General features: G+C 49.4%; 2 protein-coding genes across 3 annotated transcripts; one reads left to right on the plus strand and one right to left on the minus strand.

Moving 5' to 3' along the window:
• The first annotated feature begins 401 nt into the window (after window positions 1-401).
• On the plus strand, window positions 402-20,179 carry LOC139059489 (uncharacterized). The gene is made up of 17 exons (XM_070537915.1): window positions 402-478; window positions 701-777; window positions 1,000-1,077; window positions 1,599-1,676; window positions 2,398-2,475; window positions 2,998-3,075; window positions 3,598-3,675; window positions 4,197-4,274; window positions 4,797-4,874; window positions 5,996-6,073; window positions 6,595-6,672; window positions 7,195-7,272; window positions 8,694-8,771; window positions 14,671-14,748; window positions 14,971-15,048; window positions 17,970-18,047; window positions 20,070-20,179. The coding sequence occupies exons 1-17, from the start codon at window positions 402-404 to the stop codon at window positions 20,177-20,179; spliced, it is 1,356 nt and encodes a 451-aa protein (XP_070394016.1).
• An 8,000-nt stretch (window positions 20,180-28,179) lies between these two features.
• LOC135904927 (protein FAM234B) lies at window positions 28,180-33,052 on the minus strand. Of its 2 annotated transcripts, XM_065435930.2 has the most exons (6): window positions 32,581-33,052; window positions 30,481-30,669; window positions 30,215-30,429; window positions 29,156-30,158; window positions 28,954-29,100; window positions 28,180-28,898 (listed from the first exon to the last, which is right to left on the minus strand). In XM_065435930.2, exons 1-6 carry the CDS (start codon window positions 32,702-32,704, stop codon window positions 28,504-28,506), a joined length of 2,073 nt encoding a protein of 690 aa, XP_065292002.2. In that variant the 5' UTR covers window positions 32,705-33,052; the 3' UTR covers window positions 28,180-28,503. The 2 variants fall into 2 exon arrangements, with proteins under 2 accessions (XP_065292002.2, XP_070392934.1); XM_070536833.1 differs by lacking the exon at window positions 32,581-33,052 and having other exon boundaries at window positions 30,481-30,909.
• Window positions 33,053-72,089: the final 39,037 nt, after the last annotated feature.

Here is a 72,089-nt window from a genome sequence, read left to right on the forward strand (position 1 = left end):
GCATTCGGCTTCACCAGGAGGCAAGGCTGTGGTTGACAGCAGGAAAAGCGGCAGGAACACCTCTAATGCGCAAAAGCGCGGAGTGTGAGACATGTTGACAGTGATTGTCCCGCGCCCACTGAAGAAACTGTCGCACTGGCGCCTTCTTATATCGACTGTGGTTGGTGACGTCATCGTAGACTTGGATGATGCGCAGAAGGCGGAGATGACGAGCGGAGCAGTACAGTAGGGGTAGTGCGGTTGATAGCAGAGCGGCGTCAATGGTATCGGGCTGGAAAGGCATTCGGCTTCACCAGGAGGCAAGGCTGTGGTTGACAGCAGGAAAAGCGGCAGGAACACCTCTAATGCGCAAAAGCGCCGAATGTGAGACATGTTGACAGTGATTGTCCCGCGCCCACTACATGGCCATGGTCCACTCCTGTGGTGACGCTGGCAGCGGCTTACGCGCCGAACAGTCTGCGCGCGTCGCCGTCTCAAGGTGAGTTGGCCGATGAAGATCTGATGATTTCAGCATATCCCACATGTGGACATGCTTTCCATTCACCGGTGGGATGACAAAGGCTATCCCGAAATGGTCGATGCTGCTCTTGGCGCCATGAAAACACAGACTAAGGGCGAGCAGCACAATGAAGACGAGAGGATTAGTGCACCACATACTAGTAGTGCCACCGTGCCCGGCGCCGATGTAATGCCCGTGCAGGTTATATATGGTCCACTCCTGTGGTGACGCTGGCAGTGGCTTACAGCCGAACAGTCTGCGCACGTCGCCGTCTCAAGGTGAGTTGGCCGATGAAGATCTGATGATTTCAGCGTATCCCACATGTGGACATGCTTTCCATTCACCGGTAGGATGACAAAGGCTATACCGAAATGGTCGATGCTGCTCTTGGCGCCATGAAAACAAAGACTAAGGGCGAGCTGCACAATGAAGACAAGAGGATTAGTGCACCACATACTAGTAGTGCCACCGTGCCCGCTGCCGATGTAATGCCCGTGCAGGTTATATATGGTCCACTCCTGTGGTGACGCTGGCAGTGGCTTACGCGCCGAACAGTCTGCGCACGTCGCCGTCTCAAGGTGAGTTGGCCGATGAAGATCTGATGATTTCAGCATATCCCACATGTGGACATGCTTTCCATTCACCGGTGGGATGACAAAGGCTATACCGAAATGGTCGATGCTGCTCTTGGCGCCATGAAAACACAGACTAAGGGCGAGCTGCACAATGAAGACAAGAGGATTAGTGCACCACATACTAGTAGTGCCACCGTGCCCGCTGCCGATGTAATGCCCGTGCAAGTTATATATGGTCCACTCCTGTGGTGACGCTGGCAGTGGCTTACAGCCGAACAGTCTGCGCACGTCGCCGTCTCAAGGTGAGTTGGCCGATGAAGATCTGATGATTTCAGCGTATCCCACATGTGGACATGCTTTCCATTCACCGGTAGGATGACAAAGGCTATACCGAAATGGTCGATGCTGCTCTTGGCGCCATGAAAACAAAGACTAAGGGCGAGCTGCACAATGAAGACAAGAGGATTAGTGCACCACATACTAGTAGTGCCACCGTGCCCGCTGCCGATGTAATGCCCGTGCAGGTTATATATGGTCCACTCCTGTGGTGACGCTGGCAGTGGCTTACGCGCCGAACAGTCTGCGCACGTCGCCGTCTCAAGGTGAGTTGGCCGATGAAGATCTGATGATTTCAGCATATCCCACATGTGGACATGCTTTCCATTCACCGGTGGGATGACAAAGGCTATACCGAAATGGTCGATGCTGCTCTTGGCGCCATGAAAACACAGACTAAGGGCGAGCTGCACAATGAAGACAAGAGGATTAGTGCACCACATACTAGTAGTGCCACCGTGCCCGCTGCCGATATAATGCCGGTGCAGGTTATATATGGTCCACTCCTGTGGTGACGCTGGCAGTGGCATGCAGTGGCATGACAAAGGCTATACCGAAATGGTCGATGCTGCTCTTGGCGCCATGAAAACACAGACTAAGGGCGAGCTGCACAATGAAGACAAGAGGATTAGTGCACCACATACTAGTAGTGCCACCGTGCCCGCTGCCGATGTAATGCCCGTGCAAGTTATATATGGTCCACTCCTGTGGTGACGCTGGCAGTGGCTTACGCGCCGAACAGTCTGCGCACGTCGCCGTCTCAAGGTGAGTTGGCCGATGAAGATCTGATGATTTCAGCGTATCCCACACGTGGAGATGCTTTCCATTCACCGGTGGGATGACAAAGGCTATGCTGAAATGGTCGATGCTGCTCTTGGCGCCATGAAACCATAGACTAAGGGCGAGCTGCACAATGAAGACGAGAGGATTAGTTCACCACATACTAGGAGTGCCACCGTGCCCGGTGCCGATGTAATGCCCGTGCAGGTTATATATGGTCCACTCCTGTGGTGACGCTGGCAGTGGCTTACGCGCCGAACAGTCTGCGCGCGTCGCCGTCTCAAGGTGAGTTGGCCGATGAAGATCTGATGATTTCAGCGTATCCCACATGTGGACATGCTTTCCATTCACCGGTGGCATGACAAAGGCTATCCCGAAATAGTCGATGCTGCTCTTGGCGCCATGAAAACACAGACTAAGGGCGAGCTGCACAATGAAGACGAGAGGATTAGTGCACCACATACTAGTAGTGCCGCCGTGCCCGCTGCCGATGTAATGCCCGTGCGGATTATACATGGCCCACACCTCTGGTGACGCTGGCAGCGGCTTACGCGCCGAACAGTCTGCGCGCGTCGCCGTCTCAAGGTGAGTTGGCCGATGAAGATCTGATGATTTCAGCGTATCCCACATGTGGACATGCTTTCCATTCACCGGTGGGATGACAAAGGCTATCCCGAAATGGTCGATGCTGCTCTTGGCGCCATGAAAACACAGACTAAGGGCGAGCTGCACAACGAAGACGAGAGGATTAGTGCACCGCATACTAGTAGTGCCACCGTGCCCGCTGCCGATGTAATGCCCGTGCAGGTTATATATGGTCCACTCCTGTGGTGACGCTCGCAGCGGCTGACGCGCCGAACAGTCTGCCCACGTTGCCGTCTCAAGGTGAGTTGGCCGATGAAGATCTGATGATTTCAGCGTATCCCACACGTGGACATGCTTTCCATTCACCGGTGGGATGACGAAGGCTATACCAAAATGGTCGATGCTGCTCTTGGCGCCATGAAAACACAGACTAAGGGCGAGCTGCACAATGAAAACGAGAGGATTAGTGCACCACCTACTACTAGTGCCGCCGTGCCCGCTGCCGATGTAATGCCCGTGCAGGTTATATATGGCCCACTCCTGTGGTGACGCTCGCAGCGGCTTACGCGCCGAACAGTCTGCGCACGTCGCCATCTCAAGGTGAGTTGGCCGATGAAGATCTGATGATTTCAGCGTATCCCACACGTGGACATGCTTTCCATTCACCGGTGGGATGACAAAGGCTATCCCGAAATGGTCGATGCTGCTCTTGGCGCCATGAAAACACAGACTAAGGGCGAGCTGCACAATGAAGACGAGAGGATTAGTGCACCACCCACTAGTAGTGCCACCGTGCCCGCTGCCGATGTAATGCCCGTGCAGGTTATATATGGTCCACTCCTGTGGTGACGCTGGCAGTGGCTTACGCGCCGAACAGTCTGCGCACGTCGCCGTCTCAAGGTGAGTTGGCCGATGAAGATCTGATGATTTCAGCGTATCCCACATGTGGACATGTTTCCATTCACCGGTGGGATGACAAAGGCTATACCAAAATGGTCGATGCTGCTCTTGGCGCCATTAAAACACAGACTAAGGGCGAGCTGCACAATGAAGACGAGAGGATTAGTGCACCACCTACTAGTAGTGCCGCCGTGCCCGCTGCCGATGTAATGCCCGTGCAGGTTATATATGGCCCACTCCTGTGGTGACGCTCGCAGCGGCTTACGCGCCGAACAATCTGCGCACGTCGCCGTCTCAAGGTGAGTTGGCCGATGAAGATCTGATGATTTCAGCGTATCCCACACGTGGAGATGCTTTCCATTCACCGGTGGGATGACAAAGGCTATGCTGAAATGGTCGATGCTGCTCTTGGCGCCATGAAACCATAGACTAAGGGCGAGCTGCACAATGAAGACGAGAGGATTAGTGCACCACATACTAGGAGTGCCACCGTGCCCGGTGCCGATGTAATGCCCGTGCAGGTTATATATGGTCCACTCCTGTGGTGACGCTGGCAGTGGCTTACGCGCCGAACAGTCTGCGCGCGTCGCCGTCTCAAGGTGAGTTGGCCGATGAAGATGTGATGATTTCAGCGTATCCCACATGTGGACATGCTTTCCATTCACCGGTGGCATGACAAAGGCTATCCCGAAATAGTCGATGCTGCTCTTGGCGCCATGAAAACACAGACTAAGGGCGAGCTGCACAATGAAGACGAGAGGATTAGTGCACCACATACTAGTAGTGCCGCCGTGCCCGCTGCCGATGTAATGCCCGTGCGGATTATACATGGCCCACACCTCTGGTGACGCTGGCAGCGGCTTACGCGCCGAACAGTCTCCGCACGTCGCCGTCTCAAGGTGAGTTGGCCGATGAAGATCTGATGATTTCAGCGTATCCCACATGTGGACATGCTTTCCATTCACCGGTGGGATGACAAAGGCTATCCCGAAATGGTCGATGCTGCTCTTGGCGCCATTAAAACACAGACTAAGGGCGAGCTGCACAATGAAGACGAGAGGATTAGTGCACCACCTACTAGTAGTGCCACCGTGCCCGCTGCCGATGTAATGCCCGTGCAGGTTATATATGTTCCACTCCTGTGGTGACGCTGGCAGTGGCTTACGTGCCGAACAGCCTGCGCACGTCGTCGTCTCAAGGTGAGTTGGCCGATGAAGATCTGATGATTTCAGCGTATCCCACACGTGGACATGCTTTCCATTCACCGGTGGGATGACAAAGGCTATCCCGAAATGGTCGATGCTGCTCTTGGCGCCATGAAAACACAGACTAAGGGCGAGCTGCACAATGAAGACGAGAGGATTAGTGCACCACACACTAGTAGTGCCACCGTGCCCGCTGCCGATGTAATGCCCGTGCAGGTTATATATGGTCCACTCCTGTGGTGACGCTGGCAGTGGCTTACAGCCGAACAGTCTGCGCACGTCGCCGTCTCAAGGTGAGTTGGCCGATGAAGATCTGATGATTTCAGCGTATCCCACATGTGGACATGCTTTCCATTCACCGGTGGGATGACAAAGGCTATCCCGAAATAGTCGATGCTGCTCTTGGCGCCATGAAAACACAGACTAAGGGCGAGCTGCACAATGAAGACGAGAGGATTAGTGCACCACATACTAGTAGTGCCGCCGTGCCCGCTGCCGATGTAATGCCCGTGTGGGTTATACATGGCCCACTCCTCTGGTAACGCTGCCAGCGGCTTACGCGCCGAACAGTCTGCGCACGTCGCCGTCTCAAGGTGAGTTGGCCGATGAAGATCTGATGATTTCAGCATATCCCACACGTGGACATGCTTTCCATTCACCGGTGGGATGACGAAGGCTATACCAAAATGGTCGATGCTGCTCTTGGCGCCATGAAAACACAGACTAAGGGCGAGCTGCACAATGAAAACGAGAGGATTAGTGCACCACCTACTACTAGTGCCGCCGTGCCCGCTGCCGATGTAATGCCCGTGCAGGTTATATATGGCCCACTCCTGTGGTGACGCTCGCAGCGGCTTACGCGCCGAACAGTCTGCGCACGTCGCCATCTCAAGGTGAGTTGGCCGATGAAGATCTGATGATTTCAGCGTATCCCACACGTGGACATGCTTTCCATTCACCGGTGGGATGACAAAGGCTATCCCGAAATGGTCGATGCTGCTCTTGGCGCCATGAAAACACAGACTAAGGGCGAGCTGCACAATGAAGACGAGAGGATTAGTGCACCACCCACTAGTAGTGCCACCGTGCCCGCTGCCGATGTAATGCCCGTGCAGGTTATATATGGTCCACTCCTGTGGTGACGCTGGCAGTGGCTTACGCGCCGAACAGTCTGCGCACGTCGCCGTCTCAAGGTGAGTTGGCCGATGAAGATCTGATGATTTCAGCGTATCCCACATGTGGACATGTTTCCATTCACCGGTGGGATGACAAAGGCTATACCAAAATGGTCGATGCTGCTCTTGGCGCCATTAAAACACAGACTAAGGGCGAGCTGCACAATGAAGACGAGAGGATTAGTGCACCACCTACTAGTAGTGCCGCCGTGCCCGCTGCCGATGTAATGCCCGTGCAGGTTATATATGGCCCACTCCTGTGGTGACGCTCGCAGCGGCTTACGCGCCGAACAATCTGCGCACGTCGCCGTCTCAAGGTGAGTTGGCCGATGAAGATCTGATGATTTCAGCGTATCCCACACGTGGAGATGCTTTCCATTCACCGGTGGGATGACAAAGGCTATGCTGAAATGGTCGATGCTGCTCTTGGCGCCATGAAACCATAGACTAAGGGCGAGCTGCACAATGAAGACGAGAGGATTAGTGCACCACATACTAGGAGTGCCACCGTGCCCGGTGCCGATGTAATGCCCGTGCAGGTTATATATGGTCCACTCCTGTGGTGACGCTGGCAGTGGCTTACGCGCCGAACAGTCTGCGCGCGTCGCCGTCTCAAGGTGAGTTGGCCGATGAAGATGTGATGATTTCAGCGTATCCCACATGTGGACATGCTTTCCATTCACCGGTGGCATGACAAAGGCTATCCCGAAATAGTCGATGCTGCTCTTGGCGCCATGAAAACACAGACTAAGGGCGAGCTGCACAATGAAGACGAGAGGATTAGTGCACCACATACTAGTAGTGCCGCCGTGCCCGCTGCCGATGTAATGCCCGTGCGGATTATACATGGCCCACACCTCTGGTGACGCTGGCAGCGGCTTACGCGCCGAACAGTCTCCGCACGTCGCCGTCTCAAGGTGAGTTGGCCGATGAAGATCTGATGATTTCAGCGTATCCCACATGTGGACATGCTTTCCATTCACCGGTGGGATGACAAAGGCTATCCCGAAATGGTCGATGCTGCTCTTGGCGCCATTAAAACACAGACTAAGGGCGAGCTGCACAATGAAGACGAGAGGATTAGTGCACCACCTACTAGTAGTGCCACCGTGCCCGCTGCCGATGTAATGCCCGTGCAGGTTATATATGGTCCACTCCTGTGGTGACGCTGGCAGTGGCTTACGTGCCGAACAGCCTGCGCACGTCGTCGTCTCAAGGTGAGTTGGCCGATGAAGATCTGATGATTTCAGCGTATCCCACACGTGGACATGCTTTCCATTCACCGGTGGGATGACAAAGGCTATCCCGAAATGGTCGATGCTGCTCTTGGCGCCATGAAAACACAGACTAAGGGCGAGCTGCACAATGAAGACGAGAGGATTAGTGCACCACACACTAGTAGTGCCACCGTGCCCGCTGCCGATGTAATGCCCGTGCAGGTTATATATGGTCCACTCCTGTGGTGACGCTGGCAGTGGCTTACAGCCGAACAGTCTGCGCACGTCGCCGTCTCAAGGTGAGTTGGCCGATGAAGATCTGATGATTTCAGCGTATCCCACATGTGGACATGCTTTCCATTCACCGGTGGGATGACAAAGGCTATCCCGAAATAGTCGATGCTGCTCTTGGCGCCATGAAAACACAGACTAAGGGCGAGCTGCACAATGAAGACGAGAGGATTAGTGCACCACATACTAGTAGTGCCGCCGTGCCCGCTGCCGATGTAATGCCCGTGTGGGTTATACATGGCCCACTCCTCTGGTAACGCTGCCAGCGGCTTACGCGCCGAACAGTCTGCGCACGTCGCCGTCTCAAGGTGAGTTGGCCGATGAAGATCTGATGATTTCAGCATATCCCACATGTGGATATGCTTTCCATTCACCGGTGGGATGACAAAGGCTATACCGAAATGGTCGATGCTGCTCTTGGCGCCATGAAAACACAGACTAAGGGCGAGCTGCACAATGAAGACAAGAGGATTAGTGCACCACATACTAGTAGTGCCACCGTGCCCGCTGCCGATGTAATGCCCGTGCAAGTTATATATGGTCCACTCCTGTGGTGACGCTGGCAGTGGCTTACGCGCCGAACAGTCTGCGCACGTCGCCGTCTCAAGGTGAGTTGGCCGATGAAGATCTGATGATTTCAGCGTATCCCACACGTGGACATGCTTTCCATTCACCGGTGGGATGGCAAAGGCTATGCCGAAATGGTCGATGCTGCTCTTGGCGCCATGAAACCACAGACTAAGGGCGAGCTGCACAATGAAGACGAGAGGATTAGTGCACCACATACTAGTAGTGCCACCGTGCCCGCTGCCGATGTAATAGCCGTGCAGGTTATATATGGTCCACTCCTGTGGTGACGCTGGCAGTGGCTTACGCGCCGAACAGTCTGCGCACGTCGCCGTCTCAAGGTGAGTTGGCCGATCAAGATCTGATGATTTCAGCGCATCCCACATGTGGACATGCTTTCCATTCACCGGTGGGATGACGAAGGCTATCCCGAAATGGTCGATGCTGCTCTTGGCGCCATGAAAACACAGACTAAGGGCGAGCTGCACAATGAAGACGAGAGGATTAGTGCACCACATACTAGTAGTGCCGCCGTGCCCGCTGCCGATGTAATGCCCGTGCAGGTTATATATGGTCCACTCCTGTGGTGACGCTGGCAGTGGCTTACGTGCCGAACAGTCTGCGCACGTCGTCGTCTCAAGGTGAGTTGGCCGATGAAGATCTGATGATTTCAGCGTATCCCACACGTGGACATGCTTTCCATTCACCGGTGGGATGACAAAGGCTATCCCGAAATGGTCGATGCTGCTCTTGGCGCCATGAAAACACAGACTAAGGGCGAGCTGCACAATGAAGACGAGAGGATTAGTGCACCACACACTAGTAGTGCCACCGTGCCCGCTGCCGATGTAATGCCCGTGCAGGTTATATATGGTCCACTCCTGTGGTGACGCTGGCAGTGGCTTACAGCCGAACAGTCTGCGCACGTCGCCGTCTCAAGGTGAGTTGGCCGATGAAGATCTGATGATTTCAGCGTATCCCACATGTGGACATGCTTTCCATTCACCGGTGGGATGACAAAGGCTATCCCGAAATAGTCGATGCTGCTCTTGGCGCCATGAAAACACAGACTAAGGGCGAGCTGCACAATGAAGACGAGAGGATTAGTGCACCACATACTAGTAGTGCCGCCGTGCCCGCTGCCGATGTAATGCCCGTGCGGGTTATACATGGCCCACTCCTCTGGTAACGCTGCCAGCGGCTTACGCGCCGAACAGTCTGCGCACGTCGCCGTCTCAAGGTGAGTTGGCCGATGAAGATCTGATGATTTCAGCATATCCCACATGTGGACATGCTTTCCATTCACCGGTGGGATGACAAAGGCTATACCGAAATGGTCGATGCTGCTCTTGGCGCCATGAAAACACAGACTAAGGGCGAGCTGCACAATGAAGACAAGAGGATTAGTGCACCACATACTAGTAGTGCCACCGTGCCCGCTGCCGATGTAATGCCCGTGCAAGTTATATATGGTCCACTCCTGTGGTGACGCTGGCAGTGGCTTACGCGCCGAACAGTCTGCGCACGTCGCCGTCTCAAGGTGAGTTGGCCGATGAAGATCTGATGATTTCAGCGTATCCCACACGTGGACATGCTTTCCATTCACCGGTGGGATGGCAAAGGCTATGCCGAAATGGTCGATGCTGCTCTTGGCGCCATGAAACCACAGACTAAGGGCGAGCTGCACAATGAAGACGAGAGGATTAGTGCACCACATACTAGTAGTGCCACCGTGCCCGCTGCCGATGTAATAGCCGTGCAGGTTATATATGGTCCACTCCTGTGGTGACGCTGGCAGTGGCTTACGCGCCGAACAGTCTGCGAACGTCGCCGTCTCAAGGTGAGTTGGCCGATCAAGATCTGATGATTTCAGCGCATCCCACATGTGGACATGCTTTCCATTCACCGGTGGGATGACGAAGGCTATCCCGAAATGGTCGATGCTGCTCTTGGCGCCATGAAAACACAGACTAAGGGCGAGCTGCACAATGAAGACGAGAGGATTAGTGCACCACATACTAGTAGTGCCACCGTGCCCGCTGCCGATGTAATAGCCGTGCAGGTTATATATGGTCCACTCCTGTGGTGACGCTGGCAGTGGCTTACGCGCCGAACAGTCTGCGAACGTCGCCGTCTCAAGGTGAGTTGGCCGATCAAGATCTGATGATTTCAGCGCATCCCACATGTGGACATGCTTTCCATTCACCGGTGGGATGACGAAGGCTATCCCGAAATGGTCGATGCTGCTCTTGGCGCCATGAAAACACAGACTAAGGGCGAGCTGCACAATGAAGACGAGAGGATTAGTGCACCACATACTAGTAGTGCCGCCGTGCCCGCTGCCGATGTAATGCCCGTGCGGGTTATACATGGCCCACTCCTCTGGTAACGCTGCCAGCGGCTTACGCGCCGAACAGTCTGCGCACGTCGCCGTCTCAAGGTGAGTTGGCCGATCAAGATCTGATGATTTCAGCGCATCCCACATGTGGACATGCTTTCCATTCACCGGTGGGATGACGAAGGCTATCCCGAAATGGTCGATGCTGCTCTTGGCGCCATGAAAACACAGACTAAGGGCGAGCTGCACAATGAAGACGAGAGGATTAGTGCACCACATACTAGTAGTGCCGCCGTGCCCGCTGCCGATGTAATGCCCGTGCAGGTTATATATGGTCCACTCCTGTGGTGACGCTGGCAGTGGCTTACAGCCGAACAGTCTGCGCACGTCGCCGTCTCAAGGTGAGTTGGCCGATGAAGATCTGATGATTTCAGCGTATCCCACATGTGGACATGCTTTCCATTCACCGGTGGGATGACAAAGGCTATCCCGAAATAGTCGATGCTGCTCTTGGCGCCATGAAAACACAGACTAAGGGCGAGCTGCACAATGAAGACGAGAGGATTAGTGCACCACATACTAGTAGTGCCGCCGTGCCCGCTGCCGATGTAATGCCCGTGCGGGTTATACATGGCCCACTCCTCTCGTGACGCTGCCAGCGGCTTACGCGCCGAACAGTCTGCGCACGTCGCAGTCTCAAGGTGAGTTGGCCGATGAAGATCTGATGATTTCAGCATATCCCACATGTGGACATGCTTTCCATTCACCGGTGGGATGACAAAGGCTATACCGAAATGGTCGATGCTGCTCTTGGCGCCATGAAAACACAGACTAAGGGCGAGCTGCACAATGAAGACGAGAGGATTAGTGCACCACATACTACAGGTTTTCCCGCTCAATTTAATCCAAGCGCCAGCCAATTTAATCCGAGCGCTAGTCAATTTAATCTAAGCTCCAGTCAATTTAATCAAAGTGCCAGTGATTTTAATCCGAGCGCCAGTCAATTTAATCCAAACGCCACTCAATTTAATCCAAACGCCAGCCGAAATAATCCAAGCGCCAGTGAATTTAATCCAGGCACAACGGAATTCAAGAACCTTTGGATTTCAAGACTTCTGAAAATTTGCGAACATATTATGAGTTAACACCTTGAACATGAAAGAGCGCGGTGGTAAACCAGTAGCTATCCTGCCACGGGACTAACGACAACTTCTGGAGGTTTTGAAGCGAAAAGCGCGAGCCGACGTATTTCGGAATTGGCTCCGTGAGCGTGTTCGGAGGCGAATTGGCTCCGTAAGCGTGTTCGGAGTTGAATTGGCTCCATAAGCGTGTTCGGAGTCGACGCAGGTGGCCACTGCCCCGCGCTATGCGTCATCGTTTGACGTTCGCCGCAAGCGCGTGTTTATCACGGAGGCCGACTATATAACCGCTTGGTAGGGTATAGGCGTGCGCATTCAAGATGGCACCTCCCAGTTATTAAACTTGTATTGCCATTTGACTCAATTTTAATTTGATACGCGAGACTTTAGGCTGCAAGAAGTACGAAAACAAAGAACTGAGCTTGTCACTAGTGATCACTACTCACCCTTCACTATCAGGTAGCAATGGTAGCAGACCAAATGCTCAGTGATCGTAAATGAGCATAATTGGATCATTGTTTCAAGGTTTCATTTGACATGCACGACGCTATGAACACCGAACAGAGCTTATCGCTAGTGATCATTAATGGCTCTGCGATGTAAATTAGCAATGTTGACTGATTTAAACTCTCATTTATTGACACTTTCATTTATACCATTCACGGCGTGCCTGAACGATGGCTCTGACCATCAAACTACACAAAGTGATTCTTCATCACTAAAGTGAATCAATCTTAGTATTTCCTATAGTTATCAAATTATAGTTAGTGAATAGCCGTTTCACATCTATCATAACCATTTAATATCTATCACGCTATTCTGCATAAAAATTCGAGAACATCGCAGTGAGCGCATCACTGGGGATGACTAAAAACTCGGCGGTATCTGTTAGTAGTGGTAACGCAAAAGTACTCATCGTGCTACAGCTTCATTGATAGTACTGACGGCACCCACGAGGGAAAGCTGCCTCAGGGATAGTAAAATAGGTGAATAATATTCACCAGTGACTTAAGTATACGAGTTTATAGTAGGCATAGTGAGTCACTCGTTTCATCGTGTTTCATTGGATGTATATGACGTCATGTTTCACAAAACTATAAGAACCCCGAACATCGCATTGTATTTCACTTGTGATCACTAGTGGCTTCACCATATCAGTTATGCTATTAAATGGTATTCATGACTGTTTCAGCGGTACCGATGACAAGGTCTTTGATTGGAGGCTGCGGATATAGCAGTAGAATAGTGAATCGTATTCGCTAGCGACCGAAGCCTCCCAGCGAGGGCCTAATAATTATCATCGAATCAAACTTTATTGTATCGTTTGATAGCCATGACCAAATCGAATGTGTACCATTAACTCGACGTACTCATGCTGACGTTTCCTCTCAAATAATTCGGAGAATGTTCATCTTCTGTGTCGCTTTCATAACGAAGTAGAAAATAAAAAAAAAATATTCGCTGGGGCTTAGCTAAGCTTAAGCCTGGATATCTCCAAGCGAAAAGGTTCGGTGATGCTTATGGTTTACCTTATGGTTATGCTTTATGATTTAGCCTATGGGTATGCTTACGGTTTCACTTATGGATATGCTTCGTTTAGCCTATGGTTATGCTATACGTGTGCCTTGTGTAGTTATGCAAATTGATTATCAATTATATATACCATGAGTTATGCAGGATTATTAAACTTCTTTATTCATCACTGTTGGGCACATCGCCTTGCGATTTCTCTACAGCCATAAACACAGCTCTCTGTATCAGTAGCATCATTCTCTTCTCCTTCCATGTTGAATGCGCACGCCTATACCCTACCAAGCGGTTATATAGTCGGCCTCCGTGATAAACACGCGCTTGCGGCGAACGTCAAACGATGACGCATAGCGCGGGGCAGTGGCCATCTGCGTCGACTCCGAACACGCTTATGGAGCCAATTCGACTCCGAACACGCTCACGGAGCCAATTCACCTGCGAACACGCTCACGGAGCCAATTCACCTGCGAACACGCTCACGGAGCCAATTCCGAATTACGCCGGCCCGCGCGCTGCGCAGTGTTGACTATACCGTAGTGAAGCTTTTCGCTTCAAAACCTCCAGAATCGTTAGTCCCGTTGCAGGATAGCTACTGGTTTACCACCGCGCTCTTTCATGTTCGAGGTGTTAACTCATAATATGTTCGCAAATTTTCAGAAGTCTTGAAATGCAAAGGTTCTTGAATTCCGTTGTGCCTGGATTAAATTCATTGGCGCTTGGATTATATCGGCTGGCGTTTGGATTAAATTGAGTGGCGTTTGGATTAAATTGACTGGCGCTCGGATTAAAATCACTGGCACTTGGATTAAATTGACTGGCGCTTAGATTAAATTGACTGGCGCTCGGATTAAATTGACTGGCGCTTGGATTAAATTGAGCGGGAAAACCTGTAGTAGTGCCACCGTGCCCGCTGCCGATGTAATAGCCGTGCAGGTTATATATGGTCCACTCCTGTGGTGACGCTGGCAGTGGCTTACGCGCCGAACAATCTGCGCACGTCGCCGTCTCAAGGTGAGTTGGCCGATGAAGATCTGATGATTTCAGCGTATCCCACACGTGGACATGCTTTCCATTCACCGGTGGGATGACAAAGGCTATACCAAAATGGTCGATGCTGCTCTTGGCGCCATGAAAACACAGACTAAGGGCGAGCTGCACAAAGAAGACGAGAGGATTAGTGCACCGCATACTAGTAGTGCCACCGTGCCCGCTGCCGATGTAATGCCCGTGCAGGTTATATATGGTCCACTCCTGTGGTGACGCTCGCAGCGGCTTACGCGCCGAACAGTCTGCCCACGTTGCCGTCTCAAGGTGAGTTGGCCGATGAAGATCTGATGATTTCAGCGTATCCCACACGTGGACATGCTTTCCATTCACCGGTGGGATGACGAAGGCTATACCAAAATGGTCGATGCTGCTCTTGGCGCCATGAAAACACAGACTGAGGGCGAGCTGCACAATGAAGACGAGAGGATTAGTGCACCACATACTAGTAGTGCAACCGTGCCCGCTGCCGATGTAATGCCCGTGCAGGTTATATATGGTCCACTCCTGTGGTGACGCTGGCAGTGGCTTACGCGCCGAACAGTCTGCGCACGTCGCCGTCTCAAGGTGAGTTGGCCGATGAAGATCTGATGATTTCAGCGTATCCCACATGTGGACATGCTTTCCATTCACCGGTGGGATGACAAAGGCTATACCAAAATGGTCGATGCTGCTCTTGGCGCCATGAAAACACAGACTAAGGGCGAGCTGCACAATGAAGACGAGAGGATTAGTGCACCACCTACTAGTAGTGCCGCCGTGCCCGCTGCCGATGTAATGCCCGTGCAGGTTATGTATGGCCCACTCCTGTGGTGACGCTCGCAGCGGCTTACGCGCCGAACAATCTGCGCACGTCGCCGTCTCAAGGTGAGTTGGCCGATGAAGATCTGATGATTTCAGCGTATCCCACATGTGGACATGCTTTCCATTCACCGGTGGGATGACAAAGGCTATACCGAAATGGTCGATGCTGCTCTTGGCGCCATGAAAACGCAGACTAAGGGCGAGCTGCACAATGAAGACGAGAGGATTAGTGCACCACATACTAGTAGTGCCACCGTGCCCGCTGCCGATGTAATGCCCGTGTAGGTTATATATGGTCCACTCCTGTGGTGACGCTGGCAGTGGCTTACGCGCCGAACAGTCTGCGCACGTCGCCGTCTCAAGGTGAGTTGGCCGATGAAGATCTGATGATTTCAGCGTATCCCACATGTGGACATGTTTCCATTCACCGGTGGGATGACAAAGGCTATACCAAAATGGTCGATGCTGCTCTTGGCGCCATGAAAACACAGACTAAGGGCGAGCTGCACAATGAAGACGAGAGGATTAGTGCACCACCTACTAGTAGTGCCGCCGTGCCCGCTGCCGATGTAATGCCCGTGCAGGTTATATATGGCCCACTCCTGTGGTGACGCTCGCAGCGGCTTACGCGCCGAACAATCTGCGCACGTCGCCGTCTCAAGGTGAGTTGGCCGATGAAGATCTGATGATTTCAGCGTATCCCACATGTGGACATGCTTTCCATTCACCGGTGGGATGACAAAGGCTATACCGAAATGGTCGATGCTGCTCTTGGCGCCATGAAAACGCAGACTAAGGGCGAGCTGCACAATGAAGACGAGAGGATTAGTGCACCACATACTAGTAGTGCCACCGTGCCCGCTGCCGATGTAATAGCCGTGCAGGTGATATATGGTCCACTCCTGTGGTGACGCTGGCAGTGGCTTACGCGCCGAACAGTCTGCGCACGTCGCCGTCTCAAGGTGAGTTGGCCGATGAAGATCTGATGATTTCAGCGTATCCCACATGTGGACATGCTTTCCATTCACCGGTGGGATGACAAAGGCTATACCAAAATGGTCGATGCTGCTCTTGGCGCCATGAAAACACAGACTAAGGGCGAGCTGCACAATGAAGACGAGAGGATTAGTGCACCACCTACTAGTAGTGCCGCCGTGCCCGCTGCCGATGTAATGCCCGTGCAGGTTATATATGGCCCACTCCTGTGGTGACGCTCGCAGCGGCTTACGCGCCGAACAATCTGCGCACGTCGCCGTCTCAAGGTGAGTTGGCCGATGAAGATCTGATGATTTCAGCGTATCCCACATGTGGACATGTTTTCCATTCACCGGTGGGATGACAAAGGCTATACCGAAATGGTCGATGCTGCTCTTGGCGCCATGAAAACGCAGACTAAGGGCGAGCTGCACAATGAAGACGAGAGGATTAGTGCACCACATACTAGTAGTGCCACCGTGCCCGCTGCCGATGTAATGCCCGTGTAGGTTATATATGGTCCACTCCTGTGGTGACGCTGGCAGTGGCTTACGCGCCGAACAGTCTGCGCACGTCGCTGTCTCAAGGTGAGCTGGCCGATGAAGATCTGATGATGTCAACGTATCCCACACGTGGACATGCTTTCCATTCACCGGTGGGACGACAAAGGCTATCCCGAAATGGTCGATGCTGCTCTTGGCACCATGAAAACACAGACTAAGGGTGAGCTGCACAATGAAGACGAGAGGATTAGTGCACCACCTACTAGTAGTGCCGCCGTGCCCGCTGCCGATGTAATGCCCGTGCAGGTTATATATGGTCCACTCCTGTGGTGACGCTGGCAGTGGCTTACGCGCCGAACAGTCTGCGCACGTCGCCGTCTCAAGGTGAGTTGGCCGATGAAGATCTGATGATTTCAGCGTATCCCACATGTGGACATGCTTTCCATTCACCGGTGGGATGACAAAGGCTATGCCAAAATGGTCGATGCTGCTCTTGGCGCCATGAAAACACAGACTGAGGGCGAGCTGCACAATGAAGACGAGAGGATTAGTGCACCACATACTAGTAGTGCCACCGTGCCCGCTGCCGATGTAATGCCCGTGCAGGTTATATATGGTCCACTCCTGTGGTGAGGCTCGCAGCGGCTTACGCGCCGAACAGTCTGCACACGTCGCCGTCTCAAGGTGAGTTGGACGATGAAGATCTGATGATTTCAGCGTATCCCACACGTGGACATGCTTTCCATTCACCGGTGGGATGACAAAGACTATACCAAAATGGTCGATGCTGCTCTTGGCGCCATGAAAACACAGACTAAGGGCGAGCTGCACAATGAACACGAGAGGATTAGTGCACCACCTACTAGTAGTGCCGCCGTGCCCACTGCCGATGTAATTCCCGTGCAAGTTATATATGGCCCACTCCTGTGGTGACGCTCGCAGCGGCTTACGCGCCGAACAGTCTGCGCACGTCGCCGTCTCAAGGTGAGTTGGCCGATGACGATCTGATGATTTCAGCGTATCCCACATGTGGACATGCTTTCCATTCACCGGTGGGATGACAAAGGCTATGCCAAAATGGTCGATGCTGCTCTTGGCGCCATGAAAACACAGACTAAGGGCGAGCTGCACAATGAAGACGAGAGGATTAGTGCACCACCTACTAGTAGTGCCGCCGTGCCCACTGCCGATGTAATGCCCGTGCAGGTTATATATGGCCCACTCCTGTGGTGACGCTCGCAGCGGCTTACGCGCCGAACAGTCTGCGCACGTCGCCGTCTCAAGGTGAGTTGGCCGATGACGATCTGATGATTTCAGCGTATCCCACACGTGGACATGCTTTCCATTCGCCGGTGGAATGACAAAGGCTATCCCGAAATGGTCGATGCTGCTCTTGGCGCCATGAAAACACAGACTAAGGGCGAGCTGCACAATGAAGACGAGAGGATTAGTGCACCACCTACTAGTTTTGCCGCCGTGCCCGCTGCCGATGTAATGCCCGTGCAGGTTATATATGGTCCACTCCTGTGGTGACGCTGGCAGTGGCTTACGCGCCGAACAGTCTGCGCACGTCGCCGTCTCAAGGTGAGTTGGCCGATGCCGATCTGATCATTTCAGCGTATCCCACATGTGGACATGCTTTCCATTCACCGGTGGGATGACAAAGGCTATGCCAAAATGGTCGATGCTGCTCTTGGCGCCATGAAAACACAGACTAAGGGCGAGCTGCACAATGAAGACGAGAGGATTAGTGCACCACCTACTAGTAGTGCCACCGTGCCCGCTGCCGATGTAATGCCCGTGCAGGTTATATATGGCCCACTCCTGTGGTGACGCTCGCAGCGGCTTACGCGCCGAACAGTCTGCGCACGTCGCCGTCTCAAGGTGAGTTGGCCGATGACGATCTGATGATTTCAGCGTATCCCACACGTGGACATGCTTTCCATTCGCCGGTGGAATGACAAAGGCTATCCCGAAATGGTCGATGCTGCTCTTGGCGCCATGAAAACACAGACTAAGGGCGAGCTGCACAATGAAGACGAGAGGATTAGTGCACCACATACTAGTAGTGCCACCGTGCCCGCTGCCGATGTAATAGCCGTGCAGGTGATATATGGTCCACTCCTGTGGTGACGCTGGCAGTGGCTTACGCGCCGAACAGTCTGCGCACGTCGCCGTCTCAAGGTGAGTTGGCCGATGAAGATCTGATGATTTCAGCGTATCCCACATGTGGACATGCTTTCCATTCACCGGTGGGATGACAAAGGCTATACCAAAATGGTCGATGCTGCTCTTGGCGCCATGAAAACACAGACTAAGGGCGAGCTGCACAATGAAGACGAGAGGATTAGTGCACCACCTACTAGTAGTGCCGCCGTGCCCGCTGCCGATGTAATGCCCGTGCAGGTTATATATGGCCCACTCCTGTGGTGACGCTCGCAGCGGCTTACGCGCCGAACAATCTGCGCACGTCGCCGTCTCAAGGTGAGTTGGCCGATGAAGATCTGATGATTTCAGCGTATCCCACATGTGGACATGTTTTCCATTCACCGGTGGGATGACAAAGGCTATACCAAAATGGTCGATGCTGCTCTTGGCGCCATGAAAACACAGACTAAGGGCGAGCTGCACAATGAAGACGAGAGGATTAGTGCACCACCTACTAGTAGTGCCGCCGTGCCCGCTGCCGATGTAATGCCCGTGTAGGTTATATATGGCCCACTCCTGTGGTGACGCTCGCAGCGGCTTACGCGCCGAACAATCTGCGCACGTCGCCGTCTCAAGGTGAGTTGGCCGATGAAGATCTGATGATTTCAGCGTATCCCACATGTGGACATGCTTTCCATTCACCGGTGGGATGACAAAGGCTATACCGAAATGGTCGATGCTGCTCTTGGCGCCATGAAAACGCAGACTAAGGGCGAGCTGCACAATGAAGACGAGAGGATTAGTGCACCACATACTAGTAGTGCCACCGTGCCCGCTGCCGATGTAATAGCCGTGCAGGTGATATATGGTCCACTCCTGTGGTGACGCTGGCAGTGGCTTACGCGCCGAACAGTCTGCGCACGTCGCCGTCTCAAGGTGAGTTGGCCGATGAAGATCTGATGATTTCAGCGTATCCCACATGTGGACATGCTTTCCATTCACCGGTGGGATGACAAAGGCTATACCAAAATGGTCGATGCTGCTCTTGGCGCCATGAAAACACAGACTAAGGGCGAGCTGCACAATGAAGACGAGAGGATTAGTGCACCACCTACTAGTAGTGCCGCCGTGCCCGCTGCCGATGTAATGCCCGTGCAGGTTATATATGGCCCACTCCTGTGGTGACGCTCGCAGCGGCTTACGCGCCGAACAATCTGCGCACGTCGCCGTCTCAAGGTGAGTTGGCCGATGAAGATCTGATGATTTCAGCGTATCCCACATGTGGACATGTTTTCCATTCACCGGTGGGATGACAAAGGCTATACCGAAATGGTCGATGCTGCTCTTGGCGCCATGAAAACGCAGACTAAGGGCGAGCTGCACAATGAAGACGAGAGGATTAGTGCACCACATACTAGTAGTGCCACCGTGCCCGCTGCCGATGTAATGCCCGTGTAGGTTATATATGGTCCACTCCTGTGGTGACGCTGGCAGTGGCTTACGCGCCGAACAGTCTGCGCACGTCGCTGTCTCAAGGTGAGCTGGCCGATGAAGATCTGATGATGTAAACGTATCCCACACGTGGACATGCTTTCCATTCACCGGTGGGACGACAAAGGCTATCCCGAAATGGTCGATGCTGCTCTTGGCGCCATGAAAACACAGACTAAGGGTGAGCTGCACAATGAAGACGAGAGGATTAGTGCACCACCTACTAGTAGTGCCGCCGTGCCCGCTGCCGATGTAATGCCCGTGCAGGTTATATATGGTCCACTCCTGTGGTGACGCTGGCAGTGGCTTACGCGCCGAACAGTCTGCGCACGTCGCCGTCTCAAGGTGAGTTGGCCGATGAAGATCTGATGATTTCAGCGTATCCCACATGTGGACATGCTTTCCATTCACCGGTGGGATGACAAAGGCTATGCCAAAATGGTCGATGCTGCTCTTGGCGCCATGAAAACACAGACTGAGGGCGAGCTGCACAATGAAGACGAGAGGATTAGTGCACCACATACTAGTAGTGCCACCGTGCCCGCTGCCGATGTAATGCCCGTGCAGGTTATATATGGTCCACTCCTGTGGTGAGGCTCGCAGCGGCTTACGCGCCGAACAGTCTGCACACGTCGCCGTCTCAAGGTGAGTTGGACGATGAAGATCTGATGATTTCAGCGTATCCCACACGTGGACATGCTTTCCATTCACCGGTGGGATGACAAAGACTATACCAAAATGGTCGATGCTGCTCTTGGCGCCATGAAAACACAGACTAAGGGCGAGCTGCACAATGAACACGAGAGGATTAGTGCACCACCTACTAGTAGTGCCGCCGTGCCCACTGCCGATGTAATGCCCGTGCAAGTTATATATGGCCCACTCCTGTGGTGACGCTCGCAGCGGCTTACGCGCCGAACAGTCTGCGCACGTCGCCGTCTCAAGGTGAGTTGGCCGATGACGATCTGATGATTTCAGCGTATCCCACATGTGGACATGCTTTCCATTCACCGGTGGGATGACAAAGGCTATGCCAAAATGGTCGATGCTGCTCTTGGCGCCATGAAAACACAGACTAAGGGCGAGCTGCACAATGAAGACGAGAGGATTAGTGCACCACCTACTAGTAGTGCCGCCGTGCCCACTGCCGATGTAATGCCCGTGCAGGTTATATATGGCCCACTCCTGTGGTGACGCTCGCAGCGGCTTACGCGCCGAACAGTCTGCGCACGTCGCCGTCTCAAGGTGAGTTGGCCGATGACGATCTGATGATTTCAGCGTATCCCACACGTGGACATGCTTTCCATTCGCCGGTGGAATGACAAAGGCTATCCCGAAATGGTCGATGCTGCTCTTGGCGCCATGAAAACACAGACTAAGGGCGAGCTGCACAATGAAGACGAGAGGATTAGTGCACCACCTACTAGTTTTGCCGCCGTGCCCGCTGCCGATGTAATGCCCGTGCAGGTTATATATGGTCCACTCCTGTGGTGACGCTGGCAGTGGCTTACGCGCCGAACAGTCTGCGCACGTCGCCGTCTCAAGGTGAGTTGGCCGATGCCGATCTGATCATTTCAGCGTATCCCACATGTGGACATGCTTTCCATTCACCGGTGGGATGACAAAGGCTATGCCAAAATGGTCGATGCTGCTCTTGGCGCCATGAAAACACAGACTAAGGGCGAGCTGCACAATGAAGACGAGAGGATTAGTGCACCACCTACTAGTAGTGCCACCGTGCCCGCTGCCGATGTAATGCCCGTGCAGGTTATATATGGCCCACTCCTGTGGTGACGCTCGCAGCGGCTTACGCGCCGAACAGTCTGCGCACGTCGCCGTCTCAAGGTGAGTTGGCCGATGACGATCTGATGATTTCAGCGTATCCCACACGTGGACATGCTTTCCATTCGCCGGTGGAATGACAAAGGCTATCCCGAAATGGTCAATGCTGCTCTTGGCGCCATGAAAACACAGACTAAGGGCGAGCTGCACAATGAAGACCAGAGGATTAGTGCACCGCATGTTAGTGGTGCCGCCATGCCCACCCGTATCTGTATCTCATATAAAGTCCAGCTGGAACGAAATTTCACTTCGGCTAAGTTGGCTATAAATTAGTAGCGTATATGCTCTCATAGCAATTTTGGCACAGACGCAGGGCTGGTAATTGTCTCATTTTGACTTTTTTTTATTTTTAACCCAGCAAGTATCACATAAGAAGACGGCGCTTGCACACCGTAGTTAGCGGATATGACGCAAGCCCCAAACGTATTCTCAATGTATTGAGTTAGCTTATTCTCATTGTTTTGAATTCCGCGTCATTACAGCGAGTGGCGTTCATGTCAGTTTCGGTATGGATAGCTTCTATTTTTCTAGCTTAATCTAGCACCCCCTCGTGTTTCAAGCGTTTTGCGCGAAGGTTATTCTTGCCTACGCTTTCTGAAACAAGTCTATTTTTGCTGCCCATAATTTTGATGCTGTTGGTCTTCAAAGCAATAAAACATAATTTAAGTTGCAAGGCACAGTAATTTTTTTTAAAGCGAAGCTTTCTTTCCCTCTCCCTTCGACTTTCTCACTGCTGCTGCTGCTGTGGGCTGCCGCTGTCGCGCACATCGCGACGGGGCTGGTTCAGAGCGATAATTGGCGCGAGTAATAGAGAAAAGGCGACGGGAGAAACTCGTTTTCCCCCCACCGCGTTGAATGTGCACAATACCCTCTGGATCGAGCTCCTTGGCCATCGCTATATGAGCCGCCTGACAACTGTAATTAACCGTGACTCCCCTCAGAAGCATTGCACAAACTGCAGCGCTTCCCTTTCTACTAACGTGCAAGGCCAGAGGCGAGGCAGATACAACTGTAGAGAAGAGGAGAATGAGAGGAATGAGAAGAGGCAGCTGTCACACAAGAGGGGGGAGAGGTGACGTGAGAAGGCAAGGAAACCACAGCGGTTGCAGGGACACAGTATAAGCTACAAGGTACAGTACAGTGCGTTGTTGCTGTTTCTGAAAAAATAACCCCAAGAAAATATGTTATGCGGGCAACTTATGCAGGACATGCAGAAGTAGAGCCGCATCAAAAAAATCGCACCGCAGGGTCCAGGAGACACTATGGAAGCGGTCTACAGGCAAGTCAACACTTCTGTGCCCGCCGCGTCAGCTTCATGGCTATGGCATTGCTAGAGGTCGTGTATTTGATCCCAATAGCGGAAGCCGCACTTCGACGGGGGCAAAATAGAAAACGCACGTGCACTTAGATTTTGGGACACGTTAAAGGACATCACGGTGTCAAAATTAATCCAGGGCCCGCCCCTACGGCGTGCCTCATAATCCCATTGTGGTTTTGGCACGTAGCGCCCCACAATCCAATTCAACTTTAATACTTCTGCCACAATGCGATGTGCCATGTGAGGAAATGACAACGTTCAACCCTCTCAGAGGTTATCAAATATGGCGCACAGCAACGCCTCAAGCAAACACCTCTCCCTGTGTGTTCTGTGTGCTACACAAACAGCAGTGGTGGGGATAAGGTAAACGCTTAACATCAACTCACGACTCTCATGTTAGCCTAGACGTTGAAGAAATTAAACTTTAGCCGCTAACATCACCGCTATTATCGTCAATGAAAACATCGAGCCCGGAAAGCTTCACTTACATCGATTGCCACATTGCATGGGATCTGCATAATTTTCCTTCTATAAGACGGCGATATCTCTTTGATCTCCAGTGAGTCTTTTAGAGAAAGCAATGCATAGCGCTGATTTGTCCTTTCTGCACGTTCCTTGCCTGCACCCCATCGCCCCTCTGCTACTCAAAAAGCCTAGATTGTTATTTGATTTCTCTGCCGCAAATGTTGAGGCCTCTAAAAGCAAGATTCGATCACTATATGTTGCTTGTTTTCTGGGACCTATTAAATTTCGCGTTTTAAATCCACTCCGTGCTGCAAGGCATAGCAGTCTTTTTTTTTGTACCTAAGCCAAAGATGTGCAGTTGCTTTTAGTTATGTTGTTCAAGAAATAAAATCTGATTTTTATAGCGAACACTTAAGAAATGAGCAACAGAGTGCTACGTTTGAGGAAGGAAAAACAAAGTATGATATTTGAAGAGCACCACTCAAAAACCAAAACCGAAACAAAATCTTGAGTTGTGTGTTTCTGCCATCTGGTGGGAGACTGTGGCACTAAGTCCTATGTGACTTTAAAAAAAATATCATGGAGCACGGTATTTAACCGCTATCAGCACGACGCAGGACGACAGGGGCGTGCAATTAAAGTCAACCGCAGCTACCGATGATTCCGCAATGATCATCATCATCATCATCATCACCCTGGTTACGCCCACTGCAGGGCAAAGGCCTCTCCCATACTTCTCCAACAACCCCGGTCATGTACTAATTGTGGCCATGCCGTCCCTGCAAACTTCTTAATCTCATCCGCCCACCTAACTTTCTGCCGCCCCCTGCTACGCTCCCCTTCCCTTGGAATCCAGTCCGTAACCCTTAATGACCATCGGTTATCTTCCCTCCTCATTACATGTCCTGCCCATGCCCATTTCTTTGTCTTGATTTCAACTAAGATATCATTAACTCGCGTTTGTTCCCTCACGCAATCTGCTCTTTTCTTATCCCTTAACGTTACACCTATCATTCTTCTTTCCATAGCTCGTTGCGTCGTCCTCAATTTGAGTAGAACCCTTTTCGTAAGCCTCCAGGTTTCTACCCCGTAGGTGAGTACTGGTAAGACGCAGCTATTATACACTTTCCTCTTTCCGCAATGATACGCTTGGGTTTATCAAGACGCCATGTGAATTGGCACAACGGCGTTTCAAACATCGCTGTTCGGAACAATGTTATCCCATGTGCACAAACTCGAGATAGGCATCGATCGAAAGCCAAGTCTCCGGAATACATACGCTCTAGTGGCTTTTACGGTAGTAGCCGTAGTTTTATTAGAGCAACCGTGTTGTTCCTCAAATTATGCAGAAATTTTCATCGTTTCCATATGCTTCCATTGCTGAATGTTTAACCACTCCGGGAACGAAATTCTTGCTTTCCACAAAATATTCACATTTGTCTCGTGTGGCTTGTCTTCCGAAGCCTGTCTGTCACCTGCGTTTTGCAATAATCAACCTGGATTCTTAATTATTCGCGAAAAACCCACTCGCTCTATAGAAAACGCGCTAGCTTAGCACCGCTGCTGCTCGGGATGCTAGTTGGTACGTGTCCAGAAAAGCTGGAGATGCGCTTGCCGCCATCCGAGACGTACCCTGCAACCCTTACAAGAGAAGCGTACGAACCCGTGTAAAAAAAAAAAAATGAGTTGTCATCTCTCCAGGCTGATCTGGTAACGTAGTCGATGGCTGGGGAGTGTACGGTGACCAGTTAGCCTTCACTTACGGCATCTTCGTAATTCTTCATGGCTGTCGTTGAGAGAAACGCGTGAATATTCCGCTGCTTCGGTTTCACTGGCCACAGCACTGGCGAAAGGACAACAACAAACGAGCATTTCCTTGCTAGTTTTTTCGCTAGAACTAAGCCTTTCCAACGGCCGGCTGCAAATCGGTGAAGTCATACCGCCGGTGCTGACTGGCACTAGCAAAGGTGCACCAGAAGGCATTGACCCCTCCCCGCGCTACCGAACGCGGCTGCGTTCTTGTGGCAGGCGGGAGGGGAGGGGGAGGGGGAGGATGAAGGCAGTTAATTTTTCCAGCGTGGCGAAAAGGGAGGACGACGCGGCTTTGTTTCCTGTCAAATGAGGGCGAAAAAAATAGGCTTGTGAATAAACGCAGGTACCGTCATCCTTGAGTTGCTCATTTTCTTCATCAAAAAGAAGAAAAAAAGAAGAGGCCAAATTGGACACTTGCCCACGTCCACCCTGTTCGGTGCAGCAGCCCCCGATGCAGGTTTTACCTTTCATTCACGGCGCGTACCTTGGCTAGAAGGGAGTAGGGCAAAGCGAGGCATATGGCATGCCAGATTCAGTCATATCTGCCGCTGCTTTATATGCGGCAAGTATTTGTGGTTACCGCTGGCGCGCAGGCCGCTGCATATATGCTTGTTTGAGGGCGAAAAATATTAATTAAAGAGCGTCAACCCAAAGAGCGAACAGACGTTTCACTGTATCAGAGAGGTGGATTGAAGCCGTAGAGGTCGGTTCGATTACACACGCGGTTAACTACTTATTCGAATGATTGAGATGGTCTGAAAAGAGCGCATCGATAAAGTAACGTTAAAAAAGCTTCTGTACTGCATAGGCAGTCAACTATAGGGACAGTATCAGCTCAGAGTAGCCCGTAACGAGAGGGGACAAAAATGTCCATTTAACGATGGCTGCCGCTGACGATGCAGCGACATGGGCGACGATTTGATAAAGATGAAGTACGTGAGATCTATAAAGCGAAAAATTAATGCGGTAAAATAACGTGAAACAGCAAACAAACATTAGCGCGATGCTCCACACGTGCGGCACAAAAACTGCGTGCAAAGATTATGCATGCGCACAGGACAAAGGGCGGCATCATGAGAAATTTCAGCAGCACATGCGTAAGTCAGCGTTCGAATGTCCACAATAAATCACAACCAACTGTTATAGGTGAATATGTCCAGACATGCTTTCGCTGCCTCATAATGAAATATATGGTTTTTGTCCTTCTTAGTTTTCGTCGCAGTGCGACATTTCAGCTCGCGTTTCCGCGTTCAATACCTGCCAAACCACTTACAGCGGAGTAACTTAACTTCCTTACGGTACCGAGCAAAACGTGGCATTGCCTTTGGAATTAAATATGCATTGTTAGCCATTCTGTAAGAATGTACAGACTAACAAGCAAAGCAGGCCCATAAGGAACCCAATGATAGAAAGCACGTGGCTATTTCGTAACAGTCCACTTGCTTATAGTCGCATGCCTATTTCACATAAAGCGTGAGGAGCAACTAAAACACTTTTACGTCAACCTGGCATTGCAGAGAGGAACCGGAAGCTGGGGGCACGCGTATCCTCTTCAGTCGTACAGCTCCAGCGAATCAGGGTGGCCGAATCGGACAGTCGACTAGGCTGACTCTTGCTTTCTTCGCATAAAACCTTTTACTACCACTGTAGTTAAGTACTATGAACACACCCCGGGCTATAGAAATTTAGAAATATCGTGTACGAGACCTTTCGAGCGTTTCCACCGGAACATTTCAGAAGAAGAAATAAAGACGAATCGTCTTTCCTGTTCTGTCTTGTTCAAAAGTTTGTCAGAAGTAAACGAAGCCCCGGCAAAAGTGCTGATCACCCTTGTGAGGTCTGCAAATGGCCGTCTCTTTACTAGCACGAGCATGTGGAAGCGCACTCCCGAAGCACGCTTTCGATAGTAGTGCTTGTGGCTTGTTGGTTCTGATGCAAGCGCTCAATTATCACATCTAGTTGTCTAGTTTACAAGTGGCCCATCCTGGCACATTGTTTAGACATTTACCATATGTTAGGCGAGATTATCAGTAATACACACATTATTTAGATGCGTAATTGTTGCAAGAAACAAGGAATTGAAATATTGTCGTCGTTTCTTATTCGTTCACAATAATCTTGCAGTCAGCGAAGGCATTGATTGCTTTATGTTTTAGATAATTTAGCCGCATCCCTGAATCTGTACAGAAATATCCTATGCAAAATATACATTCAACTCAAATGAGCTAGCCATTTGTGGACGGAAACTAGCCCTTGCTTGCAGTGGGCTTTTTCTGGACAAGTCGTGCCGTTTACTATAGGCTAGCCTTAGCGAGCCCACATTTACCCCACCACTCCAGCTGTGGGTGACCAAATGGTCACCACGGGCCACCTGCTCAATCTGGCGACCTGGTTGCACGTTTGTCCATCCTGTCACGTCCTTTGTGAGCAAAAATGATGCCACCCTACTTGCTTCACTACTGGAGCCCCCTGATGCCGAGTGAGGGGAACACTTGCCCATCCGAGTCCGCACACGTGGCATAATTTGAGCGGGCGTCAGCGAGAAGCTTGGTAGCGTTCAGTGGCGCATACGCACAAGCAGATTTTCATCAGCGAGCGTGGGCCCAGTGCGCTAAGTGCTGAAGACGTGACCATACGAAATGACAAATTTCAAAAATATATTTATGAGTCCTGCCTCGACAAGTGCAACTCATTCTGTCGACATGTTGGTTCTGTACTTGGTCTTTTCTCTCTCTCTCTATCTTGTTATTTTTATTAAAGTTCAAGCATACGGCTTAAACTTTTCTCTTTATGGTAAGTGTATTTTTGCGCTTTGCAGAATGTCGTGTAGCACGCGCCTACTCACAAAATAGCGAATACTGATTACGCTTGCACTTGTGTGAAGGTTGTCCTTTGTCAATTGAGGGCATTCAACCCTTCGAGTATCACGATAACCTAAGACTCTCTGTTCCGGACGGGCGCGTCTCAGGGCGTCCTGGCATAGCAGTCAGCGCCTGCTCCCATGTACGCAGGCCACCTCTGGTGCCGGAAAGGCAGCGGGCCGGCGCATCGGTCACAGACGCACTGCAGGCGCACGCGGTACACGGTCATCTGGCCCATGCGCCGGTCGAACGGGTCGTAGGCCAGCTGGTTGTCCTCGTCACCCTGGCCACACTCGGCCACGGCCAGCTGCTCGAAGGCGTCGTGGTCGAGCCCGTAAAGCGGGCTGTCCGCTTGAAAGCGGGCCGCCTCGTGCGCCCGCATCCGCTCCAGGCAGCGCCGCTCCTCCGCCGACATGGCGCGCACGCGCGTCGGCCAAAACCAGAAGGTGGCGAATACCAGGTCGACGCTGCGCGGCCCCGATCCCGGCAGCAGGGTTCCTGCGCAGTGGAGCGCTCAACACTTGCGCCGCATCGAGAGATATCGGCGCCGTACCGGTCGAGATGGTGCGCTGCACCCCGCCCGCGTCGTGCGGCCCCACGTGGCGACGGGTGCGCCGGTACTCCGAGTGCTGCTCCAGGAAGCGGGCTCCGATGGCCGTGAAGTTTGGCAGGCCGCCGTACTCGAGGGGCCGCTTGCCGTCTGCGAGGGTGCTCAGTAAGTGGAGCTGCCTGACAGGCTGCCCGGCCGTGCTCACCGGAGTCGTAGACGAGCGCACCAGGGGGCCCGGCGTCGGACCACAGGGCATACAGCCGTGTGTAGAGGCGCGATCCGAAGCGCAGCCGGCAGAAGTCGGCGCGACTGCGCAGGTACACGCTGGTGCCAGCGGCCAGCGCGAACTCTCGGTCATCGTGGTCGGCGGCCGGGCCGCGGTGGCAGTCCGAGAGCCAATAGAGGAACAGGTCGCGGCCCATGCCGGGCATGCTGACGGCCAGCGGCGACGCCTGTGCTCCAAGCGCCGAGCGCACGGGGCGCGGAAGCAGGGGCCGACCTGTGCGGCCGTCCAGCACGGTCGTCTGGCTGGCCACGTACAGCGGGAAACCCGGCCCCGTCTGGTAGCTGACCATGACGTCGGGCGTCCCGTCGCCGTCAAAGAAACCCACGGCCGGTGTGCTGTACGACTCGGACTGGGCAAAGCGGCGTGACCAGAGCCGCGTAAAGCTCAGGCCGTCCAGCGCGAACGCGGTCGAGTTGAAGGCGGCCATGACGAGGTCCGCCACGCCGTCGTCGTTAATGTCGACCAGCGCCGGCGGGGTCATGATACCCTTGCTAGGGTCCGTGTAGATTGCACGTGCCGCGTGGGCACGGCCGGCGAGCAGCTCGCGCAACGGCAGGCTCCACAGCGAGCCCCCGTGCGTCTCGCCGCCTGTGCCGAACAGCACCAGCTCGGTACCGTCCGGGTAGAGCATCAACTGCGGCGAGTAGTACGTCTCTCGGCCATCTGGCACCATTGCCCAGCTGAGCAGCCTGCCCGAGCGCCCACTGACGACGAGCAGGCGGCCCGCCAGCCGGTCCGAAGGCGCGCCCGGCTCGCGCAGCGGGTCTCCTCCGTGGGCGACCAACAGGTCGGGCGTGCCGTCGGCGTCTACGTCGCGCATGTGCTGCGCCGTGTACATGTTGGAACGCTCGACCACGGCCTCGTCCGCTCCCGACAGCGCCCAGAGCACACCGCCCGTGCGTCCGCTTACCGCGTAGAGACCCTGCGCAGGAACAGCGCTGCCGCCAACGCGCTTCGAGGCCGGGCCGCGCGCCGTACCGCCATGCGACCTCCGGCGACGCAGTCCGACACGCCGTCCGCGTCCAGGTCCAGCCGGCAACTGAGCGCGAACAACTCGTGGGCCACGTAGAGGCGCCACAGCTCGTGGCCCGAGCGGCCGTCGAGCGCCGCCAGGCCTCCGCCGCAGCCCCGGCCGCCGGCCGCCGGCAGGTAGACGTCGCACGCCACCCGCGGGTACCGGTACGCATCCAGGCCTGCGCGCGTTGTGTGTCACCGCGGGCGCGTGGCGAGCTCGGCGCACTGACCGGTTCCGAAGCCGAAGACCACGTCGAGCGTGCCGTCCCCGTTGACGTCCAAGTGGCGGAAGGCCGACTCCGTGGTCAGCATTGGCATCGTGTTGTGCCACACGTCGTGCACGCGCAGCTGCCGGCAGCCGTCGGAGCGCGCTGCCCGCCGGCGTTGCCGGTGGTGGCGCAGCACCAGCGCCACGGCACCTGCGAGTGCCAGCTTTCGTTGTGGGAAGGCGTCGGTGAAAACAAGTGTCGACACCAAAACCTCCTTGCTCGACTCTGTCCACTCAGGGATAGAGCCAGCTATGACGTCACAAATTATGGAAACGTATGGACCATTTCCAGCGCCGCCGCATGGGCTCCGACATCTTTGAGCCGGTGGCCGTACGGCTATTGAGCACCTTATGCTTTTGCCGTCAAGGTCGTGGACCACATGCATGCTGAGCAAACGCTAAATAAACTGTTTTTGCTTTCTAGATGAATTATTATCCGCAAGTGATGCAACGCTTTCAACAGAAAGCGCAAGCGAAATGTTAGTGCTAGTCATTCGATAAACTTGGCCTTATTTTATCCTGACGATCCTGAAGCGAATACCTGAATACCCTGAAGCGAATACGCCAAGTCGGTGCGTCCTCTGATGACGAGGCACTCGATTTCACGTAATTATTTTGCTTCTCTCGTAAAAACAGATAGCTCTTAACACCTCCATACTGGGTAATCCACTGTAACAGTGGTCATGTGCGAGTAATATGTCGATAAGATTGTTTTCAATGTCATTCAAAATGGGATTGTTTTCAATGTCATTCAAAATGGATCCTTGCAGTTCTCAGTGCCTCTCGGAACGAATGGTTCTTCTGAACATGACTGACAGTCCCTCAAGATGCACAAGCAGTGATAAGAGCCTCAGCTATGCACTGCTAACTTACCTGCGCTATTGTTACGTTAGCTTATCGGTCACCGATTCAACCATTAAGCTAAAAAATGCAAGCAATTATCATCTCGCGTCCAAAGTGCCTTGTTTTGCGCTTTATGAAATCGTGATTGATTAAGGATATTTCGTTGCTTTACGAGCTCGAAACAAAACTTGGAGTGAAATACATTTTCAAGTCCCGTTCTTTCCACAACATAGGAAATTATGTTTGCGCGAGAGACGTTCTCGGTTTGTCATCATGACTGCATGCACAGTTTATTGCGTACGTACGAGCCTAGACTGCTCGTTTCCTCCTGCTAATCAAATGTCTATTACCGGACGTGATGTCTCCGTTAAGAGGGACGTCCTCAAGAAAAAAATAGTTCGGCTTTAAGTCTTCGCGCTGAATCATCGCTTTTCTGCGAGAGATGGGTTTTCCACGCCAGAGGGGTGTGAGATAGTTTGGCTTCGGCGTCCATTCAAAGAAGGGGGTAATATAGTCATGATACTTTTATTGCCCACAAAAGTGGGTGAAGTGCAGTTAACTAACATCAGCATTGCCCATTCACTAAATGCAAGCGGAGTGCCGGGCAGCTGAGTTCGACGAAACAGTCTCGACAAAAATTAAGAGAATGGGTGGAAAGATGGACACAAATTTAGCTATGAAATATTACGCTGTGTTATGACTTTGCACATCACCGCGTTAGTCACGAGCGATGTCTAGAAGCCTACCCACTTCAATGTGGCACACTAGCGACGGTTAGCGCGGTAACCTTTTTTTCGAATCGGCACTCGGACTTTCAGCATGATGTTACGCTTCAAAACCCATATTCGTAGGCCTCCTACTTTAGGGTGGGTGTGTGGCCTTATCGCACGTGAACGCTTCCCCTAAAGTAAGCCAAGCGGGTCCTGCGTCTGAATTTGTTTCCGTCTCGTTTGGAGTTTGCGCTTTCCTTAATTGCAATAAATAATGAACCAACCAGCCTAGCAACTCATTTTTGTCAAGCTTGAGCTTCGGTTGCGACAACGGCTCATTGACAGAGAAAACCGCATTTCAAGACCGGCGTTTACGAAAGGCAATTTATGTTCACTCTAGCCTACAAGCGTTGCTCCTGTCTAACCAAATGGGACGCTTCCTAATGGCGACCGGCCGTCGACACCGTGCAGGACGTCTCGAGAAGCCACATTCGGCACAACCGCTTTACCGAGCGCGGCGCAGGCCAGCAGGAGCCACAGGGCGGCACCGCAGCGCCGTCGCCGCACAGTCGGTCCCCGCACGCACACCTTGCGTGGAGCCATCAGCGGACGGCTCGGTTCTTCGTCCGACATGGCCGGTCGGCGGGCAGACTGGCTGGCGTTCACGGAGTCATGCGTCGAACGATGTCAGTGTATCCTCAGTGGGATGGCAGATCCCGCCAGCGCGCACCTACACTTCCAGACAGTCAAGTCGATCGCGACGAGAACACACAGAACGGTCGCAGTCAATGGTCTCCGGATTTCACAGACGCGCTCCAATACGAGCGGCGGACATCGGAAGGAAGGCACCCGCAAAGCTGGCTGCAACCGCGCGCCCAACAGCTACGCCGCGCCAGCAGCGCGAAAGCGAGGCTCGGCCACCGCGGCCGCCGTGCCGCGTCGTATGGCGACATTCGCGTTCTGGTCCTGCGCTGCGCTGTCGGCCGGCGGCTCTCTCCAAACGGCGCTCTCCGCCAGGTGGCGTTCACTCGCGGTCGATACAGTGGGCGCCGGCCACGGAGGAAGGAAACTAAGGAGAGGCCCTACCCCCTCCGCGCGCTAGGAGAAAAGTGTGGCGGAAATGACGTAGTAGGTTCTCATTTTTTTGCTGCTTTTTCATTTTTTTTGCTGTATGGCCACGCCTTTTGGGCCACAATGGCGGCGTTGTTTGAGCGCTCACACGTGTTGCTCTGGTAGGTTTCGTGCCGTGGCAAAGGTGCTGTGTGGGCGGGTTTGCGTTAGTCACCGTGTCTTGTTGCGCTGTGTTACCTGCACCGTCCTCTGCCGGATGTTGCGCGAGCGCGAGCGCTCCGCGCGCCAAACCACGCGCAGCGCGGCGTGGTTTCGCGAAAGATGTTAACAAGAGAGGAGGGTGGCACAAAAGGCGGAGCATCGCCATGAGCAACGCCAACTTCCGGCTTCACTTTTGCTTCACAAAGAGTGACGTCAGGGCCTCTCCTTAGTTTCCTTCCTCCGTGGCGCCGGCTGAATCTGTCACGTGACGTGCGCAAGGTGGCAGCAAGCTAGCTTGCTCCTGGGTGATCCATACTTATTTTTTTTTTCGTTATTCATTTATGTGTTCACATCATTTCATCGCCCGGAGGAGATTAGTTATAGGGGCGGCGTACAAAATATAAAAGAAGCAGATACAAGGTGTGCACAAACATACATCCTCAAAAAAGTAACACTCCGGCTAAATATTGTAAAACAGAAAATATTAAGCGCTCTGAATGCACTAGACACGAAAGTTACACATCGCACACAAATAAAATATTTTAATGTCCTCAGGTAACGAAAGTAGCAATACAAGCGCTGCGACAAAAAAATGAAGCGTGAGCTTTAGAGCATTCACAGGCGCAAATGGCGCAAGAATAATGGGGGTAACGAATGGGCACCAACAGTAACAATGACGTTTAGTAAACAGTTCTCTGCTTCAATAGTGACAGGGAAGAACGAAGAATGGAAAGTGTTTTTGTGCGGTAGGAGCGTTCGTGTTTTCCGTTTGTTATCCCTTCTCCTATATATGTATGACGGGGACTTGATGTATAAGTACCGAGCTATGCCAGTAAAATTATTTATGGTGAAGTTAAAGCGAGTCCCATTTAAGGGCTTTTTTATATAGCTGTGACACTGGCATCGGCGTGGTAAGCGGTCGTGGCAAAAGGGACAGATTTATCTTGAAGTTACAGCGTCGGTCTCAGACCACACAACTATAGTCGTAGATAGGGCGAATTCTCAAGTCGTATAAAGTTTCCATCAGATGACGGGACTGTTTGCAAGTTTTTTTCCTGAAGTGCTCGGCCGTCATTCATCAGGATATATTCAATATATTTGTTCTGTAATACGTCTGAAGAAAAACAACTACTCCTAGGTATTTTTCGTTATCGGCTGACAGAACTAGTACGGGGGACAAGCAGTACTCTGTAATAAGAGTGCCATGTTGCGGATAATTATTAAACCACCGTTTTGCCATGTGTTTTCGTGCGTGTTACGGGATTCGTAGTTTCTTTCTCTGGCGTCCTCGGCGAGCTAAACAAGACATCTTGTTTACATCTGGGGAAAATTAGGGGCATGGTATGGCCAATGTGTAGGCAACGTTCTAAACGGGAGGGTTAAATGCGCATTTTCTAGTACAGTACGCATGCAAGTGGTCCATGGTGTTATTAGTCTGTTTTACTAGGGGTGTAACACTTTGACGGCTGCGCTGGCGTAATTGCGACTACAATAGAGGTCAAAATTTGCGAACATAAGGGGAACAATGCGCCAAGTTTATGTGCGATGGTAAATGCGTGTTGATAAAATACAGCGTTACAGAAGTGTAAGCAAGTGTTAGAAAGTATGAGACTGCTGCTAATAGCTAGGCTTCCTAATTTCCCAAGAGAACTCAACTCTGCGTTTCAGATATTTTACGCTTTGAAGGAATAGGCAGCATTTCAAGTGCAATGTCTCGCATAGTTTGAACGTTTCTGGCTGATTTAGAAGCACTACGAATAATTATTGAACTTCCAGCTTCTTTCTTTTTACTTTTACATGCGTTATATATTAGTTTTGCCTGGTGTCCTGACTGAACTATAAAAGGCACCTTCGTTATGTGTGCTGACTGTAAGAATAAAGTAAATGGTGATGTGGAGGTCAAGTTCAAAATAGATGAGGAATTGGGGTTTTTGGCAATCAATTACGTATGCAAGCACTCCAGAGTGTTTGGGCGTGCTTGCCGAGCGGGTAAGAACTTAACCTACTGCCCTGCACTCTTAGGCAAAGTTACACCCTTCGGGGTTTAACTGTGCCACACAACAATAATCATAATCTGCCTTGCTTGCGTTTCCTTGCTTGAAAACGCCGCGCTCGCTACTTTCCTGTCGGGAATGCTATGTCATGCTGATAACGCGCATGCCGTTCGTTACTGGAAAGTACCGGGTTCGCCGCGTTAAAAAAAGGAAATGCGGACAAGACAGATGACGATTATCGTTGTGTGGCAAAATGGTGTAATGTTGGTTAAGAGTGTGGCAGAACTATAAAAGACGCCAAGGGCCAAATTTAGTGAAAATTGGTGGTATTCTACACTCTAAAAACTATGGAGGGTATCGCAGGAGTGAAGCGGCCGATTTACTCTTCAAAGCGTTGTTTTACTCTCGCAAAATGTCGAGTGGAGTGAAATGCGTTGTTTACTCCGTGATCAAGGAGAGAGTGAAATGTGCTTTTCACTCTGCCCTTCTAAGAGAGAGTAGAATGCCCGTTCTACTCTTGCAGCAATAGAGAACAAAACGTAGCGTAATATTCTGCTTCAACTGTAGGAAGCTGGCCCCATACATGGCAATGTATCAGTCACGCACGCTGAGCAAAGAGCACACCGTTCTGCTTCTAAGAGAACAGACATCCATAGTCCAAAGGAACGCGGAGCGAGCGCTTTACTTTTTCACTCGGAGTTGCTCCACCGCGCGCGCGGTCAATATCGCGGAAGAGCAGGACACCGGAGAAAGATGATCTCCGGTGTCCAGGTGTCCAGGATCTCCGGTGTCCAAACCGTCCAGCGAGCAGCAACCGGAGGCCACAGGCCCCGCACACACTAAAGTTCAAGAAATGTCCACAGATGGCGAAAAAATCGACCGCGCGCCGGTGCTAATGAAACAAGCATAGTAGAAGCACTCAAAGATGCCCGAGTTAGTTTCAATATCTCCCGCTAGGGGCGCCGTAATAAGAGCAAACTTTTTCTTACAAACTTTATCCTACAATTACCGAAGCTTATTTATTACATAAAATAGGCAATAGAATTATCATTGCTAATTAGATACAGTAGTTTTGATTAGTAAGTTTACTGTTTTTCGTCATTATAAACGCAAAAAGCGTTCAGCATCATCGATGTTCCACGTGACCTCTGGCCTGCATTTAAAATTTTTACCGGTACTTTCGAGTGCATGGCGGCACGGATTCATTCGTTCGTACACTTAGACTGGTTGCTCCTTTGTTGCTAGAACTAGTTCATTCGTTCGTACACTTAGACTGGTTGCTTCTTTATTGCTAGAACTAGTTTATTGCGCTTCGATGTCTCCCGTTATTTAACTTGTGGTGAAGTGATGTGTTCGCAAGCGGACATGTAAGCCCGAAAGCTACGTTTCTGTCGTGAGGCATGCATCTGCATCGAAACGGGAACCGTATTCTGCGACTGAGGACAGCAGTACCGGTGAGTCGTTTAATATCGCTGCCTGAATCCTTATGTAATATTGATCTCGTTAACTTATAGGCGGAGACAAGTTAACGGACTAGATGCTCCATTACATATGGGCAGTCAGGACCCTTCGTTGCTGTCTCCGAAATAAACTTTTAGTGGCGAATTCAAGAAAGAGAAAGCGATATCGGCCTATGTTCACATTTTCACATTTTTTATCTCGTTGTAGCCGCAGCCATGGGTGACAGAGTAGCCTTATCAATGTATCTTTTTCGAGTCCCTCTGCAAGGTCTTTCGTTCGCAGAGCCGAATAACCCTTTGATAAACTGAAGCTAAAGTACTGAATTTAATGTATCAAACAGTTTCACGCATGATAATTCACCCATATTTCGTACCTGTTGGTTCCAAATCTTCTTGCTGTGCAGTTCGGTTTACCTGAGAACATTTATTTTTGTAGTAGTAAAGCGGTGCATCGCGTTGATGCAGAAAAAGAATGCATCATTTCTAATAGCTTCATTCTTTCATGCATTTGCTTGTGAAACTAGCAGTGTGATCTCTCCTAGTGCATAAATGAGCGCACAAATGTTCTCATTTGTGATCTTAATAGTGCTACGGAGCAATATGTGCGATCATGAAAAGGCGAGCAGTGCGAAGACGACGACGACGATGAGAAGCTAGCGCGGGCTGTTGCCTCGTGGCCAAGCGCAGCGTATTTTCTTGTAAATATACTTGTACATAGCTTTTCGTCTGCGTCTTCCTACGTAACAATAGTACTTAAGCTATTGACATGCATTGTATTTAGGCAGAAATCAATTTTATGGAGAGTAGCAATATTTATTAACCATGCTGCTAAGCACCCTAAAACAAACAGTGTGCATTTTCATGTGTTCTGTAGTCACAAACCATTACAATGTATATGTCACACCTTTTCGCATTTCTTATTGCAAAATTGTGCTTATTCATTTTCTGATGCAGCCAAAATTTCTGTTCCAGACATGCAGTAATGAGGACGGCACCAATATAAAGCAACAAACTTCATGCACTAAAGAGAAGTTACTGCCTGCTACAACAAGGTCATTGTGTGGACTTTGGCTGCTACTAGAAGGTAAACAACACCTGGCTCAGAAATAAATATGATTGATATATGCTGTATTGGCTTGCTAGTCTTGAGATACATGTAATTTGTTTGTAGCAGGCGATATGAACATTTGTTCCTATCTACAGTTCACCATAATTGGTTCGAAAATAAGGGAAAACGCTACATGACTTTGGATAATCTGCTGTATCTCATGTGTCACTGTTCTGCCCCAACAGAGTCTGTGCCAAGCACATCTTGGTCATCACGGGAGCCCCCATCTACGCCAACAGGAAGGGGATGATGCCGAATTCACAAGGCTTTACACAACAAACAAAGAAGTCGTACCAAGAGTATTTGGATGAGATATCAAGTCTACAGACGACTGTGTCAAGAGTGAAAAGAGCCTCTGCCTTCATTGCACCAGCACGGATATTGGCCGAGTCCTCCAGGTGCCTCAACAACAAAAATTCTGTCTTCAGGTGTACCTGCAACTTCTGGACAAGCACAGACGACGCTGGCCAAAAGAGTTTCGTCAGCTTGCCCTTCCTTAATGAGCTTCCTGACCTTGTGAAATACCATTTGTGCCAAGTATGTTTTTTTAATGAGTGTTTTTCATTCCACATTCTTGTTAAAGACCATTCCTCTTCCTTATCCAAACATTAATGGTCAACCAATTCTTTGCTCATACTTAATACCAGTCACTGTCTAGTAGCATAACATATGTGTAGCAGTATTTTCTAGTACACGTTGCCATGTGCAATTCCTCTCCTGAAATAGCTGATGCGGCATTGGCATGTGTCTTGCGTTAGCATTTGCACTGTGTGTATGTAGCATTAAACTTTTCTTAATGTTTTTGTTTAATGTTTACGAGAAAGCATTTAATTCTGTCGAAACCTCAGTGGTCATGGAGGCATTACGGAATCAGGGAGTAGACGAGCCATATGTAAAAATACTGAAAAATATCCATAGCGGCTCCACAGCCACCGTAGTCCTCCATAAAGAAAGCAACAAATTCCCAATAAAGAAAGGCGTCAGGCAGGGAGATACGATCTCTCCAATGCTATTCACAGCGTGTTTACAGGAGGTATTCAGAGACCTGGATTGGGAAGAAATGGGGATAAAAGTTAATGGAGAATACCTTAGTAACTTGCGATTCGCTGATGATATTGCCTTGCTTAGTAACTCAGGGGACCAACTGCAATGCATGCTCACTGACCTGGAGAGGCAAAGCAGAAGAGTGGGTCTAAAAATTAATCTGCAGAAAACTAAAGTAATGTTTAACAGTCTCGGAAGAGAACAGCAGTTTACAATAGGCAGCGAGGCACTGGAAGTAGTAAGGGAATACATCTACTTAGGGCAGGTAGTGACTGCGGATCCGGATCATGAGACAGAAATAATCAGAAGAATAAGAATGGGCTGGGGTGCGTTTGGCAGGCATTCTCAGATCATGAATAGCAGGTTGCCATTATCCCTCAAGAGAAAAGTGTATAATAGCTGTGTCTTACCAGTACTCACCTACGGGGCAGAAACCTGGAGGCTTACGAAAAGGGTTCTACTCCAATTGAGGACGACGCAACGAGCTATGGAAAGAAGAATGATAGGTGTAACGTTAAGGGATAAGAAAAGAGCAGATTGGGTGAGGGAACAAACGCGAGTTAATGATATCTTAGTTGAAATCAAGAAAAAGAAATGGGCATGGGCAGGACATGTAATGAGGAGGGAAGATAACCGATGGTCATTAAGGGTTACGGACTGGATTCCAAGGGAAGGGGAGCGTAGCAGGAGACGGCAGAAAGTTAGGTGGGCGGATGAGATTAAGAAGTTTGCAGGGACGGCATGGCCACAATTAGTACATGACCGAGGTTGTTGGAGAAATATGGGAGAGGCCTTTGCACTGCAGTGGGCGTAACCAGGCTGATGGTGATGATGATGAATGTTTTTGGCTTTCAGTGCTTGCAAGGTAGAGTGCCTTCTTTCTTGAATGCAAGCATTCTCATTCCCATATTTAATTCCTAGTCTTGTTCAGAATTGCTATTCTTGCTCGACAGCCTGTGATTTTGCGCAAGCTACATTGAACTGATCTATTGCGGAGTCTTGTTTTGCTGCTGTACGACTTGGTAATCGTCACCATGTTACGTTTCTCGTATGTGGGAGCCTGGTCAGTTGAATTGGGAAACAGTCTCTCGAGGCAAGCACCTGCTCCTGCCAGTCCGCACAGCGACATAGACTCCGAATTTACACACACCGTGATTGGTGCTCCCCATTCCGTCCTTTCCTGCTGCTGCCATGTGGAAATTTTGCTTGTGGTCTTCCTCGGCCATGATTTGGCGTCAACGGAGACTATCATACGTGATTACATGGTCCGAAGTGTATGAAGTTGATATCCACATGGGTGGAAAGGCCTGCAAAAGTGGCTGCAGAATGGGACTGCCCACAAAACCAACCATGCCCATGTTAAGAGATTGTGGGGCACCAAGTGTGAGTTACACATTAGCGGCACGTGAAAAAAAAAGAGATGTGCAGGTTAGAAACGAGGTAACGCTGAAATGCTGGGTACTTCATGTCGCTATGTTGGCTGCGGCCGCAGATGCTTTCGTTACCCGATTGCTTTTCAATGCAAGTTGCTCATCTTCAGTGGCGTCTGTCAGTATAAACAGGTAGGACGAACTCTTCAGTGTGCTTGCGCTGTTGGTTGTTGCTTGTTACCAGACCACCATGTGCTACGAAGGCAAGCACTATGCCTGCAGTCAGACGGTTGAATGTGCCGTAAGCGGCCTGTGTGCGCATATGCTCACTGCTGTCATTTGGATAATAACCAATGTATAGTGCATAGTGCCACTGCGTTGTTAGAGGTATGATGATGTGATTTGATTGCATAGCCTTATTTCAATACTGTACCACTTGGTCATGGTTGCATTGTTACATTTCTCGGATGTGGCGGCCTGGTCAGTTGCATTGGGCAACAGCCCCTCAATGTAAGCATCTGCTCCTGCAGTCCGCACAGCGACATATACTCCCTGTTCACACGCACCGTGACTGATGCTCCCCGTTTCGTCCTTTCTTGCTGCAGCCGTGTGCAAATTTTGTTTGTGGCCTTCCTTGGCCATGATTTGGCGTCAACGGGGGCTATCAAACGTGATTACATGGTCCGAAGTGTATGAGGTTGATATCGGCATGGGTGGAAAGGCCTGCAAAATGGCGATTCCCACAAAACAGACCATGCCCATATTCAGAATGTGAGACACCAAGTGCGAGTTACACATTAGCGGTACGCGAAAGAACAAAAAGAAACGTGCAGGTCGGAAAGCAGGTAACGCTAAAATGCCGGGTAGTCCATATGTCGCTCTGTTGGCTGCGACAGCAGATTCCTGCGTCACCTGATTGCTTCCCAATGCAAGTTACAGTGACTGTCGATGCAAACAAGTGGCGCACTGTCCAATTTGCTTGCTCTGCTGATTGTCGCTCGTTACCAGACCACCATGTGCGACGACTTAAGTGAGCTTCTCAGCGTATCTCGAGATCCAAATTTTGTTTCTGCTCTTGTACGAGAAGGTGCACTGCTTTTCTTCTGCCAATAAAGTTGCACGTCCTGTTCACTCACTTGTGGGTTGTTTGTATGGGCGTCAGTAGAGGATCTTTGGTCTCCTGGCAATTAGAGCGCACCAGCTACGCAGCAGCCTAGGCAAGGAGGAGGCATGCCGCATAAGCAGCAGGGCGAGGACCACGCGTACCAGCGCACGCGACCGGCAGTAAGCGGCCATATTGGATTTTGATCTAAAAAAAACAACCGCTTCCGATTCCTGATTGAGCAACGCCATCCGACGTCCACCCCGCTAACTTCCATGCGCTGCCGCTGCTTATTTTCGCACCACTGCGGAAGGAACAGTTTCCCTTCTCTAAATTTGGTTCTTTATTTTATGGAGGCCATCCAAAAGGAGATCGTGTGTCAGCCATCTCGCGTCGGCGCGAAAACACGACAGTCGTTCGTCATTCGTTGGTTATAACTACAGATGCTCCACGGTAAGTGAATTAGGTGAACATTCTGCGTATATGACATGCTATCGCCAGGTAGTCGTCGCGGCGCTTAGCCGACGCAATTGACAACGGACTAGACAAGCGCGCCATGTCTCGATGTCAATCGAAAAAGCCAGTCATCGCGATAACTGCATCTGATTCTATCACTTGCCACTATCCGTAAGAGCTTTGAAAATCGCAAACGCTGCCAGAACCATGGTATGTTCAATAAGACGTGAGGCGAGAGGACGCTTAAAATGGTTTGTTCACCAGTCCATGACTCCAAACCTATGCGGAGCGTGCTTAGCGTACGTTTTGTGTATTTGAATTTATTCAGTTTGGCAGTCTACTGTGCACGCAACGCTGATGAAATAAGCAGTCACATAACAGTAGGCGTCATTTTGCTGGCGGCATGCTTTCGTTACAAATAAGCCACGCGCTTAACGGTGTCTCGCCCATGGGTAATCTGCAACAACTGAAGTTACGTGCAGCACCAGTGCTAGTTAGAAACTTTGCCGCAGGAATTCAGCGGCATGCTGCAAGAGGTCAGTTGGGCGCGTTATCTTGAACTTACTGAAAACGCATGAGGAATTGATGTTTTATGCTGAATAAAGCATAAACCCCATATAAGCGATCTTGTGCGTGACAGCTACAAGCGATGCGATGAAGATGGCTGTCGCGTTCGCTCGTCGCCTACAAGTCGTACTCCGTGCGAGCGACGATCTTGAGCGACGCCTCCCCGGTGTTGCCGGTATGAGGGCTGTAAATACTCGTCGAAACTAGCGTGACGCGGGCTTTAGTAATTTAAGTTGATGTATTTTACTGTAAAAACTAGCATACAATATTTCCGAAGGTCTTGGGGTAGGCTCTTATCCTTGCACGTATAAAAATTCAATCGTTTGCTCGTTCCGCGCGACCATCGGTTCTATTTCCGCGATCTACATATATCCAGTTCCGGCTTCGCGCTATTGGCTAGTCGCTCATAGCACTTCCGGGAGACGAGCGACGATTTCTAGATTTCCAGAACCGAGCGATCTGTTCAAGCTACGACCCGTTTTGTCGCTCGAAGCCGTCGCTCCTCGCCGTCGCGTACTAAATCGCTCTCATGGTTTGAGCCCTGAAAAAAGACTGAACTGTTTTTGCTCATGTATTGAAATGGTGTGATTACATGTCTGATTTTATGTCTCCTATTGTGGTTTTCGAGCCCGGTGCGAATCTGAAAGGGTGCTTATGTCACGGAAATCGGTGAATTGTCAAGCAGCGAGTTATGCATCGGCATCGAATAAAACGGCTGTTTTGTGGAATTACCATTGCAGGGGCGCTTTGCATGCGCTTGATGTTTTGGGATTGCCTGTGCATTTGCTAATATGAGTTGGCGTTTCAGAGTTATGTCATATGAACAGCTAAATCACCCTTCATCTGATGGTTACAAGCGTTATGTGTGCATTTTGCTACTGCATGGCAGATCACACTGTGTTTATCGCTTTAATATTTTTAGCAGAGAAATAAAGTGTAAAAGTGTAAAAATAAAACGTTGCTTTAATTCCGCGTTACCAGTCGTCTCTCGTATACAATACAAAGAGTTGGTATAACAAACTAATAACTGCGGTCTAACTGCCACTTTTACATGCCTTCAAGAATGCAACATGCTAGATTTCAAACTGCAGCCGCAGTAGAGTCGGTCAAAAATAAACTCCATTGCGCACCTCATAAATTAAAATGAGTTCATGTCTTTTAGTACGCTTTGATGCAGGGGCAGTGAACTTTCTTGTTATTGTTGAAATGTGAGTAAGCTCTCCATAACAAGCCTTGTCGCCCTTTCTTATAGGCACATCCAGTCATATCCATTGAACTGGAGCATCATATTTTCATCCCCACTGAGCATCATGTTTGCAGATATGACCCTCAAATTGTGGCTTGAACAATGGCACAACCACTCCTCCGGAAAGGGGGAACCAAAAGGAGGGAAGGCAGCTGGGGAAGATCAGGTTACAGCAGATTTGTTGATGGATGGCGGGCAGATTGTTCTAGAGAAACTGGCCACCCTGTATACGCAATGCCTCATGACCTCGAGCGTACCGGAATCTTGGAAGAACGCTAACATAATCCTAGTCCATAAGATAGAGGACGCCAAAGACTTGAAAACTTATAGACCAATCAGCTTACTGTCAGTTGCCTACAAACTATTTACTAAGGTAATCGCAAATAGACTGAGGAACACCTTAGACTTCTGTCAAGCAAAGCAACAGGCAGGATTCCGTAAAGGCTACTCAACAATAGACCATATTCACACTATCAATCAGGTGATAGAGAAATGTGCGGCATATAACCAACCGTTATATATAGCTTTCATTGATTACGAGAAAGCGTTTGATTCTGTCGAAACCTCAGCAGTCATGGAGGCATTACATTATCAGGGTGTACTGAATATACTGAAAGATATCTATAGCGGCTCCACAGCCACCGTAGTCCTCCATAAAGAAAGCAACAAAATCCCAACAAAGAAAGGCGTCAGGCAGGGAGATACAATCTCTTCAATGCTATTCACTGCGTGTTTACAGGAGGTATTCAGAGACCTGGATCGGGAAGAATTGGGGATAAAAGTTAACGGAGAATACCTTTGTAACTTGCGATTTGCTGATGATATTGCCTTGCTTAGTAACTCAGGGGACCAATTACATTGTATGCCCACTGGCCTGGAGAGGCAAAGCAGAAGAGTGGGTCTAAAAATTAATCTGCAGAAAACTAAAGTAATGTTTAACAGTCTCGGTAGAGAACAGCAATTTACAATAAGTAGCGAGGGACTGGAAGTGGTAAGGAAATACATCTGCTTAGGGCAGGTAGTGACGGCGGATCCAGATCATGAGACGGAATAATCGGAAGAATAAGAATGGGCTGGGGTGCATTTGGCAGGCATTCTCAGATCATGAACAGCAGGTTACTATTATCCCTCAAGAGAAAAGTGTATAATAGCTGTGTCTTACCAGTATTCACCTAAGGGGCAGAAACCTGGAGGCTTACGAAAAGGGTTCTACTTAAATTGAGGACGACGCAACGAGCTATGGAAAGAAAAATGATGGGTGTAACATTAAGGGATAAGAAAAGAGCAGATTGGGTGAGGGAACAAACGCGAGTTAATGACATCCTAGTTGAAATCAAGAAAAAGAAATGGGCATGGGCAGGACATGTAATGAGGAGGGAAGATAACCGATCGTCATTAAGGGTTGCGGACTGGATTCCATGGGAAGGGAAGCGTAGCAGGGGGCGGCAGAAAGTTAGGTGGGCGGATGAGATTAAGAAGTTTGCAGGGACGACATGGCCACAATTAGTACATGACCGGGATTGTTGGAGAAGTATGGGAGAGGCCTTTGTCCGGCAGTGGGCGTAGTGGGCATGGAAGTGCAAGGACAATGCAGACCATGCCAACACCTTTTCCGTTTTTTGATGCAGATGCTGATTGTTGGATCCATTTGGGATCTATCGTCCAGCTTCGTCAGTGCGCAGCTGTGCCAGCCGCAATGCGCAATCCAGGGCGCTGAAAACTGCCACCGGCTACCGACGGTGAACTCGCCTCCCTTTCAAGCACCAGCGCCGTTTTTGTTTGCGGTACATCAGCCGGAACTCGACGCCTTGCTGTCCGCCGCATCGAAAGCTACATCAGCAACGCGCTTTTTAAGCGACCGCCTTCCCGTGGATTTCTTCAGTGGGCATGGAAGTGCAAGGACAATGCGGACCATGCCAACACCTTTCCGTTTTTTGAAGCAGGTTGGTCGCCCCCTTTCACTTTACTGTAGAAAGTCAAACTACCTTTGCTTACTTGTACTTCCATGCCCAAATGTTTCGTTCGCTTTATTCTGCGAGTGCGTTCACGTAGCTAAGCTGTTGTTTATATCTGGTGATGTTGAGTTAAATCCAGGGCCACCTAGGGAAGAACCCTCTGGCCAGCAATACAGCCAGCTTGTTGCTCTCATGAAATCACTGCATGAAAAAATGGATAAAAAAACATGATGAACTTATGAGTGCCCTTAACGAGCTGAAAGAGGGTCAGCAATCACTTGAGGGGCGTGTTTCCAACATAGACAGCAGGCTTCTCTCAGTTGAAACTAGGTTATCATCGGCCGAAACCACAGTCGGACAAAGCTCTGCAGCCGAAGAAGTCGCTGTTAATCAAAGTCTTGATGATTTTGAGGACCGTTCCCGCGGGGTTAACCTTATATTTCACGGCATTACTGACACCGGCGCGGAAACATGGGCTCAGTCAGAGGGCAAGATTGTTTCCCTTCTGAATTCCACAATGAACGTAAACCTAAACTGCAGTGACGACCGCCTGTCTTGTGCGCACCGACTCAGCAAATACGTCCCTGGGAAATACCGACCTATTATTGTTAAATTTATTTCACTGAAACTTCGCGACAGTATCCTGGCGGCAAAGCGTAATCTGAAGAAATCTGGAGTGGATGTGACCGAAGACTTTTGCAGAGCGACAAAAGCTATGAGGAAAAAATTGTTTGATTATGGCAAATCTTCTGGAAAGCAATTTTCAATCCGGCATAATAAGCTCTATATCGGCAAAAAGTGGTACGTTTACTGTTCAGCTACCGACCGTGTTTGCGTCCTTCAAACTGGTAATGGTGCTTCCGTTTTGACAGATGCATCACCTGCATCAACGTCGGCTTCTGACAATCAGTTGTTATACTAACTAAAAGCCCCGCTACTCACCGTAATGTATCTTTTTTTATTCACGAATATTAGAAGCTTTGTCAATAAACGTGAGGCACTGTCATCAGTCTTGGACGCATGCTCCGCCGATGTGGTTCTACTTACTGAAACCTGGTTGTCGTCAAGAATTGACTGCTCTGAGCTATTTGAGTATGAAAAAAAGTACGCGATTTATCACTGTGATCGCTCCGACAAACACGGTGGTGGCGTGCTCATTGCTGTGGCCGATAATCTTGTATCGCATATGATTGTAACTAACTCAGACTTGGAGTTTGTTTGTGTTTGCATTTCTTTAAACCACAAAAATTTTCTTTTTTGCGCATGCTACCGCCCGCCAAATGCTGCTTCAGATTTCTGTGAAAAATTACATGATGTGCTTAATTACCTGGTTCTACAATTCCCACGCTCTCCATTATTTCTCTTGGGTGATTTCAGTATGCCTAAAATTACCTGGTCTGGACCTGTCCCGGTTGTATCTGAAACATTACCTGGTGTTTCATCTTTTGCTACCTTAAGCTTAGACTTCAACTTCACTCAGATCATTTCCCAGCCTACTAGAATTGGTCCTACATCGGCTAACATTCTTGATCTCATCTTAACAACAGTACCTGGACTTGTACACTCGATTTCATACATGCCTGGTATAAGTGAATACAGCCTTTTTCATTTCGTTATAACAACTTGCAACACGCGCCAGACTTCGACAACAAAAACGTTTAGAAATTACAAAAAGGGAGATTATGTCTCAATTAATGAGGAGCTTGAACTATTCTTGGATGGCTGCATTCCAACATTTTTCGATCGTAGAGAGGAAGAAAACTGGATTTCCTTTAAAAATAAAGTAAGTCTCATTACCAACCCAAACCGTTACAAAAATTTTCAGGTAAACAACGGGTACCTTGGTTTAACACTACCTTAAAGAGGCTACTGTACAAAAAAAGCGTCTTTTTTGTTTAGCGAAGTCTACAAACAGTCTTGCTCGCTGGCGTGTATATCGTGATAGTCTGTGCTCCTATCGCATTGCTATCAAACAGGCAAAATATTTTTTTTTCTGGAGACCACACTCCCTTCTCTTCTTTCCACCAACCCTTCCAAGTTCTGGAACTTTGTTAAACCTGCACAAAGCCGTGCCACTTCTCTTGTTGACTCTGCTGGGCACGTGCTGCGCAATGAGGAATGTTGTATTGTCCTGAATGACGTCTTCGCGGGTGTGTTTACAAAGTCACCTGCCGTTGTCACGTCGCAGCTGCATAATCGCGATTTCTTTCCCATGGATGCAATTGTAGTGAACTTTGAGAGAATAGCTAAATTAATTGAGAAACTAAAGCTTTCGTCTTCATGTGGTGACGATGAAATTAATGCAAAGTTTCTAAAGAACGCGAAATTTTACTCTTCAGTTTTCCTGTCATACCTTTTCACACAGTCCATTGAATCTGGTATGCTGCCATCAGATTGGAAGGTCGGGAAAGTGGTGCCACTTTTTAAATCTGGGAACACGCATTCTCCTCTTAATTATCGACCAATTTCTTTAGCTAGTATCCCGTGCAACCTTTTAGAACATGTAATTTATTCTAATTTAGTCTCATATCTTGAATCTAATGACTTTTTTAGCTCCTGCCAACATGGATTCCGGAAAAACTCTTCCTGTGAAACACAGCTTCTGTTATTCACTAATCACATCGCAGCAGCTCTAGACCGAGGCTCGTTTCTTCATAGTGTTTTTCGTGACTTTTCTAAGGCTTTCGACAAAGTACCTCATCAACTACTTCTGCTAAAAATCAGCACTTTTAAAATTGACCCAAACGTCCTCAAATGGATTGAATGCTTTTTATCTAACCGAACCCAATATGTTATCGCTAACAATCGCGCTTCCTCTCCTTGTCCTGTTGAATCTGGCGTCCCTCAAGGTTCCGTTTTAGGTCCACTACTATTCCTGATCTACATAAACGATCTTCCAGATAACTTTAACTCTAGTATAAAGCTATTTGCTGACGACTGCGTTATCCATCGCTAAATAAATAACCCTAATTATACACTTGTCCTTCAATCTGACCTAAATAAAGTATCTGATTGGTGCCATAAATGGTTAATGACCCTTAACATCAGTAAATGCAAGCACATGATATTTTCGCGAAGCACTAATGCCTAAATGTCTTCAGAATACAGAATTAATAACATCAGACAGGAGCGCGTGTCTGCCTACAAGTATCTCAATGTCTACATATCTGATGACTTGTCATCTGACTACATCATAGGTAATGCAAATCGCACTCTCGGTTATTTCCGACGCAATTTTTTCCAAGCTTCACAGCACCTAAAATTAATGCTTTATCAAACTTTCGTTCATCCGAAACTCGAATACGCGTTTGCAGTTTGGGATGCGGCACACCGCACTCTCATTCAGTCCATAGAATCCCTTCAAAATCGATCAGCTTGTTTTATTATGCTGAATTATTCACGTACCGCTAGTGTCTCGCAGATGAAATCATCACTTACTCTAACTGACCTTCAAACTCGGCCCAACATCTCGCACCTTTGTTTATTCCACAAAGTGTTCCATCACCATTCATGGAATCAGCAACTCATTTCGCAGCCAGTGTACTTATCCTCCCGTATCGATCACAGCAATAAGGTAGCTGTTCCTCTTTGTCGCACTGACATGTTCCTGCATTCTTTTATGCCGAAAACCTGTGCTGAGTGGAATCACTTTCCCTCTTCTGTCGCCAACTTAGCCGATGCGTCATCATTCAAGACCGCTGTGACAGATCATCTGTTAAAATGACTGGAATTTTGCAGGTTTTTTTTCCTTTTATTTTGCTTCTCTTACTGCCTGTTTATCTCGTCCTTGTGTTATACGCTTGAATGCTTTTTGTTTGTAAACCATGTACCCCCCCCCCCCTCTGTAATGCACATTGGGCCCTGAGGGTGTGATAATAAATAAATAAATAACCAGGCGGCGGCGGCGGCGGCTGCTGCTGCTGCTGCTGCTGAAGTTGATGATGATGAGTGGCACAACCAGAGATGGGGCGGGGGGCACATTGGGCACGTGCTTAGGATGCGTCACAAGTGGTGTTTGCGACACGCCAGACAAATGGCAGACCTGTGACATCACACAATGACCAATATTTTATTTATTAGCAGGAATATATTAACATTGGTGCCGAACGAGGACGAACTGTCGGCTATTTCTTTTTGTTTAAACCTAAAAATGTAAGTTCGTTTAGCAGTTGACCGTTGCACTCATTTAGATCATTTAGATGTTTCGCATGCATTTCAGTAGGAAGACTAAGAGCTAAGACTTTCTTTTAGTGCCGTGACCTTGACTGTCTTGATGTTGTTGTCTTTGTCCGTGTCCTTGTGTTGACTTCTGCACACGATCTCTTGTCAGGCACCCGCTTTATATAACGCAAGAAGGCAGCTGAAGGACACAAGGATGTTAAAGAGCCAGCCCAGCGTGACTTCACGTAGTGCAGAGGAGCGCATGCCAAAGAATCAAAATTGCAATTTGGGCAAGAACTAGAATCTGGGTATATTGGGTGTCCCATTTGACGAAATGTCAGCAAAATCAAAATACAATATGTCACCCCAAGATGAAAATTCTCATGTGCTCTAAGCAGTAGGAAAAAAGCTTTAGTTTCAGGTTGTTGGTTGATTGTGCAAGTATATGCATTGTCGCATGCAAAATCCACGTGCATGGAAGGGATATGTTAAACAGTATGGTACCATTGTCAATTTATGTTTTGCTTCTTTGTCTTTTTCGTGCACTTCCCTGCCTATACTTATATCGCCTTAGATGCATCATATTCACCTCATCTGATTTTTAATTCACATCTGAAGCCATGCTATGCTTTTGTTAGATTGCATATTGTCACGGCTCACTGGCGTCGCGGCAATATTCAATGAGTCACAATAATTGATCATGTAATTATAAAAGCTGCTGGTCAGAAGTATAGCATTCTTACCGTATTGGGGATGAAAAGCTACCATATATGACAGAAAGTTTGACGCGCAAGATTTTAATGTCAATGCCCCTTGCAGTTTTATACTTATTTGCTACACTCTAGATAATAATGTAAATTTAGTTTTATTTATTTGTCAGAAAGGGTAACGGATGAATCCCCAACAGCACCAGGAAACTACTTTCGTGAGGAGGCCAACCAAATAATATAATATGCCTCTGTTCCGGTTTCAGACCCGGCAGGATATTGCTGCAGAACCAAGACAAGACACACTTAGAAACAATGGCGTGCAGCCTGTACATGAATAACTTTATGTGAAATATAAGAAAAGCTAGCTAGACCGGCAGCCTCACATGAGGATATATAACATATTTCTAAACGTACTCTCGGTCAGGAACACCAATACGCTGTATAGGACGTTATCAAATGAGCTGCTGTCTTAGAATATGGCAAACAAAAAAAATTTCTTGCACAATTTATCTACATTACCAGCCCCATGCTTAGCAGCTCAACTGGTAACCTCTGCCATATAAGTGTACGCGTTTTGTGCTAGAAATGCGTTTGCTCGCCAGTAATGTGGCGCATATTTCTCTTCGATCATAGTGTCAATACTTTGTTAGTTTACACATGTAGTGTTTTCACGGGGTGAAAACCGCAGCCGAAGGAAGAGGCGTGAGCAGAACCAAACGTGGTTTATTCCATGACGGCTCGTAGTAGAATGCCCCGCGGTGGCCACATGACTGGGCTAATATAGCAAGCTGTCGCGATAGTCGCGCCGCCACTATCGCTCAAGCGGCGATGATAACACAACACTCCCTCTTTATTTTAGAGGGTGCACTTGTACCCTTATACAATAGTTAAAGAATGGCTTGGTATCTGTCGGGGGGACGGCGTTGTCTTGACGGGTAGCGCCTGTGCGGAGCCGATGTTTCTGATGGAGGAGCGGGAGCTGGAGGGATGGACTCCCCGGGTGTCGGCTCTTCTGGTGTTGGCTGGTCACCAGTCTGACCTTCAGGGAAGACCAGGAACCCCTCCGAGAAATCGGAGTCGGATGCCCTTGGTGTCACCATAGGGCCGGCGTCAGCCAGCAGCTGGTCGAGATGTCGACGCCAGATGAACTTGCCTCGGGGGGTGGTTACCATGACTTTGTACGAGACTGGTCCAGTCTTCTTCAGAATGGTTCCACGAACCCACTTCGTTGGGCCTCTGTAATTGCGAACTAGAACACTGTCATTAACACAAAAACAGTCCCTGTTGCTCCTGCGCTGCTGCATTTGGGTGAACTGACTGTGCATCACCTTCCCCTCTACTGTAGGCTTCATTGCATCCAGCCTGGTGCGCAATCGTCTACCCATCAATAGGTTAGCTGGAGCTTCTCCAGTCGTAGGGTGAGGCGTATTTCTGTACGCCAATAAGAAGTTGTGAAGTGTTTCTTCAATAGACTCTCCGGGAGATGACTTGCGTAGAGCAGACTTCAACGTTTGCACGAAACGCTCCGCCGGACCGTTTGTGCTTGGGTGATAGGGAGGGCTCACGACGTGCCTGGCCCCGACGCTCCGCATAAACGCCTTCAACTCTTCGGACACCAGTTGTGGGCCATTGTCGGACACCACCGTCCCCGGCACTCCGAATCTACAGAAAAGTTCACGCAAGCAGGCAACAGTACGCTCGGATGTTGTGCTTCGCATAACGAACACTTCCGGCCACTTCGAGTGAGCATCTACAACGACTAAAAACATAGTTCCTCGGAAAGGTCCCGCGAAGTCCAAGTGAATTCGCCTCCATGGTGCGGTCGGCCATGACCAGGGATGCAGAGGTGCCTTAACTGGATCATTCGGTTGTTCCTGGCAGGCTTGGCAACTTCGTACCTTTGTCTCTAAGTCTGGATCAATTGACGGCCACCACACATAGCTGCGAGCCAGCTCCTTGCTCCGCACAATGCCGGGATGACCGAGGTGCAGTTCGTCGAGCACGGCTTCTCTAAGAGGGGACGGAATAGCAACCCTCAGGCCATACATGAGGCACCCTTGATGCACGCTTATCTGCAAACGTCTGTCAAAGAATGGTTTTAAGCTCGCATCGCGCAAATGCAATGGCCAGCCTATGCTTGTAAGCTGGAGCACTTTACTGAGCACCGGATCACGTGCTGTAGCGAGCGCAATCTGTTTAGCGGACACCGGCATTGAGTCCAGACGCAAAGCATAACACGATTCCTCGCCTTCAGACGTACCGTCTTCAGGACCCTGGAGCGGGAACCTTGAAAAAAAATCTGCTTCTGCGTTGTCACTGGACTTTTTGTACACGAGCGAGTACTTGTAAGCGGACAACGTGACAGCCCATCGCTGTAAGCGTGCCGCTGCAATTGGCGGAATGCCCGTTTTTTGCCCAAGAATTGTTTGCAATGGCTTGCGATCCGTAATCAGTGTGAAACATCTTCCATAGATGTAGAAATGAAACTTTTTGACGGCGAAGATAATGGCCAGCGCTTCTTTTTCTAGCTGACTGTACTTCCTTTCGGCCTCGGTTAATGTCCGCGACGCGTAAAACACAGGCCGAGAGCTTCCATCTTCAGTTACATGAGAAAGTACTGCGCCCACGCCGTATTTGGAAGCGTCACATGCCACTTGCAAAGGTTTATCTGGGTCGTAATGCGCCAGGATCGAGGATGACGCCAACGCATTCTTGATTTTATCGAATGCCCTTTGACACGATTCATCCCAGAGCCATGGCTGGTCGCGACGTAGCAGTTTGTAAAGTGGATTCGCCAGAGTAGACAATCGAGGAACAAACTTCCCGTAGTAATTTACAACGCCCAGAAACGATTGCAGTTGCTACTTGCCTGTGGGGGCGGACGCTTTCATCAGTGCGTCTATCTTGTCTGGTGTTGTGCTGACACCTGCTGCACTGATAACATGACCCAGATACCGTAATTCCGTTTGGAAAAATGAACACTTTTCTTTCTTTACTCGAACGCCGCGCTCTGTTAAACGCTTCAGAACCTCTTCGAGATTTGCTAAGTGCTCATCTGACTTCTTTCCGGTGATGAGAACGTCATCCAAATAGCAGCTGACGCCTTTCAACATTGTGTCCATAATTCTTTGGAAAATAGAGGGTGCCGACGAAACACCGAACGGCAGCCTGTTTACGGAAAAAAGTCCTTTATGAGTATTTAGTGTCAAATACTTTCTTGACGATTCTGACATTACTACCTGCTGATAGGCTCGATTTAGGTCAATTTTAGAAAATTGTTGGCCCCCTGCGAGCGCTGTGAACAACTCGTCGATTCTCGGGAGCTGATAGCGATCAGTTTCAAGAGAAGGGTTTAGGGCGGTCTTATAATCGCCGCATAGTCTTATGCCACCGTCCTTCTTTACTACTGGCACCACCGGCGTCGCGTAGTCACTTGTCTCGACTGGCGAAATAACTCCCATGTCTTCCAACTTTTTAAGTTCAGCCTCGACTGCTGGTTGCAATGCAAAAGGCACACTTCTTGCCTTCATGAATTTTGGCACGCTACCTTCTTTCAGGGACAATGTCGCTCTTTCTTCTGTAATTGTCCCCAGTTCGTCCCGAAACAAACTCTGGTACTTGTCTAGAAGAGCGCGCTGTCTGGAACAGGCAGAATCGTCCCACCTGGGAATAGCATTGAGCTTGAAAATACGGCTCCAGTCAAGTCTGATGGCTTGCAACCATTGTCGACCTAGCAGAGGGGGTCCCTTTTCTCTCGTCACGTAAAAAGGCAGCTGGGCCCTCTGCTCTCCGTACTGCACGGCAACGTGAGCCACTCCCACAGGCTGGATGATGGCTCCGTCGAACGTCCGCAGCTTCAGCGTCGTTGGCACGACCTTGATGGAGGGAAACATTTGACGAAACTGACCCAAAGACATTACGGACACAGTAGCCCCCGTATCCAGTTCCATTTCTAAGGGTACGTCTTGCACTAGCACTGAAATTTTTATCGGCTCCATACCAGGCGAAACAATTCCCTTCACGCTAACAGAAGTTTGAACGGGACTCAACCCCTTCATCGCGTTTCGACGCGCTCCCTTCGTCGTTCTCTTGTTAGCTTGGCACATTCTTTGAATGTGCCCTTTCTTATCACATTTGAAACAAATGGCCGCAACGTGCGGGCACAGTCTGCTTGCATGTTTCGCAGATCCGCAGCGGTAGCAATTTCCCTGCGTCATATCAGTTTTCCCAACCGCTCCGACTTTGTGAACGCCTGATACGCTTGATTCCCAAGCGTGCACTTCTACAACGCTCTTTTTCGCCGCTTCCATGGCTAGCGCTCATTCTACGGCCTTCTGGAAGGTTAGCTTGTTATCCTCCGTGAATAACACGCGCTGTATATCTTCTCGGCACAGACCGCAGACAAAACGGTCCCGCAATGACTGGTCAAGGGCGGATTCAAATTCGCATGTCTGTGCCAATTTCCGCAACTGCGCAACATATTCCGAAATTGACTCAGTCTCAAGTTGTGCTCTTCTGTGAAATTTTGCGCGCTCACTTATTACTGACGGCTTCGGTGACAAATGGTCACCAAGAAGTCTCTTTAAAAACTCGAAACCTTTAGCTGACGGCAATTTCGGCGCGGTCAACGACTTGAGAAGACTGTACGTCTTTGGGCCTACGAGACTCAAAAAAGCGTGTACCTTGTCGTCCTCGGTGATACGGTTGACCTGAAGAAACGACGACAAGCGTTCCTCGTACGACGGCCAGTCGCTTGTGGACTCGTCAAAGGGCTCGATGTGTCCCAGTCGACCCACGATTTGCGCCACTGCACCCGCCGCTGCCGGTCCTTCCGTTGCCATGTCAGCTTGCCGCAGAATTGCTCAGCATCCCATCCTCGTCGCCAATGTAGTGTTTTCACGGGGTGAAAACCGCAGCCGAAGGAAGAGGCGTGAGCAGAACCAAACGTGGTTTATTCCATGATGGCTCGTAGTAGAATGCCCCGCGGTGGCCACATGACTGGGCTAATATAGCAAGCTGTCGCGATAGTCGCGCCGCCACTATCGCTCAAGCGGCGATGATAACACAACACACACGTTTGTCTTGTGTTTAACTTTCTGTTGTGTATAAGGGACGCTGTCAATTATATCAGTAGTATATAAGCGATTGCCATCACAATAAAGTTCAGCAGTTCCGTGGTTCCCTGTCAATGTATAGTCTTGTCTTATCATTCGGCGCTTCGCGTCACTACAATCTGGCGCAGTCGGCGAAGCTAGCGAGCTAGCGACAAACTCTTTTCCCTTACCTGGCTTCGTGCTGTTCCAAGGGGCGTCACCTACGAGATGGCAGCGTACGGACTACCGCCATTACCGCCTTTCCTGGAGACTCCTGGAGATGCGACAATTCCATGGGAGCAGTGGTGCGATGAATTCACAAATTTGCTTGAAGCGACGGGAATGGACGCGCAACCACCACTACGGAAAAAGGCCATTCTGCTGCAATGTCTTGGGGTCGAGGGATGCCGTGTTTTTTGCACATTGGGCCCAGAGCCGGCACGAACGTCAGACACGACAAAAGCCGGGCCGGAGACAAGCAAACCAGCAGGAAAAGACAAGACGGAGGCAACTGAAGGGGATAGTTACATGGAGGCGTTGGGCCTATTGGAGCGCCAGTTCTCAAGCAACGTCAACGTACTGGTCGAGCGACGTCGATTCACGTTACGTCGGCAACTGCCGAATGAGCCGATACGAGAGTACGTCAGTGCTCTCCGACAGTCAGCAAAGACGTACGACTTCGGGCAATTCTTGGAAGCGGCTCTACGAGACAGGGTTGTTGACGGAGTACGGAGCACTGAGTTGCGACAGAAATTGCTCGTGAAGGGGTCACAACTTACGCTCGCAGAGGCAGTGGAACTGCTGCAGACGTACGAGCAGGCAGCGGAGGGTGCTGTGGTCTATGACCAAGGGTCGTCACAAACGGACATAGTGCAGCACGCATCTCAAGGCAGAAGCCCAGACAGCGACGCGGCAATGACGCCGGTGCGCAAGTGTTACCGATAAGGCGCTACAAGGCACCTAGCTAATTCACAGGACTGCAAAGCACGAGGGAAACGTTGCTCCCAGTGCCACAGGATGGGGCATTTTCGAGCGGTCTGTGGCAGGTCGGCGGAGCGGGACATGCGGACGGTCTGAAACGACGGCGCTAGCGAGGAGGACGTGCTCACTGTGCTGGCGGTCATGCAAGTGGAACGAAGGACTTTGGTCGTTGACGTCGTTATTGAGAACGAGCCACTGGGTCGTCGGTGTCTATTTTCCCAGACCACGTTTATCGAGCCAAGTTCGCCAACAGCTTTCCTTTGACTGCGGCTTCAGCGATGCTGCGGGATTTTTCATAGATGAAAATTCCAGTCTTGGGAGGGTTCTCAGCCAGAGTTGTACGCGGGAACAACTCGGCTTGCCTTCGATTTTACGTTGTTCCCCAAGGCATGGCATTACTAGGACTGGATGGAGTCTGCCAGCTACAGCTGCACCGTCGGTTCTACACTGGAGTGCCTGCAAGTCACGGTCAGCCCTCACTCGCTTCCTGCTGAATTATGTGAGTTTTCCTTCCTTTCGCTGATAAGTTTGGATTACCGAAAAACTTTGTACATTCTGTGAAGCGGCGCGCAGATGTATAACCAGTAGCAGCGAAGGTTCGACGTTTGCCCCTGACGCTGCGAAAGAAAGTAGCGGCTGAACTGGCAAGATTATTGGATGCAGGCATTATAGAAAAGGTCAGGGCTGCGGAATGAGTGTCTCCTATAGAGGTTGAGCAGAAGAAGGATGTAACTATTCGTCTATGAGTCGATTTGCGCGAGCCGAACAAAGCAGTAGTCATTGATGGATTCCAACTGCCGCACACGGAGGAACTATTGCATGCGCTGAGCGGAGCAGCATGCTTCTCGAAACTGGATCTTACTGCAGCCTACCATCAAGTGGAATTAGCCGAAGAGAGTCGCAAATCAACGACGTTTATTAACACGAAGGCGTATTTAGGTTCCGCAGAGTGTGTTTTGGCCTCGCATCGGCACCAGCCGCGTTGCAGCGAATGATGCAAGAAATCTTGAAAGGCTGCAAGGGCGTGTTGTTTTATATCGACGACATCATAGTCTTTGGAAAGATTAAGAACGAGCACAACCGTAACCTTCGCGAGGTATGGCATCGGATCGCTGAGGCGGGGCTGCAGCTAAATCAGAAATGCTTGTTCGCTGTGAAGGAACTCTCCTTTTTGGGTCATCGTGTCAGTGCAAGGGGTCTTGCCCTACTCAAGTCAAAGGTGGATGCTGTGATTAAAGCACAAACGCCTGCCGATGTAGTCTCGCTGCGGTCTTTCTCTCGGCTCGTAGGCTATTACTCCCATTTTCTTCCCAATTATGTGAGTTTGCAGAGGTGGTGGAGCCGCTGCGACGGCTTCTTCGTTAAGGACAGAAGTTCGTGTGGGATCAGAGCACCGAGGAGGGTTTTTGCAGGATCAAGGAGATGCTCTCATCATGCGGGGTGGTGGCTATGTTCAACGAGCCTTTGCCTGTAGAAGTGACCACTGATGCCTCGGCATATGGAGTGGGAGCTGTGCTACAGCAGATAGTCGACGGAGAAATACGTACTGTGGCATTCGCTTCGAGGACACTAACCCCAACAGAACGCAAGTACTCTACCGGGGAACGAGAGGCGCTGACATGTTTATGGGCGTGCGAACATTGGCACGTTTATCTGTGGGGCCGCAAGTTTGTCTTACGAATTGATCATCAGGCTTTGGTGACGCTGCTGTCCACAAATGGGCTTGGAAGCCGCCCACTGAGTATTGAACGCTGGTGTGCTACACTTTTGAGATACAACTTCACTGTGCAGTACACAAAGGGGAACACCAATGTCATTGCGGATGCGCTTTCTAGGTTACCTTTGACCTCTGCAGAGGACAAACCGGTGGAGGAAGTAGTTGCTGTGGTTTCCAGCATGATCACTAAGAGTGAGTTGCAAGCTGAGGATTCATTAATAAATGAGGTGGCGCAACATGTTATGTCCAGATGGCCGGAAAAGGGCTGTTTAGCTGGAAAATTAAGGTTGTTTCTTCCTATAAAAGAAGAGCTCTCGGTGATAGACGGGCTACTGTTTGGCGCTAAAGGGGTCGTTCTCCCATCGACACTCACTTCTAGGCTGGTCATGATGGCACCTGAATCGCATCCAGGCATCGTAAGGACCAAACAACGGTTGAGGGAACAGTACTGCTGGCCCGGATTGGACAGTGATGTTGAATCGCTGGTTAGGAATTGTGCTATTTGCAAAGCGTCAGATAAATCTGTAAAAACCGTAATAGCCCCATTGGAGCCAGTAAAGCGGCCCAAAAAGCCGTGGGAAAAGCTTGGAATCGACATCGTTGGGCCGATGGAGCGAGCTCCTCCGGAGTGCAGGTTTGCAATCACTATTATTGATTACCACAGCAAGTGGCCCGAGGTGGCATTTGTGTCAACAATCACTGCACAGGCAGTATGAAAGTGCTTTTGGAACTTTCTGCGAGAGAAGGGTACCCGAAAACTATTGTGACTGACAATGGGCATTTTTTTAGGTCGACATGTTTTGAGCAGTTTTTACGAGATCGGGGAATCCAGCATTGCGTTACAACATTGTATTACCCGCAATGCAATGGTCAGATTGAGAGGTTCAACCGCGTTCTCAAGGAATATATACAGGTTGCGGCATTGGAACGATGACCACTGAAGGAGGCAATCTGGGACTACCTGGGTGTTTACGGGGCCACCCCTCATGCAACTACAGGAGCATCACCGGCTTACCTACTGCATGGAAGAAGACCCAGAACAGGATTGGGTGTTGTTGGCCTCCCAGAAAGGGAATTTTTCGAGGAGCCGTGTGCCGCCGTGGAAAAGTTGAAACAGCGCGTTAAGGAGCAGCAACAACGGCCAAAAAGTACACCGATGAAAAAAGTGGTGCCAGAGCGTCTACCATTGAGCCAGGAGATTTCGTAAACATAAAGCAAGGCGCGCCAAAGACGAAACACAAGTTTTCTTTGCTGATGCAGGTGAAAACGTGAGTGGGCACGAATTCGTTTTTGCTGCCAAATGGTACGAAATGGAACGCATCAAAATTAACAGTGATTGATAAAGTAGGGACAGGCACGAGCACTAGCTGACGCGGTTACAGCGCAACGCAGTGCAGCCTCAGGGTTTTCTTGCGACCTGGATCTTCACATAGGGAACATGGCGGAGCAAAATACCGCTAATACCGTCGAGAATCAATCTCAAATGGTGCCATGCGAAGACATCCAGGGAAGCGCCAACCATTCTGACGGTGCACAGCCCACAGTAACGGAGTCTATACTAGAGATTCCCGATCAGCAGGACAATTCTCCGTTGCAGTTGGCCACAACCACAGCACCACCTCGCACCAGACCGGAAGGAACAAGAAGAGTGCCAGCGCCATATCGAGACTACGAGCTTACCTGACTGTAAGAATGTCGTTCATGTCATGTGATGTGAAGTGAGTGCGCGAAAGTGGATTGATTTTATTTCCTTTCTTTTCTTTAGGAGGGGGGAATGTGTAGTGTATAGGGGGCGCTGTCAATTATATCAGTTGTATATAAGCGATGGCCATCAGAATAAAGTTCAGTTCCGTGGTTCCCAGTCAATGCATAGTCTTGTCTTATCCTTCGGCGCTTGGCGTTACTACACTTTCCATTGTAAACTTTATTTTTGAAAAGGAGCTAATTGAAATTAAAGAATATTTCTACACGGTAATACTGATGAAACTTTAGAGAATATACTTATGTTTTATTACAAGATGTGTTCTAAGTCATGGGCATCATTGTAATCTGATTTTATACGTTTGTCAGTATGTTTCTCAAATTATTACTCAGTTTGCCTTCTGACTGATCAATAAAGATTTTGACCTTTAAGAGAGAAATCGTTTCATTTGAGTAACTCGGCAACTACAGATTACGTCTCAATCACCAAGCATAAGTGCATGAGATGTTTAATAAGGATTCAAATATTCCCCTCATGTAAGTATTGCGAATCCCTTCAAATGTGACCATGGATCTACATCTTGCTTTCCCACTATTGGGGAGCGTACTAGCACTCAGTTCTGAACGAGTACAAGCACTCTGGGGGAGTAGAAACACGGCTTGGAGGAGTAGAAGTACTCGGTTTGGAGCAGAAGCACTCGGTCTGGGGGAGTACTATTACCCCTGTGGGGAGAGTATTAGCACTCTGCGGAAGAGTACTAGCACTCCCTTGCGGTGGAGTAACAAAACTCTGTCGGGAGAAGTTGACCAACCCCCTTTCAAAGAGGGTCGATCTACTCTCGAAAAGAGTGAAATATGGGACAAGCAGATACTCTCTCAAAGAGAGTGCCCGGAACTCTCTGTTTTTAGAGTGTGTGGAAACTCCCTGTGCGATGATAAATGCGGTTGGATCAAACACAGCCTCTGTAAAAAGTTTCTCATTCAAGTGTTAGAGCATGTAGTCCTGCCGCTATCAGCGGTCCTTCCCAGTTTTCTGACATAGCTGCAGTTTACAACAGGTTTATATTTTGTGGAAAGGGGAGTGGGGACAAGCGAACTGCAATGTGCGAGAACATTTTTGCGCTCCTGGTCCGGTTAGCAGTGTAGGAAACAGTTGAGCCGCTGTACTTCTTCCCAAGTTCCGATTTGGTTTCCGCGATGTCTTCGGTGAGCCAAATAAGACCTTTTGTTTATATTTGGCGAAAATAAAGGGCGTGTTATACGCAATGTATGTAGACAAATTTGAAAGACACGGGACTAATTATAACATTTTGAGTAACTTATGCATACCAGCGATCCTGAGCTTTATGAATGTGTTTTTCGAACAAAGAATTTATCCCGTAGCACCCTGGGAGAACTGCGAACACAACCGATATCAAATCTAGCGGAAATTGAGTAGGGCGAGGGGGGGGGGGGGTCAAAGAGTGAAGGACGACGCTATGGTAAATGTTATGGCGAAGTAACGTGTGTATTAGTGAAGTACTGGGTTTTTAAAAACCCCCAACAAGAAATGCTCCAAAACATTACATGCGGAAATGTTTTGAAACGGTGTAGTCGGTATGAAACGGTATATACGGGCAACTTTATAACGTATGCGATATAATCACAAGAAACTGAAACATCTATAATCGGCTGTTCGAAAGAAAGAGCTTCATTCAAAATAGGGTTGCAATTTTTCAATGTCCCTCACATCTGCAGTCTTTTTCTTGTGAATATTGCAAGTAATTTATGTTGATTGTACTTCGTTACGTATAACCTCGACAATAATATTACCTAAACTAGCGATATATTTATGCTGTAGGCTCAAACATGATGTAAAATTCTTTGATTGGTTATAAAAATTGTAGCGAATGCTCATTTTTTATGTGCGTTGTACTGCTGCTACTGGGCGGGGTCTGGGACCTCTGTTAGGCACTCATTGCCTTTTGTCCCTGTATCTCAAAATTTTATATGGTTGCAAGAAATAAATGCACATTCAAATTTTTCGCGCTCCGGTGGTTCACAATGTGTAATTATGAATAGGTTTTTGTCTGCTGTTAAATATAAATATAACTGACAGAAGCATTTCCATGCTCTTTCACTTATTCTAATAGTAATTCGCAATATATGCATATATATATGTATATATGTATATATATATATATATATATATATATATATATATATGTATGTATGTATGTAGCGAATTACTTTTGACAGTTGCCAGTCTTCTGTCTTGCTTCCGGGCCCTTTCTCTATTGTGGAACCCGCCACCCTATTCAATTTGCCCTCTCTCCCGTTACAACAGCGGCAAGCGCACTGGTGCTGCGCAGCGACCATTTTCTCCCTCCTTGCCTTGTGTCAACGGGAACGTAGACGCCGCTACTCTCTGCCCCCCTTCCATTCTCCGACTTTTGTCTCCTTCCTCCTGTGTCGCTTTCTTTTTTTTTCTCTTCACTGATCTCCTTGCCCCACATACATGGGACTCCGCCTTCTGTTTTTACTGCATCGGTGCCAGTGAGGAAGCTGGAAATCTGCCAACGCGCCGAGAAAAAGTCACTTACTGTCACAACTGTCTCTTTCAGTTTGATATATCTGAGAACGAACGGGCACCCGGTCTGCTGTCTTCACCGACAGCAGACTGCTGAAAATAGCAGTGCCGAACTGCTATTTTCTTGTAAACCCTTATGAAGATCGGTCCACCGGTCGATACTGTTGAAATTAAATGCCTACGTTCACTTTGCAGCATCGCTCAAGTTCTTTACGTTGGACTGGTAGCCTGAAAAATTTCTATTTACCCACTCACACACACACACACACACACACACACACACACACACACACATACATACACACACATACACACACATACATATATATATATATATATATATAGATATATATATATATATATATATATATATATATATATATATATATATATATATATATATATATATATATATATATATATATATATATATATATATATATATATATATGAGTGGGCAAGGCAGCACCCGAGGGATGCAGTCACGGCTAAACCTGTTCGTCTTTTTCATGCAGGTCTTTGCCTCGTGCATCGACACTGCTTCTTTTCATCCCGTCGACGGTCAGTGTGCTGCGCCGTGGAATGAACGACATCAGCATGTGCCAGTGACGATGCTCTTCCATACCAACACTGGATTTCGCAACGACACCGATGGCTGCTGCACAGAACGTTGTCGGCATTCGCCATGGCTATCCCAAGTAAAATCGACATCATCAAATTTCTTGAAAACCGCCCCTCAATATTTCTTCGCCAGTGGGCAAGGCAGCACCCGAGGGATGCAGTCACGGCTAAACCTGTTCGCCTTTTTCATGCAGGTTAGTAGATATCGCAATTCCTACGAATTTAAAAGTGATTCCCTCTGGTTGTGCTGCCTTGCCCAGGCGTCGTGCTTGAATGTTTCGCTGAGTGTTTTGACTCATTTTGTCTGCTTGCGCTGTTGTTAAGCGGGAACGTTGAGCTTAATCCAGGCCCAGGGATAGCAGATGAACTCGAAAAAATTCTCCAAAATCAAAAAGCTTCTTCATGTGAACTAAAGGCTATCGGGGTTAAGCTAGACTCACACATTACCTCGACAAACGTGAGATTGTCTTCCATTGAAGGTAAACTGGAAGTGCTTTCACAGACAGCTAAAAGTATGGAGACATGCGAGCAAACGCTTGTGGAACTAAACGAAGAGGTTGCTTCACTAAGGAGAAATGTGGACAACATTGAAAATTATTCTCGACGAAACAATCTGCTCGTGTATGGGATTCAGGAGTCTGAAGCAGAGACAGTAAATAGTCTTAAGGAACATATACGAACAGAAATTTTTGAACGTAATCTTGAAATAAAAGTAGAGAGCCTAGAAAGTTTACACCGCCTAGGAAGAAAAGCGGCAGGGAAAGTGCGTCCTGTGATTATAAGGTTTTTTGACTTCACTGAAAAAGCGGAACTTCTCAGAAATGCTTCGAAGCTGAAGGGAACTCAAGCGTACATTTCGGAAGAGATCTCACCTAGGCTAAGAACAATTAGAAAGCTGCTCTGGGCTACTGCTAAAGATAAAGAGGCTGAGGATAAAGTGTACCTTAAGTATGATAAATTAGTCATTAACAAAGAGGTCTACGCGTGGGACGAAAGGAAAAATCAAAGGTTTAAAGTATCTGAAGCCGCTTCACGCGGAATTGATCACAGCTATGAGAGCGGTGTAACGAAAGCCTCACAACCGGGGAAAAATGCAGGTCGTCCGCGAAGGAAACGCGCCAATGCTTCTAGTACTTGACAAGCCACAGGTTCAGAATCACTGTCTTTTTTTTACGCCCATGGTTCTTCGAATCAAGCGAAGCATAAACCACCATCGATTAATATTAACGCCGGTAGTTGTCGTGACGTAAAGACGACCCCATCGCCAGATACGTGCCAGTTACGTGTGATATCCCTGAATGCTAGAAGCATTGTAAACAAAATAGATAGCCTTGAAGTTCTGCTCATTTATTACGATCCTCACCTACTGGTGATTTCCGAGACATGGTTCATAGCGGTATTCTTGATGAAGAAATTGTGCCACCGGACTACGTCATATACAGACGCGATCGCGGCTCACGTGGTGGAGGCGTTGCTGTGATTGCGAAACATGCAGTAAGCGTAACGCTGCTTGAACAAATTGATCAGCATGAAAGTTAGTTGTTGCACGTTACTGCGCATGGTCTCACTTTTTTCTTTGTGCTGTGTATCGTGCACCTGATGCTGCGGATTCTTTCATGTATAGTTTATTTGACCGCTTCCTGCCTTACCAAAACCGGAACTTAATTATTACCGGTGATTTTAATTTCCCTACTATTGATTGGGATAAACCGTATTATGGCCTGTCTGCCTCATGTGATATTATTCTTGATCTGATGTTTTCTTTAAACCTTAAGCAAACCGTTCATGCATACACCAGAGAGACATCTGTCTTAGACCTTTTCTTTGTTAGTCAAACCTTTTTTGATGGAGTGATTAGTGTTTAAGCTGTAATCTCGGACCATCGTCTGTTGTTCTTCTGTTGTGTTTCGTCAGTTGTTGCCGGGATGCGACCAGTTAAAATGATCAAGGACTACGCACGCGCTGACGATAACACAATCATCGACTCTTTACAATCACAGTTAGATAACCCTTGCAGCAATGACCGTCATAGTTTATGGCAGCACTTTAAGAATACAGTAAAGTATACTATTGAACATTTTGTTCCCCTTAGAAAGGTTTGTATTAATCGTCGCAATCCTTGGATAAGTCGTGAAATTATTCAAATGAAACGTAAAGTAAGGCGCTGTAGGAAGAAAAAAATACCTTGTCCGCAACAGTTCCAGGTTCTAAAAGAGGAACTTGCCTATAAGTTAAAACTAGCGAAGTCCCGTTATTTTGACACGACGCTCCCCGAATTTATCAGAAGTGATCCCCAAAAATTTTGGAATTTTTTAGGTCGCAGGACTGACCACTTGACCGAAATTCGAGTTAATAACAGCGTTGTAACCGACTCCACGATCATAGCGCAAGGTTTTAACTCGTATTTTCAAAGCGTGTTCCTTACGGAACGGGCAACCACAGCTAGAATTCCAGTTGAAAATCCTGGTGACGTACCAACTATCTCTGTGAACCGTGTTGTGTCTATGCTGCGTAAACTCGCAGATAAAAAATCCGCGGGTCTCGATGGGCTTCCAAATGCCTTTCTGAAGCGTTTTGCAGCACAGGTATCTGTTTTCTTAACGAGGATCTTTCAAGTCTCGTTACTTTCGGGAGATGTGCCGGAGGACTGGAGGATGGCCCGCGTTGTGCCAATTCTAAAAAAGGGGGACAAGCTAACCATTTCTAATTATCGACCAATCTCAATCACTTCCTCTTGTTGCAAGCTGCTTGAACACATAATATCAGGTTATCTTAACTCCTATCTTGCTGAAAATAACATTTTATCACCTGCACAACACGGCTTTCGGAAAGAAATGACCACTGTGACAGAGTTAGTTACAACAATTCATGATTTTTCTGTTGTGCTTGATAAATCAGGGCAGATTGATGTACTTATTTTAGATTTCCGCAAGGCATTTGACACAGTTCCCCAGTTATAAACTGGAAAGTATTGGCATCCCTACTTACCTTGTTAATTGGATTAATGCTTATTTAAAACACAGGACACAGTACGTAGAGGTTAATGGCTGCAAATCTGAAGTGCTTCCAGTTACGTCAGGTGTACCCCAAGGAAGCGTTTTAGGCCCACTGCTCTTCTTAATTTATATTAATGATTTGCCGGCTGCTATTTCCGAAAATGTCTCTGTCAAGCTTTTTGCAGATGACTGCATTCTCTTCAAGAGCATAAACGAGCGTAATGAACATTACCTCTTACAAAACTCATTATTAGCTGTTCATAAATGGTGCCTTAAATGGAATATGCAACTTAACCTGGATAAAACTGTCCTCTTGCGAATTTCGCGCAAAAAGCAGGTTTCTCCTTTCTCTTACAGCCTTCTAAATCATTCTATTATGGAGGTCACACATCATAAATACTTAGGGGTTACAATAACAAACGATTTAACCTGGTCTGCGCATATTGCAGACATTTGTTCCTCATCATTTTCCAAGCTGAGGCGGAAGATTAGAGGCGCTCCAAGTAAGCTTAAACGTCTTGCCTACATAACATTCATCAGATCAAAATTACAGTACGCGTCGGTCTTATGGGACCCGTTCATAAAGAAGGACATTTACCAGCTTGGGGTGGTGCAAAGGTAAGCGATTAGGTTTATTTATAACAAATACAAAAGGCTTGATTCACCTACGACACTAATGAAAACAAATAACATCCAACTACTTCAAGTACGTAGGAAAATGTCCCGTTTGTTGTTCCTGCATAATCTTTTAGCACATGAACTAAACATTTCGCATCCCACAAAACTTAAGCAGTTATCGTCTAGACGAAAACACCACACGGGAAGTCATTTACTGGAACCAATTTTTGCAAGAACTGAAACATTCAAACACAGTTTTTTCCCGAGGACCGTTTCCGACTGGAACTGTCTTCCAGGGGCCATCTTCCAGTCCCCTAATTTTGTTAAAGCTCTAGAAGAGCATTTGTTTGAGTGAATGAGTGCTGTATATGTGCGTATGCATTTATATATGTATGAATATGTACATGTGTATATATATTTTTCTGCTTGTCTATTAGCGGCAATCTGTTAAACTGCCGTTCTTTCTTTTTCTTTTTTATGTCCCAGTGTATTTACATGCCTTGTATAGCCCCTCCTGAATGGGCCATGACTGTTCGCCTGCAGTATTCTGAAATAGATAAATAAATAAATATATATATATATATATATATATATATATATATATATATATATATATATATATATATATATATATATTGCGGGGTTCTCACACCGTGCTTTTGGGACAAAGGAACGACAACACAGTAGTGCAAACAATCACAAGGGCATTTATTGCACCTTTCATTGATCAATGCCTGCTAGTTGCTATCCACAAAACATGCAATGGGCGCGCGACAAATCTCGGAAGTCCAACTCACCGCGATCGGATAGCGAGCGAATATGTTCGCCCCATGCTGGATCCCAATGCCTGGTCGTTCGCGCGTACGGTCACGCGAACGGTGGCGCATTCGAACGAGGCCTCACGAGACGGTCTCGCAGACCATGGATCGGCGCACGCGCGGAACGACTGCGCCGCTTGACGATCTCGAACCAAAGAGAGAGCGTGTTCTCCCTTGCGCCTACCGTGAGGCGGCATTAGCAGCGCAACACTCGCGCCATCTCTCGTACTGCGCTTCAACCACGCCGACCATAGTGGGCCCCAGACCACGCGGCGAAGCCGCACTGGAGGAGACGCAAGCTTTGCGGGAAAAATAACATATCAGGCGACGCCTGAGAGTCGCGCATCCCCCCCCCCCCAACCTTAAATCCCTACTTATTCCGACGAAACATGTTATACTGTCTAACATCAACCCGTGCTTCGCGAACAAGATAGTACATGCTACAGTGGCTGCGCTGAGGAAATGTCCACACGCTGTCCATAGCATGCGAGCCGACATTGTCCTTGGGTACACCGCTGGCGTCCGCCGATCACAGCAGCAGCTTTGCAGTCACGACGGCACGATTCCAGGCCAGGACTCCGGAAACGGCGACGCAGTAGTCGGAACGAGCAAGCGTCGCTCGTGCCGACGCGCCCTGCTGGCGAGAGCCGCAGTAGCTGCCGGTGACCGCTGGCTCTTTTCTCCGCCGCCGAGGGTTGTGAGCTGGATACAGGCGGCCGCCAAAGTCGCTGCACCGAACTGGCCGCAGCATCACCATCGCCCATGGTGGCTCAATCGTAGTCCGGGGCAGCAGCGCAGACGATGTGCAGGTGACAGCTAACCAGGCGTGGCCTCACTCACGCTGCGTACACTCAACACACTCGGCAAACACTAAAGTAGTGCAAGGGAGAGGAATTCTGCATGCGCATCGCCAACGTGGTACGATGTTCAACTCGGCTAGCAAATGATCGGGCAGCTACTCAGATGCTAAGTTCACGTGAACGAAGCTCGCTTCCTTGAGTGGAACGAGTAATTCCAATTCGTGCGAGGCTAACTAGAATAAAGGAAGCAAAGTGCAATACGTGAACGCCACGGTCCACCAGGTCGTGTCCCTCCACGTGCGACATGCAGCTTCGTTAAGCCTTAGGCCCAAAACGTCGCTACCCTGACAACAACCGGCATCCAAAAAACACCCAAAATGGGTGCAAAACAGGCAGCCGCGAGCAGACGTCAGCTCTGTGAGGTGGTCCTACCCCGCTCGGTGCACACAGCATCCGAGTTGACGGCACCCACCGTCCCAGACGGTGTCGGAGCGCCCGGTGCCAGGCCGCCACACCAGTCAGCCGGTAGTGGCACCCGTGGCCACCTGGCTCCCAGAGCCGCGACTTGATCACAGTCAAAGAGATAGAAGAAGCTATTTACAAAAGAAATTCGCACCACCCACGAGGCTTCCGTATTCACTCGCTTCAGTCTTGCCAATGCTTCGCGGGCACTAAGCCTTGCTCTCCCAGGATGCAGACCACGTGGCTTTCGTACCGACGAATGTCATTAAAAAAACACTTGCGAAAAGGCTTAGCATGTTGACATGTTCAAACACACTACAGCCACCGTCGCCTCGCTCAAGAAAGCACGCTGCCAACGCTAGCGATCAAAATCCACGCTAGCCCTACGCTTCGGTTCAAACAAAGGTCTCGAACGAAGCAAAACTTAAGTCTATCGTCCGATGCCCCAAGAGGTCTACTTTGGGCAACCAGATGTGGGGTTCTGACACCGTGTTCTTGGGACAAAGGAACGACAACACAGTAGTGCAAACAATCACAAGGGCATTTATTGCACCTTTCATTGATCAATGCCTGCTAGCCCAGTTGCTATCCACAAAACATGCCGATGAGCGCGCTACAAATCTCGGAAGTCCGACTCACCGCGGCCGGATAGCGAGCGAATTTGTTCGCCCCATGCTGGATCCCAATGCCTGGTCTTTCGAGCGTATGGTCACGTGAACGGTGGCGCGTTCGAACGGGGCCTCACGAGACGGTCTCGCAGACCATGGATCCGCGCAGGCGCGAAACGTCCGCGCCGCTTCACGATCTCGAACCAAAGAGAGAGCGTGTTCTCCCTTGCGTCCTCAATTAACCCTGCTGTGAGGCGGCGTTAGCAGCGCAACACTCGCGCAATCTCACATACTGCGCTTCAACCACGCCGACCGCTGTGGGCCCCAGGCCACGCGGCGAAGCCGCAGTGCAGGAGACGGAAGCTTTGCGGGAAAAACAACATATCAGTCGACGCGTGAGAGTCGCGCATCCCCACAATGTGTGTGTGTGTGTGTGTGTGTGTGTGTGTGTGTGTGTGTGTGTGTGTGTGTGCGTGTGTGTGTTTGTGTGTGTGCGTGCGTGCGTGCGTGTGCGTGTGCGTGTGGGGGGGGGGGGCGGCGCTACCGTGGGGAAGGCCACAAAGAAAGACTTCGGCACAGATACTCTCGCGCGAGAAGACCAAGTGACAACTCGCTATAAAACAAGAGCCGCAGTACGCTCCATCGCGGCGCGATTGTCGGCAGGTGCCACAATAACGGCATCGTCTGCGTAAGATTGCATTCGGACGCCCGGAGGCAGCGGAACGTCTAAGAGACCGGAGATGATAATGTTTCAGAGCCGGGGACTGAGGTGGCACCGTAACCTCTCAAGTGTGACAGCAATATGTCACCTGCCGGCCATTAAGCAAGGAGGGGAGGCGCTATAACAAGCTGCGCGGGCATCTGTGTCTCTGCGAAAAATTCAAGAGCCAATGGGTGCCAGACGGAATCGAAAGCACCTTTAATATCCAATGAAATGAGAACAGCCGAACGTTAACTTTTTTTCATGAAATAAATTTCGCCGAAGTTGATACAAAGCAATGACGGCGCTCTTCCTGTGTGTAAGGACGAATTGGTTTTTGTGGAGAAGGTTGGGCGAATGTAAGAAAAAATGTCGCGAATTAGGTAATCGTTCTAAAATTTTGAAAAAAGCGAATTCATGACTTTCGGACGGTAAAAATAGCTGTCCTTGGGGGGTCTCTGCGTTTTCGGGATGAAAATGATGGCGGCCCGTAGGGGGAATACAACAGCAGAACCCTCTGAAGCGGGGCGCCTCGCTGAGAGATGGCAAGCCGCCCTCCTCAGCGAGGCACCCGAAGACCAGGATTGGGCCGTCCAGCGGGCAGGGCCGTTGCCGAGGATCTCGAAAGATTTTCCTCGGGCGATGGACTCCTGGCAGCCTAGCCCCGGGCACCAATATCAACAACCGTTGGACAAATAAAGTTTAATCCTATCCTATCCTATCCGTTTTCGACGCAGTGGAAAAATGTCCGAGCACCAATGCAGAATTAAAAACGAACAAAAAGAGAGCGGGGTGCGAAACGAAGATGGATTTTATGACCGGAAGAGTGATGCCGTCAAGGCCGGGTGCCGAACCAGATTCACCAAGGGTGAGCGCGAGTTCTACCTCCGCCGTATTAAGATGATTAAGTTATAAAGCTGCACGCACGGCAGTTCATTGGGTACACGCATGTACACACATGTACACACGTACGCATTTCGAACAGCGCAAACGCATCCGAGTTGTTGAATCGGCAGTTACATAGTGCTGCACACGCGAGCGCACCGCCTTTGTCGTGTACCGGCGAAACGTTCATAGCAACCTTTTCACTCTGGGCAACTGTGTTTAAAAAGCTTAATAAACAGTCTGATCAATGCAATAGAAATAACTCGCGAAGCGGTTTGATCTGTGCAAGCCGCGACAGCGTTCTTGCCTACGAGTACAATGCATGGCTAGTGGACGACATAATACTCAAGCAATACTCTAGCGTGTATATAAACATCGTGTACATTACGTGTACATTATTGGCGAGCCAAAGACTTTTGATTTTTGCGCTAGCACTCGACACTAAAAGGAATTTGTCCACCAAACTAGCCTCAAGAGCCTTCTTCTAACTGGAAGAACCCGAAGCCTCAAAACAAGCGTGCACTTACGCGCTGCAAAGTACAAAAAACATCTGCTTCTGCCAGTTTCATAGTGTCCCATAACCGCTGCTAGCACAGCACACAATAATCAAGCCTTATCTGTGGTGAAAATTCATGCGCAAACACCCAACAACAATTTTTAACGTCTCACCTCGTGTAACTCTATGGGCGGCTTCCGAGCGAAAGGCCCAACCGCGAGGGCGAGCTACAAGGAAGGAGATTCTTGGTTGGGGAAGGAAGAATGGGGTTTAAAGGGAAGCTGAAGCGGTTTTCAATTTCCATGAATTGCTGGGATTGGGAAGAAAAGACCTAATAATTTACGGTTCCGAAATTTTTTTCTTCGTTTTGTTAATATAAGGGGCGGAAATCGCTTTCTAAATCACCCCCGCGGACACGCCCCCATCGCTTCCCGGAGCGCCGGGTGAGGAGGTTACCAGAGGAGAGAACCGGCGAGAGTGACGTCACTGGCGGGGACCAAGCTGCCGG

The sequence above is a fragment of the Dermacentor albipictus genome, chromosome 4 (genome assembly GCF_038994185.2).
Source record: "Dermacentor albipictus isolate Rhodes 1998 colony chromosome 4, USDA_Dalb.pri_finalv2, whole genome shotgun sequence".
Lineage (NCBI taxonomy): Eukaryota > Metazoa > Arthropoda > Arachnida > Ixodida > Ixodidae > Dermacentor > Dermacentor albipictus.

Excerpts from the sequence above, each read along its gene's own strand:
- LOC135904927 (XM_070536833.1), bottom strand. The coding sequence starts at position 30,904 with ATGCATGTGGTCCACGACCTTGACGGCAAAAGCATAAGGTGCTCAATA. Across the intron at positions 29,101-29,155 it reads TGCGCTCGTCTACGACTCCG|ACGGCAAGCGGCCCCTCGAG; the intron begins GTGAGCACGGCC and ends GCACCCTCGCAG. Across the intron at positions 28,899-28,953 it reads GCAGCGCACCATCTCGACCG|GAACCCTGCTGCCGGGATCG; the intron begins GTACGGCGCCGA and ends TCCACTGCGCAG.
- LOC139059489 (XM_070537915.1), top strand. The coding sequence starts at position 402 with ATGGCCATGGTCCACTCCTGTGGTGACGCTGGCAGCGGCTTACGCGCC. Across the intron at positions 1,078-1,598 it reads GCGCACGTCGCCGTCTCAAG|GTTATATATGGTCCACTCCT; the intron begins GTGAGTTGGCCG and ends ATGCCCGTGCAG. Across the intron at positions 4,275-4,796 it reads GCGCGCGTCGCCGTCTCAAG|GTTATATATGTTCCACTCCT; the intron begins GTGAGTTGGCCG and ends ATGCCCGTGCAG.